The sequence below is a fragment of the Aquarana catesbeiana genome, linkage group LG06 (assembly GCF_042186555.1).
Source record: "Aquarana catesbeiana isolate 2022-GZ linkage group LG06, ASM4218655v1, whole genome shotgun sequence".
NCBI classification, from domain to species: Eukaryota; Metazoa; Chordata; class Amphibia; order Anura; family Ranidae; genus Aquarana; species Aquarana catesbeiana.
The window spans coordinates 38,706,686-38,778,774 of NC_133329.1; the positions used below are offsets into that span (position 1 = coordinate 38,706,686).

A 72,089-nucleotide genomic window follows, 5' to 3' on the forward strand; every position below is an offset into this window, starting at 1 on the left:
CAGAGGGGGAGGGGATTAACTTTTATTGCGATGATCATCAATACAGAGGGGATGGGAGGTTAACACTTTCACTAACAAGCAATATGAGGGGAAATAGTTTCAATGCCATGACCACCAAAACTGTGGGAAATGAAGAGTTAACTTGCCCTGGCCCCCAATGGGGGGTAACTTTCTCTGCCACTAAACATCAATAGAGGGTGGGGTTAAATTTCACTGCAACTGGCCTCAAATGCAAGGGAGGTATGGGGGGTTAACTTTTACTACCACTGATCATTAGTGTATGTTAGTCTTAATAGTACTGACACCAATGCTGGGGGTTATTACTGCATCCACTGGCACCAATGCTGGGGTTATTACTGCATCCACTGGCACCAATGCTGGGGGGTTATTGTCAGGGCTTTTTTTCTCAAAGAATAGGTGCAGGAACTCCCCCTTTCTGAGTTACCCCTTTTCTCCGCCTCTACCCACCTCCGAGCACCCTCTACCTACCTCCCATTACTGCCCTTTTAGAGAATACATAACCAAGTATCATTTTGTGGTGATAAGTAATTTGTATGGAATTTGTTAATGATAACAAGAAAAGTAGTAAAATAGATCCCCTGTAGCCAATAACAATAAAGCCCCCTCTAGCAACAATAGATCCCCCCATTAACAATGGGCCACCCAAAACAAAATCCCCAGTAGCAACAGCAGATCTCCTCACAGCCAGCATCAATAGACTCTCCAGCAGCCAGTAACAATAGTCCCCTTCCTCAAGAGTGGATCTCTTCCAGCCATAACTGACCCTTCAGCGATATAAGACCCACCCCAAGTAACAATAGGTCCCCCACCAGTAAGAATAGACCCCCCTGCAAAAATAGATCCCTCAGCAGCCAGCATCAATAGACCCTGCAGCACACCCCAGCACCCCTTACTATTACATACAGTCAGTGCTGGAGGTGCCGGAACTGCGTTCCCCCGCGTTCCCTGGTTATTAGCGGAGGTCATTTCCCTGTTTATTATCAGAGGTCATTTCACTGGGTATTATCAGAGGTCATTTAGTAATTTATCTGGTTGTTAGCAGAGATTGTTTCTCTTGTTAGTAGCATAGATAATTTCCATGGTTGTCAGCACAGATGATTTGCCCTTTTATTAGCATAGGTAATATCCCTGGTTATTAGAGGAGAACATTTTCAGGGTTTTTAACAGAGGTCATTTTGCTATTTTTTTATTTATTTTTATGCAGAATTTATTTGTTTGGCTGTTAGCAGAATTATATTGGTTATCAACAGAGGTCATATTCCTGGTTATCAGCAGAGGTCATTTCCCTAATTATTATCAGTTATTGTTTCCCTTGTTTTTAGCAGAGGCCATTTGGCTATTTATTAGCAGATGTCATTTCCCTGGTTATTAGCAAGGACTTTTTCACTTGTCATTAGCGGAAATATTTTCCTGGTTTTTAGCATAAGCTCCAGCTATGTGCAGCATCAATGGGTTTATTTTGATTAAAAAGCCAATTGCAAACTCACAGAAATATAAAATCAAAGAACTTATCTACTGATATGCCACATTGGATGAAAGCCTTCCACCAGAAGAGCCACTTGTCACAGCAAACAGTGTGTAGTCAGTGAGGAAAGCAAGTCCAATGTTCCAGGAGGTGAGGAGAGCCACTGTGGGACACAAGGCAGGATGTGATATCACACGTGGGGTGGACTGGTTGCTATGATGACACGATTCAAAACTCCTTTTGGTTCCTTTGTCAAACCATGGATGGTTATCATTATAATAGACGAGGCGGGAAGTGCTTAAAATTTTTTTGTTTACTTGTCAGGTTGCTTTACCTGACTTTATCTGCAGATCTAAGTTTATTCCTTTGATCTGCAGATAAAATGAACAGAATGATACAAAAGTAATATTGTTACTTTGTATCTTTCTATGTTCACATCTGGGCAGTGTCTATAAACACTGATTCAGACTGCTTGTTTGACAGCTGCAGCTGCCAACACCTTTTCTTAGTACTCAGCAATTTTGGATTTGATTAATCAAAGCCCAACATTGCTATATACTGGGAGAGGGGGTCCCAGCAGCAGGGCAGAGAGACTGGACATGCAATGACATTTTTTTTTTGGGTGTGTGCAGCCCAAATTTCTGGAACTGGTTGAAAGGGTCGTGTTTGGCTCAAGTACCCCCCCCCCCCCCCCACCAAATGTGACATGCTGTTTAATTTTTGATGTCCCTGTGAAGCACAGCCTGTGTACAGCCCTAAGTGGCTGCATGTGCTTCTTTAAGTGGGTCATTGGGGGCAGTAAAACTGCTGGTCACCACCTACTCATACTGCCCCCTGGCTGCTAATGTAAACGAGCCCTTTTGTGCAATGTTCTTCAGTGTGCTGCTAAATATTAAGATACAATTTTGCACAGTAAAGACTTTACTCAGACAGTGTTATTGATCCTACTGTCTAATACAAAAAAGTGAAAGTAATAATCAATGACATTTATTAATGTTTGGCATTACAAAGAGATCAAGAAAAAACAAGTAAAATAATTTTTATTGCTAAGAGAATCTACAGAATATTCTCAGCTGACTATTAAAAAGATACATTTCATTGTCACAGTAATAATGAAAATCTGTTGTGAATGCAAAAACCTAAATTATTTTCCATATTTTGGTATTGTTGCCCCTCTCTTGGGTGCTGTAGCTATAGACATTGTGGAGAAATTCATACTTAAAGCCCGATTCCAGAAAAAAAAATCTACTCTTGCAGTTCCCCATCAGTAGAGGCTGTTTTGCTTAGTTTATACCCTGATCCAGCCGACTCCGACACTCTTCTCTGTCCGAAGCTCCTGTCTGTGGGCGAAGCCTTAGTGTCATCATATACAATACATTGGCATTAACCCGGCATTGTATATTTAGGAGGCTGGAGTGAAACTGGAGCCAGTCAAAGCTGCCAGACTGCTGGAGCAAGGAATGTGGTTCATATTTACACCTTAATCCACTACCCTTAGATTAAAAGAGCAAAGGGTGGATTTTTAAGTTTTACCTGGAGTTATGTGCTAATATTTACTTTTTATGTGTTAAAATTTAATATTTATTTTTTTAACATGGCAACTGAAATCAAAGCCTGGCTCTCTTTGATATCTCTATGGAGAAGAGATCTTGGCATTCTGCTAGCCCTCTAACATAAAACACACAGCAGGTACTATAAGGTGTTCAAAACCAAATAAGACCAAGTGCAAAGTTTTTTTGGAGGATGAATTACTCCACAGTACAGGTAGAAGCAGCTAGAAAGGTCATGGATGTCTTATTTAAAGCTCTTTTTCTGTTTGTTAATAATATGTAAACAATACATTTTATATGTTCGTTGTCTGAGCACAGGTGCATTTTAACCTCTATCCCTATATGTACTATAGCTATAATTCTAATGCCGCATACACACGAGCGGAATGTCCGTCAGAAAAAAGTCAGATGGGAGCTTTTCATCATATATTCCGACCGCGCGTATGCCCCATCGGACTTTTTCCATTGAAAATTCAGACGGACTTGGATAGAGAACATGTTCTAAATTTTTCCGACTGAACTAATTACTATTGGGAAACCCGCTCATCTGTATACTGTTCCGACGTACCAAAAACGACGCATGCTCTGAAGCAAGTACGAGACAGAAGCTATTGGCTACTGGCTATTGAACTTCCCTTTTCTAGTCCCGTCGTACGTGTTGTATGTCACCGCGTTCTGGACGGTCAGACTTTGGTGTGACCGTGTGTATGCAAGACAGCTTGAGCGGAATTCCGTCGGAACTCCGTCGGAAAAACCTTCAGTGTTTATACCGACGGCAAAACCGGTCGTCTGTACAGGGCATAAGGTTCAGAATATTTTTGCAGAAAAAATGTCATCGCTCAATACAAATAAATCAATAAAAATTTTGCCAGCAATTGGCAATGAGTGAGTATTTGAAATACCATACACTGATGATTCAGCAAAGGTGACCCTGATATTATTTTCATAGGACAAAATGTTGCTAATTTTCAAGCAGCAGAAGTGAAGTGGTAAAGTACATTTCATTAAATAAATAAATTGATCACAGTATACACTTTGATTTTTTTTTTTTAACATGAGCATTGTTATAACAATACAAACAATAGTTATTTTTGACAATCCAATATGAGTTTATTACTTGAAAAAACTCCTTTCATGTTGTGAGTTCTGCCTTTCTTTTGGCCATCACTTTCCACAACTTTTTGGATTCCCTGCATGCTTTGCAGCTTCTCTCCACACAATACATAAACGCAAGAAATGATAATATGGTGCAAGAAGTGTAGTGTGAATTCATTTATGTCTGTGTGAATATATGTGGAAACTCATCAAAAAAGTCCACATAATTCCAAATTGGTACATCAGAGGTTAACTCTAGCTGGCTCCAGAACACCTCTATCCAGCACCCCCAGGAGACTAAGAAAATCTCTACACGTAATAGATAAGGACAGTAGAGGGTGCAATTTGAGTGTAGTAAATATTAATATTTGTTTTGAAAATGGCAACTCACATGTGAACATTTAATACATTTTTTAGTGCTTTCCCATCACCCACACACCGGTTTAATGCTCCAAGTGCCTTCAATGATTGTTTTGCAGCTGTTTACGCATTTGCCAATGCTGCGCCTTGTAGTCCCATTCTTGTATAATTAATTGGTCCTAAAGTGTAGGGGAAGGCTTGACAAAGAGGCTGGGAGGCCTTGAAATGCTTAGCCATGCCCCCTGAGTGTCCCGCAACATGTGACATCTTCCCCGCTCTACACTCCATGGAGCCCTCCACTTCCTGCTTCCAGGTAGGCAGGAATCCTCTTCATGTCTGCAAGAATATGATCAAATAAGTAGTTCTTTTGAACCACTTTACTAGTCCAATTATTGAACTGGCTGACCAGGAAAACACTTTGCCATTTCCACATGAGTCCAGATTTGTAGCAAATGTAGGTATAAGCATGCTGATCCAGTCATCAACACTGCCAACCAGCAATATGCAAAGAACGCTTTGAAGATAAAAATGTGCAAATTTAAATTGATCCACGTGAGTTATATATTAGCTGCAGGGCAGTGATGTCTCTCACACTGAAGATGAACAAAATCAGTTCCATTTCACAGGAATCAGTGTGCAGCTTAGGAGGTGTAAAATTAAAAATATGTCCATGATAAGTCACTGCACTTGAAGCACATTCAGTTAAAAAATATTTCATACCAAAAATGTCAAAGGGCGCACCTACAGAAGCTTTATATATTTTAAGTAAGCATTCAAATATCCAGCATAATAATTGTAAGCACCTCCAGAAGGAGTTGAAAGACGAGACAAGGTTGATCATCCAGTTTCCTTGTGTTACGTAATACAGTGCAGCTACAGTTTTTCACTGATTAACAGTAACAGTCCAAAAACATGGTTGCTAGTTCACATTGAATACTTTCTTTAGACTGACAAGAGCTTGATCTTTGGTAATTTTCCGCCAGTTTCTTGGAAGTTTAGCTGGTTTTGCTCTGTATTTTTTTGCAAACTTAGAATTAAACTGTACGAATATGTATTTCCAGTAAGCTGAGGACTCAACAGTGGGGTCAGGCTGAATGGCCCAATCTGGAAAATATCTACGATACTCTTTGTATGGGCGAGATTTCCATTTAGTTTCAGGACATTCAAAGCTACATTCAGATATAACCAGAGTGGAACAGATGTCCGTATCCAAAGTCTTATTATCCACAAATTTCCATCGATTCAGTCCTGTGGATTTATGGATAGATGCAAAGTGCTGCTTATGGTAACCACCACCTGCCTCACAGGGGACACCACAGAATGGACACTGCTTGCCACATCCAATTACCTTCCTGAACAACTCATCCTGAGGAATCAATGCAACTCTGGAAAGCACAGACTCAATTTTCAAAGATCTCAGTTCTGCTAGAATTTGTTGCTCTGTTTCTGTGAGGAAGCGTTGAATGCAAGATGAAAACTGCCCAACTGCAGCCGTGTTTTGGAAAATGATCACTTTCATCTCATTCTGTGGTATTACCAGTTCCTTTTGTAACATTACACAGACATTTTCTAAAAAGGATGGTATATTAGGACTTTCTAGGCAAGCTTTCACTTTAAGTATAGTTTGAATTTTCATCATGATGGAGGTCAGAATATTTTTCCATAAATTGTCCATAGTTGTGGAACTCTTGTATTTTTTTGAGATGTAACTTAATATCCATGATTTTGAAAATGTCTCATATGAATCAATGTATTTTACAAATTTTTGAAATGACATTTCTTCCAATAATTTCTCTAGTATGTTAAACTGAAAAAAACTTCTGCTGCTGAAGATGATATGATCGGAGCCGTTTAAGATGTCATCCACTATCTTTTCCCCAAGGTGTTTGAAGACATAGTCAGTGATTGCTGGTTTGAGACATCGTTCACAGAATTGTCTGGCTCTGTTCTGACTTTCATCTTTCTTTTGAAACAAACTGAGAAATGTTGATAAATATTGAGGCTTTAAGCTCGCTAGATAGGCGGTTGGGTCATTATTATTGATAAATGTGTCATGCATCTTTTGAAATATTTGGGCAGCATTTCCAAGAATCATAAGTTTGATGTCTAGCTCAAATTTTTCTGAAAGTGGTAGATTGCTACTTTTAAGTTGTTCATTGATCATGTATAGTAATTCTTTGCAGTGAGTGTTGTCATAATCCTCTGAGGTATCAGCTTTTTCTTTTACAAACATTTTACACTTTTTTATTAGTGAGACTGCAAATTTCTCCACCATTTCAGGTTTGTCACTTTGTTGGCCCACTATCTGTTTGACACAATTACGCCACGAGCGACCCATATACTTTTTATCCATTTTAAAAGTTCGCTCTCCATAACTTGGTAGATTTTTAATGTTCTTTAATTTTTCATGTGCAGCAGATCCTTTACTGCTCAGGTCTTGTCTCAATTGTTGTAGAATTGATTGATCAACATTACGTCTAACTAATTTCTTTATCTGTAAATCTGTCAGTGTTTTCTCCCACATGGACTCAAATTCCCGTTGTATTTCCTCATCCTTTAGTATTGAGTCCTTTCTACTATCTTTTAGAAGGTCACTGATTTTTTCTTCTATGAGCTTCTGATATTGATTCTGGATCTTCTGGATCTCAAACTTTCCTTTCTGGATAGAAATCGCCTCTCTATATTTATTTAGAGCATTTCTTTCTAAATCTTTTCTTAGGAACTGAACACTCATTCTAAACTCTTCCCGATATCGTTCTAAAAGATGAACATTTTCAGACTTACTGTCATAATATTTTTCTAACAAATCCATCATTTTGCTTTCCTCCTCAGACACCAGCAATTGAAGTCCTCTCCTGTATTCTTCATACGTTTCTGTATCCAGACTCTCAGGTGACTGATTTTTTATAATATTTTCTGCTCTGATAACAAAGCTGTAGACATTTTTGGAAAATTCCCATTCCCACTGAAAAAACTGCATAGACAATTTGTTATAAGCTTCAGCTACCAGACTGTTCCGAAAACTAAAAATGAAGTTTTCATGTTTTACTGCCCTCCATAGGCATTCTATCCATGTGATAAAGTCACTAATGTTGCAGGATGCATTATGGGTTTTCATGAATTCAAACAAATGCTGCTTTAGCTTATGGACATTTTCGCTGTAACCAGAGTTCACTGGGGCCATTGGAGGAACCCCCTGCCACAGACCTGGAATGTACCAACTGTGTTTATCCAGATCGTAATCCAGTACATCTTGAAAAGATGTGATTCCACCTTTCTTCTCCATGTTTGCAGCTGCTCTGGTCATTTCATCCAGCTGTTCTAGAAGTTTCTTCCTGTCTCTCATGTTCTTTTCATGAGCAGACACGTCACTCACATTTTGATGTACAAACTGGCAGTTGGGTTTCTTTCCTACTTCTTTCATCCGAAGAAAAGCATGGACCACTATCTGTAAAATATCCTTCATTTCTGTGGTGTTTTCCATGGCCATATTGACTATGGTGATATCACTCAGCCCAACTACTAGTGTGGCCAGTTCATTGTCATGTTCATAACTGTCCTCCAAAGAGGTCAACTCTGGAGCTTTTAGCCCCTCGGTGTCAATCACAAGAATAAACTGACAGCCCAGCTCTTCCTGGAAGTTCTCTTCCACATTAAGAAGAGTCATGAAGGCTCCTCGTGTACATCTTCCACTTGCCACCGGGAACTGGAGACCAAACATGGTGTTCAGAAGGGTAGATTTTCCAGTACTCTGCACTCCCAGCACTGTGATTACTCTTATTTTACATTGTCCTCCTGTCTTGTTATCCAGCTCAGTTAGGACATCAGTTATCCATTTCAATGGAATGTTGGAGGCATCTCCATCAATCAGCTCTAATGGAAATCCTTCTAATAGAAGGTCAGCAGCAATCCCTGGAAGTCCTGTAAACTGTGCTCTGTCTGCTTCAATCAATTTTTCTATAACCATAGAACATTCAGCTTCATAAAACTGTCCTAATTCACGTAGGAAATGTTCAATTCCTAAAGAACTGTCTGAGATTTTTTGGTCTACCTGCTTGAGTTCCTCTGGATTATCTGATCTACTTCTTTCTTTGTATTCCACCTGTAAGGAAGACAGATTCTTTCTTGCAGTCGAATCAAGTTCTAATTTCATCCACTTTAGAAAATAATGTTTCTCTACCTGAGACAGAGTGGTGATTGCAGTAATAAACAACATCATAGGATCAGTCAAATCATGCTGATGTTGCTCCTGATGCAGTGCAATGCGTTGCTCTTTTAACTGAGACTGATATTCTTCTGTACCCATTTCCCCTTGCTTTGTCATTCTGCAAAGTTCTTTTTCTACCTTTGATAGTTGCTTCCATAAATCTCCCTGAAGTCCCAGCATTTTCCTTTTATATTCTTCAACATCTTTTATTTCAGATGTAATGTTACCTGCACATGTTCTTGCTTTCTGACATTCAGGAAAGTTCTCATCTACATCCACCTGGAGCCCATCTGTGTTCTTTTTCATACTCTCTAGTGACAGCTTTTGGAATTCTTTTCTTAATAAGCTTCCAAGGAGGTCTTGGATGTTTTTCACAAAATTTGCATCATTTGAATTGTCCCTTTTAACTAGTATTTGATCTCTACTAACCTTTAATGTTTCCATTAACTGTCTTAAGAATGTTTGCATTTCTTGGTTAATATATTTGCCTGATCCTGGAGTAATAATGAAATAATACTGAGCTTTGGTGTTTTTACAGGTTGATAGTAGTTTGAATTGATCCTCAGAAATATTCTCAATAAATATGAACACAGCAGAGGAAACTTGAGTCAGGAAGATGAACTGGTTCCAGTTGGTCTCCAGGCCTCCTCGTAGGTTGGTTACTGCGATTGGCTCTGGGAAAACATCTGAGCTACCACAAGGAAAATACCAGGACATTTCCACCAGTCCATCAGATATCTTCCTTTCAATGTTCCCTCCATCCATATCATGGTGGATGAAAAAATTGTGATGTTGCTGATCTGAATTTAGAATCTGGTTGAGAATTTTAGATTTGGACAGTTTATTTACCCCTAATCTGACAAAAGAGTAGATCGGCATTGGAATTGTAACCACATGTTCTTCTCTGAACCCTTTACTGTCCACTAATGATTGGGGTCTCCACTTCTTCACAATGCCCCTCATTGCCCACTACATGAGGGTGCAGTGTGACTGCTCACCAGCAGGGGGAAGTAGTAGAGGAACAGCAAACTGACACATGGACATTTTGGTTACAATCTCTTGTTGCAGAAAACTGTCTGAACAATGGAGGAGAACACACAGGACATCCAAGGGGTGAACTGTGGTTGATGTATCCATTTCAGCATTAAACATATCAAAGACATCAATATTAACTGAACTTGTTGAATTTTTCTTCAGTTGGGTATTTCGGGAGATCCTTTTCAAAGCCATGAGGTTCCTCAAGACGTGCCATGGAATATCTTTTATATTGTGAGGTTGATCTTCTGTCAGGCTCTCAGACCCAATGCTCAGGATGTCACTCAAAGTCACTTTTGAAGTCAAGTGATTTTTCATGTCTAGTTTTTCCACAAGTTCCTGGAAAGAGTTTTTCTTGTCTGTAGATAAACAATAAGTAGATATTTCAGCAACACTGTTTCCTAAAATGACAGTTTTAAAATCAGCCTTTTCTAAATCCATCGCTGGGAAGATCTAGAAAATTTTAAAATGTATACTCTTACCCTTTAATCACTTGCCTACTGGGCACTTTTACCCCCTTCCTGCCCAGGCTTTCAGTACTGTCACATTTTGAATGACAATTGCGCAGTTATGCAACGCTGTACCCATATGACACTTTTATAATTTTTTTTACACAAATAGAGCTTTCTTTTGGTGGTATTTAATCACTACTGGGATTTGATTTTTTTTCTAAACAAACAAAAAAGACCAACAATTTATAAAAAAGTTTTCCTTAGTTTCTGTTACAACATTTTGCAGACAGGTAATTTTTCTCCTTTGCTGATGTGTGCTGATGAGGTGGCACTGATGGGCGGCACTAATGAGGAGGCACCAGTGGGCACTGATGAAGAGGCACTGGTGGGCACTGATGAGGAGGCACTGAGGAGGCGGCACTGATGGGCACTGATGAGGTGGCACTGGTGGTTACTGCTGAGAAGGCACTGATGAGGCTGCACTGATATGCGGCACTAATGGGCACTAATAGGCAGCACTGATGGGCACTGATAGGTTGCACTGGTGGACACTGTTGGGGCTGCACTGATCATCGGGACACTGATGATGAGTGCCCTGATAATTAATGTAGATATCCCCTTTCACACTAGCTGGTTACCGGCTCTCTCCTCTCCTCATGCTGTGAAAGTGTGAGGAAAGGAATGCCGATAACTGGCAAGTATGTTTACATCTTGATCGGCTGCAATTGCTGCCTTTTCATGTGTCATTGGCTCTTTAACCCAATCGGTGATGTGCTGTGTCCCGCACCCCTCTGCCACTATTTCTTATACCTACTTTTTCATCATTACTAGCTCACTGACATGGAATAAGCATACTTGTATCCAAGAAAAGGAAGGATGATGATGACATTCCTGAAGCTTGTGCATTCAGAATAAATAAACAATGGCAGCTCTCATAATTTTATCCTGATATACAATATATAGAATAATTTCATAGCTAAACAAAAGTAACAGAGGCTGCACTTCAAACAAATAAATGCACTACTTAACGTTGGTTCTGCAAATTGATTTAATATATAATAATATAAGAATGATACTAATTTAATTTAATGAACAATTGAACTGGCCACTGAACACCAGTGTAAGGGAGAATCTTACCACTGAGCGCCAAGTCAAGGGGGAATTTCACCAATGAGCACCAACATAAGAAGAAACTACCCATTGACCACCAATGTAAGGGGTCATATCTCATCTGGGCAACACTGCAAGGTGGAACTCCACCACTTTACACCAACATAAGGAGGTACTTTTTTATTGGCCACCGATATAAGGGAACACTTCTCCTCTGAGCACAAACATAAGGGACACCTCATCACTGACCACTAGAGATGGGCCAAACACCCCTCTGTTCGGTTCCCACCAGAACTCCAGAATATATTTTTAAAAAAAAAGATAGTTTTTGCAGGAGCAGTGATTTTAATAATGCTTAAAGTGCACTAATAAAAATGAAAAATTCCTTTAACTGCTTCCCGACCACCTTACGCACATATACTGCGGCAGAAGTTCACGTACAGCCAGATTAACGTACCTGTACATTGCCCTTCAAGAGGCTGCTCGCGGGCGCGCCCGCCGGGAGCTCTGTGACCGTTATTGCGGGTCCCGAGGACCCAATGTCCGCAGGGATACCCGCGATCGTCTCACGGTGAGGAAGAACGGGGAGATGCTAATGTAAACAAGCATCTCCCTGTTCTGCCTAGTGACACTGTCATCGGGAGCGATGATCAGTGTGGTGTCACACACAGCCCATCCCCCCACAGTTAGAATCACTCCCTAGGACACACTTAACTTCTACAGCGCCACCTAGTGGTTAACCCCTTCACTGCTAGTGACATTTTTACAGTAATCAATGCAATTTTTTAGCATTGATCGCTGTATTAATGCCAATGGTCCCAAAAATGCGTCAAAATTGTCCAATGTGTCCACCATAATGTCGCTGTCATGATAAAAATCGCTGATCGCCGCCATTACTAGTAAAAAAAAAAATATTAGTAAAAATGCCATAAAACTATACCCTATTTTGTAGACGCTATAACTTTTGCGCAAACCAATCAATAAACGCTTATTGCGATTTTTTTTTTCCAAAAATATGTAGAAGAATACGTATTGGCCTACACTGAGGAAAAAAACTTTTTTTTTTATATATTTTTTGGGGCTATTTATTATAGGTGATCAAATACCACCAAAAGAAAGCTCTATTTGTGGGGAAAAAAAGGACGTCAATTTTGTTTGGGAGCCACGTCGCACGACTGCGCAATTGTCAGTTAAAGCGACGCAGTGCCGAATCGCAAAAAGTGCTCTGGTCTTTGGCCAGCAAAATGGTCCGGGGCTTAAGTGGTTAAATATAGTGCCTGGGGGTCCCCTCAGTCTGCCTGTAAAGTGGCACATCTGTACTGTGTATAGAACCTGCCGCAGCAATACAATAGAATACAATACAATACAATAAAAATAAAAAATAAAAATGAGTGGAGCCCCCCAGTCCATACCAGTCCTTGTTGAGGAGGCATTCGGTGGAGCATTTTTTTTTCTTCAGGTCCGGCAGTGTGGCAGGCATCCTGATTGATGATGAATTTACATCAGCGGACAATGGTTTTTATTTTTTAATAATGGAATTGTCAAAAACTGTCTGTGTTTTTATTTATTTTTGCCACTTTTTTGGTGAATGGGTAGTGGTACAATGTACCCCATTTTTCACATAGCGGGGGTGGGATCCGGGGGCCCCCTTGGTAGAAGGGGCTTCAGATTCCGATAAGCCCCCTGCCCGTAGACCCCCACAACCACAGTTCAGGGTTGTGGGGATGAGGCCCCTGTCCCCATCAACACGGGGACAAGGTGCTTTGGGGTGTGGGGGGCAAAGCACTCACCCCCATGTTGAGAGCATGTTGCCTGGTATGGTTGAGGACAGGGGGGCCCTCTTTCCTGTCCTGCAGGGCTGCATGCTCAAATAAGGGTCTGATATGGATGTTGGGGGGGGGGGACACCACGCCAATTGTTTCTTCACTTTTTTTATTGCCAGCAATGTATTTTTTTATTCAGCTGTCAGCTAATGACTCATTGGTTGTTAAGGACACAGCGGCCAGCTTCCCAACCCCCTTCTTTAACAACCAGCTAATCACTGCACCCTTTGTTTACATTACGCTTTTGACTGGGAGATGTCCGTCATTGACCAAATATGGCCATGGCCATATTAGGTTAATGTCAGCCAGCATCTCTGGCCTCTTTGTTTAATTCAAGCTGAAAAAATATATTTGTGTTGTGGTGACTGTCAATGAGCTACAGGAATATACTCACCTTCTACAAGGTGCTGAGATAAACTAGACAACTCTGGGAAACTGTGAATCATATTATTGAGATGATCTAGGAGTTTCTCCATGGCTGGTTCCCCCTTCTGAAGTATAATATTGATTATCCTTTCAGTTCTCACACGGGGATCCTCATCATACTGGAGATCCATGTATTCCTCCAGAGATAGGAGATGGAGGGAGTCCAGCTTGTCACACAATCCATCCACATTCTTCTCAAATATGGCTACTAATATCTCTCGCAGGTGTCTTACAGTCTGCGACGTTTCCTCAGAAGATGACATGTTGTAAGCTATTCACTGCCTGTACGTAAATATAAAAAACATAAACATAAATAATGTATAGGAGTAATAGTGCTCTATTTAGAAAATGTTGGTTACTATAATTAAATGATTTAAGAAGTATTAAAAACTAAAAGAAAACCCTGTAAATTATATGTCCTTGCACCTAATTCCTTTGCCTTAAAATAGCATAGAAAATATTGCTTCTTTGTACATTAAATAGTTATAGATACAATGTCCACTTATATAGGGAACATTGTTTCATCAATTCCTCCTTCACCAGTGGCGGCTGGTGCTCAAAATTTTTGGGGGGGCGCAGACTGAAAAAAAAAAAAGAATCAAATGCAGCCACTGTGCCCATCAAACGCCACCACTTTGCCCATCAAACGCCACCACTGTGCCATAAAATTCAGCCACTGTTCCCATCAAACGCAGCCACTGTACACATAAATTGCAGCCACTGTGCCATCAAAAGCAGCTACTGAACCCATTAATTGCGGACACTGTGCCCATCAATTGCTGACACTGTGCCCATCAATTGTCACTACTGTGCCCATCAATTGCTGCCAGTGTGCTCATCAATTGCCACTACTGTGCCCATCAATTTCTGCCAGTGTGCCCATCAAATGCTGCCAGTCTGCTCATCAACTGCCGCTACTGTGCCCATCAATTGCTGCCAGTGTGCCCATCAACTGCCGCTACTGTGCCCATCAACTGCTGCCAGTGTGCCCATTAATTGCCGCTACTGTGCCCACCAATTGCTACCAGTGTGCCTATCAATTGCCGCTACTGTGCCCATCAAATGCTGCCAGTGTACATCCCCTGCCCGCCCGGCACTTACCTTGCCTCGGTGGGGCAGCGGTTCACGGCAATGTCCTCCACACTCCTCGATGTCTTCTCCCGTCCTCTCTTCCCATCCTCTGCTATGATTGGATGCCTGATAGGTGGCATCCAATCATAGCGCCTCTCATTTCAGCCAATCAGGTGACAGGTAACAGACCCAAGCACCTGATTGGCTGAGAGGCCATTCAGTGTTAGGAAAGCGAATATTCATTTGCTTTCCTAACACAATGCTGGCTCTAATCAGGTGCTTCCAAAAAATACCCTGCCACTGTAATTCAGGGGCCCAGCTCCCGAAAAGGGGTCGGCACCTGAATAGGGGGTGACAGCGGTGACCAAAGATAGATTCATGCAATGCATTATATTCTGTACATTTAGGAAAGTATCCAGGCTTTTTTTAAATCAATCTACTGAGCTGTCCAGAACCACCTCTGGAGGGAGTCTATTCCACATCTTCACAGTTCTTACTGTGAAGAAACCTTTCCAAATTTTAAGATGAAATCTCTTTTCCTCTAGACGTAAAGAGTGCCCCCTTGTCCTCTGTGATGACCTTAAAGTGAATAACTCAACACCAAGTTCACTATATGAACCACTTATGCAGTGGGGACGGAAAGTATTCAGACCCCCTTAAATTTTTCACTCTTTGCTATATTGCAGCCATTTGCTAAAATCATTTAAGTTCATTTTTTTCCTCATTAATGTACACACAGCACCCCATATTGACAGAAAAGCACAGAATTGTTGACATTTTTGCAGATTTATTAAAAAAGAAAAACTGAGATATCACATGGTCCTAAGTATTCAGACCCTTTGCTGTGACACTCATATATTTAACTCAGGTCCTGTCCATTTCTTCTGATCATCTTTGAGATGGTTCTACACCTTCATTTGAGTCCAGCTGTGTTTGATTATACTGATTGGACTTGATTAGGAAAGCCACACACCCATCTATATAAGACCTTACAGATCACAGTGCATGTCAGAGCAAATGAGAATCATTAGGTGAAAGGAACTGCCTGAAGAGCTCAGAGACAGAATTGTGGCAAGGCACAGATCTAGCCAAGGTTACAAAAAAATTTCTGCTGTACTTAAGGTTATGCAGCGTACACACGGTCAGACTTTTAGACCGGACTGGTCCGACGGAGGCCGTTTGTGGGCTTCACCGGACCTTCAGCAGACTTTTCCAGTCGCAAATCTGACGGACTTTAGATTTGGAACATGCTTCAAATCTTTACGTCGTAATTCCGCCAGACCCAAAAATCTGCTTGTCTGTATGCTAGTCCGATGGACAAAAACCGACGCTAGGGAAGCTATTGGCTACTGGCTATCAACTTCCTTATTTTAGTCCGGTGTACGTCATCACGTAGGAATCCGTCGGACTTTGATGTGATCGTGTTTAGGCATGTCCGTTCATTAAAAAGTCCGTTGGAAGTCCGCTAGAAAGTCTGTCGGACCAGTCCGGTCGAAAAGTCCGCCCATGTGTACGCGGTATTAAGGTTCCTAAGAGCACAGTGGCCTCCATAATCCTTAAATGGAAGATGCCTGGGATGACCAGAACCCTTCCTAGAGCTGGCCATGCGGCCAAACTGAGCTATCGGGGGAGAAGATCCTTGGTGAGAGAGGTAAAGAAGAACCCAAAGATCACTGTGGCTGAGCTCCAGAGATGCAGTCGGGAGAAGGGAGAAAGTTGTAGAAAGTCAACCATCACTGCAGCCCTCCACCAGTCGGGGCTTTATGGCAGAGTGGCCCGACGGAAGCCTCTCCTCAATGCAAGACACATGAAAGCCCGCATGGAGTTTGCTAAAAAACACCTGAAGGACTCCAAGATGGTGAGAAATAAGATTCTCTGGTCTGATGAGTAGGGATGAGCTTCGTGTTCGAGTCGAACCCATGTTCGACTCGAACATCGGCTGTTCGCCCGTTCGCCGAATTGCGAACGATATGGGCCGTTCGCGCCAAATTCGTGTGGCGCGTCACGGCCCATAATTCACTGCGGCATCGCAGTGCATTGCTTGCTGATGATTGGCCAAGCATGCACTATGACCCGCATGCTTGGCCAATCACAGCGCCGCCTGAACAGAGAGCCGTAATTGGCCAAAGCCAAGGAGGCTTTGGCCAATTATGGCTCAGGGGATTTAGTACACGCCCCACACTATATAAGGCCGCCTACACGGCGGCCCTGTGTAGTGTGTGTTCAGGCGTTCATTGAGAGAGAGAGAGAGACAGACAGTGTCATTTGATTTGAGTTAGATAGATTAGGCAGAACAGTCAGTCAGTTAGCTGCACTTACAGTGTATTGTGTATATATATGCATCCCAGGTGTTGCATATATATATATATACACTGTATTCAGTTTAGCTAGATCCGTTCCTGTTATCTTCTAGACTATTTACATTTAGTGCAGTGCGTCCTGCTCACAGTGTTCAGCTAGATCCGTTCCTGTTATCTTCTAGACTATTTACATTTAGTGCAGTGCGTCCTGCTCACAGTGTTCAGCTAGATCCGTTCCTGTTATCTTCTAGACTTTTTACATTTAGTGCAGTGCGTCCTGCTCACAGTGTTCAGCTACATCCGTTCCTGTTAAATTCTAGACTATTTACATTTAGTGCAGTGCGTCCTGCTCACAGTGTTCAGCTAGATCCGTTCCTGTTATCTTCCTACTGACAGGCAGGCTTGTCTGGTTACAGTATATAAAGCTACCTGAAGAAAATTACTGGTGTTCTATTTGATCCTATTAGTACCACGGTCAGGCAGCTAGACTATTTACATTTAGTACAGTGCGTCCTGCTCACAGTGTTCAGCTAGATCCGTTCCTGTTATCTTCCTACTGACAGGCAGGCTTGTCTGGTTACAGTATATAAAGCTACCTGAAGAAAATTACTGGTGTTCTATTTGATCCTATTAGTACCACGGTCAGGCAGCTAGACTATTTACATTTAGTACAGTGCGTCCTGCTCACAGTGTTCAGCTAGATCCGTTCCTGTTATCTTCCTACTGACAGGCAGGCTTGTCTGGTTACAGTATATAAAGCTACCTGAAGAAAATTACTGGTGTTCTATTTGATCCTATTAGTACCACGGTCAGGCAGCTAGACTATTTACATTTAGTACAGTGCGTCCTGCTCACAGTGTTCAGCTAGATCCGTTCCTGTTATCTTCCTACTGACAGGCAGGCTTGTCTGGTTACAGTATATAAAGCTACCTGAAGAAAATTACTGGTGTTCTATTTGATCCTATTAGTACCACGGTCAGGCAGCTAGACTATTTACATTTAGTACAGTGCGTCCTGCTCACAGTGTTCAGCTAGATCCGTTCCTGTTATCTTCCTACTGACAGGCAGGCTTGTCTGGTTACAGTATATAAAGCTACCTGAAGAAAATTACTGGTGTTCTATCCCAGCTTAGTGCAGCTACAGGCCATTAGTATGTCTGGAAGGCCAAGAAGGAGAGACAGACAGTCACAAGCCAATAAGAGAGGGCAAGCAGGCTCTGTGTCTAGTGCTGGTCGTGGAGATGGTGCATACTCATCAGCACGTGGCCATGGGACACGCTTGGCCTTTTTTTCGGCAGCTGGCCGTGTTGAGCCGCAACATGCGGAAGACTTGGTCGAGTGGATGACCAAGCCGTCCTCATCCTCCTCATCCTCTCTCACCCATGCCCAGGGTGCTTTGTCTGGCAAAGCAGCGGCCTCTTCCCTCAGCTCAATGTCATCAGTGACTCCTTCCCTAGCTCCACCATGTCCTCCTGAGGATTCCCTCGAACTGTTTGACCACAGTGTTGGGTACATGCTCCAGGAGGATGCCCAGCGTTTGGAAGGCTCTGATGATGATACTGAGCTTGATGAAGGCAGTAACATGAGCACGGACAGAGGGGGTGCCCAAGAAGGACAGCAATCTGGCAGTCATGCTCCCCCTGCTGCAGCATACTGCCAGGTTTGCTCCAGTGATGAGGAGGGAGGGGATGATGAGGTCACTGACTCAACGTGGGTGCCTGATAGGAGAGAGGAGGAGGAGGAGGAGGAGGAGGCGGCACATCACCAACGAGGCAGGATGCCCTCCAGGGGCCAGCCTAAGGGCAGCACATTGACTGCATCACACCCCAAAGCTCCACATGTGCAGGGCGCTGCAGTCTCTGCGCGTTATTCAAAAAGTTCTTTGGTGTGGGCCTTTTTTGAGACGAGTGCATCAGATCGCACCGCTGCTATTTGCAACATATGTCTCAAGCGTATCTCACATGGCCAAAACATCTCCAGCTTGGGTACCACATGCTTGACCAGACATATGTTGACCTGCCATGCAGTTCGTTGGCAAGCGTATCTAAAAGACCCACACCAAAGAACAAAGAGGATCTCTCCTTGCTCCTCATCAGCTGAGATTTCCAACCCCACTAGACCTCCAGTCCTCTCTGAGACCTGCAGTGAGAGGAATGAAGGTGTAGAATTAGGTGTGTCACAGCCAATCTGCTTTTGGTACACCGACGTCAGATTGTACCAGGCAAATTTCCCTGCCCCAGCTGCTGCACCGCCGAAAGAAGTTTGCTCCCAGCCATCCACATGCCCAGCGGTTGAATGCTAGCTTGGCAAAATTGCTAGCACTTCAACTGCTGCCTTTTCAGTTGGTAGACTCTGCCCCCTTCCGTGAGTTTGTGGAATGTGCGGTTCCTCAGTGGCAGGTACCCAAACGCCACTTTTTCTCACGGAAGGCGATTCCGGCTCTCTACCGGCATGTGGAAGGCAATGTCCATGCCTCGCTGGACAGGGCGGTCAGCGGTAAGGTGCATATTACCGCTGACTCATGGTCCAGCAGGCATGGACAGGGACGTTACCTAAGTTTCACGGCGCATTGGGTGACTCTGCTGGCAGCTGGGAAGGATGCAGGACAAGGTGCAGTAGTGTTGGAGGTTGTTCCGCCACCACGCCTCCAAAATGCTGATTGTGACACACCTCTCTCCTCCACCCCCTTCTCTTCTTCTTCCTCCATGGCCTCTTCCTGTGCTTTGTCCTCGGAACCAACGGTGCTCCGTAGCCGTTTAAGGGGCTACGCAAGTACGCAGGCCAAAAGATGCCATGCGGTGCTTGAGCTGGTGTGCTTGGGGGACAGGAGACACACCGAGGCAGAGATTCTGTCAGCTCTGCAGGGGCAGGTTCAGAGGCGGTTGATGCCACGGCAACTTAAGGCAGGAATGGTGGTTTGCGACAATGGCACCAACCTCCTCTCTGCCCTCCGACAGGGACAAATGACCCATGTGCCCCGTTTGGCTCACGTCCTTAACTTGGTGGTGCAGCGGTTCTTGGGCAGGTACCCGGGCTTACAGGATGTCCTGAGGCAGGCCAGGAAAGTCTGTGTGCATTTCCGCCAGTCATATAATGCCAGTGCTCAGCTGGCGGACCTCCAAAAGGAGTTTAACCTGCCCAAGAACCGCCTAATCTGTGACATGCCCACCAGGTGGAACTCAACGTTGGCCATGCTGCAGCGGCTGCACACACAGCAGAGGGCCATCAATGAGTACCTGTGCGACTATAGCACCAGGACAGGGTCAGGGGAGCTTGATTTTTTTCCCCACGCCAGTGGGCCATGATCAGAGATGCATGCACTGTCCTGCCACCATTTGATGAGGCCACGAGGATGGTGAGCAGTGACAGTGCATGCATCAGTGACACTGTCCCCCTTGTCCACCTGTTGGAGCACACGCTGCGTGGAATAATGGACAGGGCACTTGAGGCAGAACAGAGGCAGGAAGAGGAGGACTTCCTTAGCTCTCAAGGCCCCCTTTATCCAGACAGTGTTCCTGCGTGCCCGCCGATCACACAGGAAGAGGACGAGGAGGAGGAGGAGGAGGAGGAAGATTGTGTCAGTATGGAGGTGGAGCTTGGCACTCAGCATCAGCAGCAGTCTTTAAGGGATCAGTCCCAAGAAACACATGGACTTGTACGTGGCTGGGAGGAGGTGGCTGCGGACGTTGTCGTCCTTAGTGACCCAGAGGACTCCGGACCGAATGCCTCAGCAAACCTACGCTGCATGGCCTCCCTGATCCTGCAAAGCCTGCGTAAGGATCCTCGTATTCGTGGTATCAAGGAGAAGGACCAATACTGGCTGGCAACCCTCCTTGATCCACGTTACAAGGGTAAGGTTGCGGACCTTATCTTGCCATCGCAGAGGGAGCAGAGGATGAAACATCTTCGGGAGGCCTTGCAGAAAGGTCTGTGCAATGCGTTCCCAGAGACTGGGAGGTTACAAACTCCTGTTTCTGGACAACGTGTTGCTGAGGCTTCGGTCAGTCAAAGAAGGAGCGGTGGAGAAGGTGGCCGTCTGACCGATGCGTTCAGACAATTTTTTGGTCCGCAGCCCCAAGGTATGATCGGTTCCAGCAACCATCGCCAGCGTCTGTTTTACATGGTGCAGGAATACCTAGGGGCAAGATCAGACTTGGACACCTTTCCCACCGAAAATCCTCTGGGTTACTGGGTCTTGAGGATGGATCACTGGCCAGAGCTTGCACAGTATGCAATTGAGCTACTGGCCTGTCCTGCATCCAGCGTTCTTTCGGAACGCACATTCAGTGCTGCTGGAGGCGTGGTAACCGATCACAGGGTGCGTCTGTCCACCGACTCGGTCGATCGGCTGACCTTCATAAAAATGAATCAGTCTTGGATCACCACCAGCTACCAAGCACCTGATGCTGATGTAACCGAATAATTTTTTTTGAAATCTCAGATCCCTTCAAAGACTGCCTATGCTGATGCTGAGTGACTATCCCTGAGTAATTATCCTCTTCCTCCTCAATCATCACGCTGATAGCTTGTAAGAACATTTTTGGTTCTGGGCGCCACCACCAGTGCCTAAGGCACAATTTTTTAGCCCCTGTTTAACAGGGGCGTGTAATTACAATTTTTGATGTAATACTTTGCAGCAGGGCTCGTTCCTGCATTCCAACTAGAGTGTCTGTGAGGGGTTGCAGTGTTGTGGCACCAGCACCAGTGCCTAAGGCCCAATTTTTCTGCCCCTGTCTAACAGGGGCATGTAATTACAATTTTTGATGCAATACTTTGCAGCAGGGCTCGTTCCTGCATTCCAACTAGAGTGTCTGTGAGGGGTTGCAGTGTTGTGGCACCAGCACCAGTGCCTAAGGCCCAATTTTTCTGCCCCTGTCTAACAGGGGCGTGTAATTACAATTTTTGATGCAATACTTTGCAGCAGGGCTCGTTCCTGCATTCCAACTAGAGTGTCTGTGAGGGGTTGCAGTGTTGTGGCACCAGCACCAGTGCCTAAGGCCCAATTTTCCTGCCCCTGTCTAACAGGGGTGTGTAATTACAATTTTTGATGCAATACTTTGCAGCAGGGCTCGTTCCTGCGTTCCAACTAGAGTGTCTGTGAGGGGTTGCAGTGTTGTGGCACCAGCACCAGTGCCTAAGGCCTAATTTTTCAGCTCCTGTTCAACAGGGGCATGTAATTACAATTCTTGATCTAATATTTCACAGCAGGGCCCTGTGAGGGCTTACAGTGTTGTGGCCACAGCAACACCTAAGGCCCAAATTTCTGCTGAGTATATAGGGCAGGACCCTACTTTCAAACATCTAACTTACAAACGACTCCTACTTGCAAATGGAAGGAGACAACAGGAAGTGAGATGAAATCTACCCCTAGGAAGGGAAATTCTCTCCTGTAAGAGTTAATATGGGAAAACAATTTCTCCTTTCCACTGATGCTTTCCAATCCTTGTTCCACAAAAAAACCCAAATTTTCAAAAAACATTTTTCATTGGGACAAAAAGTGAGGTGAAATCTTCTGAAGAGGAGGAAAGACAGCAAAACAAATGTCACAGGGGTGATAACCCTTCCCTATGTTTTCCAAAAAGCTTAAAAAAGATTTTTTGGCTGGAGCTAAACACGTTAAAAATGTACCCGCTAATGGACTGGGGGGTATCCATGCCGTTTGTCTCACTGATTTTCATCCATATTGCCATGACCCGACATGACATTAAACCCGCAAGCAGTTTTAAATGAGATTTTTTCCTTTAAAAATGACATTTGGTGCAGGGACTGTTCTAAACACGGGAAACACGCGTCACTTTACAGGCATACTATAGACACCCCCCAGGTACGATATTTAACCACTTCAGCCCCGGAAGGATTTACCCCCTTCCTGACCAGAGCACTTTTTACAATTCGGCACTGCGTCGCTTTAACTGCTAATTGCGCGGTCATGCAATGCTCTACCCAAACGAAATTTGCGTCCTTTTCTTCCGAAAAATAGAGCTTTCTTATGATGGTATTTGATCACCTCTGCCGTTTTTAATTTTTGCGCTATAAACGGAAAAAGACTGAAAATTTTGAAAAAAAAAGATATTTTCTACTTTTTGTTATAAAAAAAAATCCAATAAACTAAATTTTAGTCATACATTTAGGCCAAAATGTATTTGGCCACATGTCTTTGGTAAAAAAAATGTCAATAAGCGTATATTTATTGGTTTGCGCAAAAGTTATAGCGTCTACAAACTAGGGTACATTTTCTGGAATTTACACAGCTTTAGTTTATGACTGCCTATGTCATTTCTTGAGGTGCTAAAATGGCAGGGCAGTACAAAACCCCCCCAAATGACCCCATTTTTGAAAGTAGACACCCCAAGGAAATTGCTGAGAGGCATGTTGAGCCCATTGAATATTTATTTTTTTTGTCCCAAGTGATTGAATAATGACAAAAAAAAAAAAAAAAAATTTACAAAAAGTTGTCACTAAATGATATATTGCTCACACAGGCCATGGGCATATGTTGAATTGCACCCCAAAATACATTCAGCTGCTTCTCCTGAGTACGGGGATACCACATGTGTGGCACTTTTTGGGAGCCTAGCCGCGTACGGGGCCCCGAAAACCCAGCACCACCTTCAGGATTTCTAAGGGCATACATTTTTGATTTTACTCCTCACTACCTATCACAGTTTTGAAGGCCATAAAATGCCAAGATGGCACAAACCCCCCCCAAATGACCCCATTTTGGAAAGTAGACACCCCAAGCTATTTAAATACAATAATCCTCTAGCACATTTTATCTCAGCCCCGCCCCTCCCCCTAGGTCCTTTCCAGCATGAGCAGCTTCTGTTAGTACTATGCACAGGGAGAACACTGGAGGTGAATGTGAGGTATACCTCTCTTGAGGTTTATCCCTAGCCAGGGGTCACATCTCCACATAGAGTGATAATTGGAAGAACAGCGAGCTTAATCCAAGCTAAGGTGGCGTGTTTCTCCTTGGTGGTTCTACCCTGAAAGGCCCCGACCGGGTTAAGGTCGCAAGCTCTTCCAAGCTTGCCGTTTGGTAAGCGCGCATTTTAACAATATCACAGTGGTGCGGTGAAGGACTTATTGATTTCCACCTATCTACGTTTCCTTTTATCCACCGTCTATGATCGATTTGGATAGGACGGTTCACCTTGTTTATGCACCTTTATGAACTTGGAGCCTATCTCAAATTTGGGCTTAATATTTTCACATATTTGTTTTGGTTATATCATATATAATTTTTTATCACAGCGCTGCTTTTTTTGTATTTATTATGTTATGTGTGTATCCCACTTTTTAGCGGCTGCTCTTAAGTTGATTTTTGATCATTGATTTGTCACTTTTTGACTGTTTTCAATTTTTGTTTTTTCAGTATGCCTTTATGCACTAATTAATTTATGATATAGCGCGGTGATCTGCCTTTTCTTGTGACCCCAAGCTATTTGCTGAGAGGCATGGTGAGTATTTTGCAGCTCTCATTTGTTTTTGAAAATGAAGAAAGACCAGAAAAATTTTTTTTTTTTTTCTTTTTTCAATTTTCAAAACTTTGTGACAAAAAGTGAGGTCTGCAAAATACTCACTATACCTCTCAGCAAATAGCTTGGGGTGTATACTTTCCAAAATGGGGTCATTTGGGGGGGGGTTTGTGCCACCTGGGCATTCCATGGCCTCCGAAACTGTGATAGGCAGTGAAGAGTGAAATCAAAAATTTACGGCCTTAGAAAGCCTGAAGGCGGTGCTTGGTTTTCGGCGTCCCGTGCGCGGCTAGGCTCCCAAAAAGTCCCACACATCCCCGTACTCAGGAGAAGCAACAGAATTTATTTTGGGGTGTAATTTCACATATTCCCATGGCATGTTTGAGCAATATAACATTTAGTGACAACTTTGTGCAAAAAAAAAAAAAAAATTTGTCTCTTTCCCGCTACTTGTGTCACAATATAAAATACTCCATGGACTCGACATGCCTCTCAGCAAATAGCTTGGGGTGTCTACTTTCCAAAATGGGGTCATTTGGGGGGGGTTTGAACTGTCCTGGCATTTTATGCACAACATTTAGAAGCTTATGTCACACATCACCCACTCTTCTAACCACTTGAAGACAAAGCCCTTTCTGACACTTTTTGATTACATGAAAAAATTATTTTTTTTTGCAAGAAAATTACTTTGAACCCCCAAACATTATATATTATTTTAAAGCAAATGCCCTACAGATTAAAATGGTGGGTGTTTCATTTTTTTTTTTTCACACAGTATTTGCGCAGCGATTTTCAAACGCATTTTTTGGGGAAAAAACACACTTTTTTAAATTTTAATGCACTAAAACACACTATATTGCCCAAATGTTTGATGAAATAAAAAAGATGATCTTAGGCCGAGTACATGGATACCAAACATGATATGCTTTAAAATTGCGCACAAACGTGCAGTGGCAACAAAATTAATACATTTTTAAAAGCCTTTAAAAGCCTTTACAGGTTACCACTTTAGATTTACAGAGGAGGTCTACTGCTAAAATTACTGCCCTCGATCTGACCTTCGCGGTGATACCTCACATGCATGGTGCAATTGCTGTTTACATTTGACGCCAGACCGCCGCTTGCGTTCGCCTTAGCGCGAGAGCAGGGGGGACAGGGGTGCTTTTTATTTATTTATTTTTTTCTTTATTATTTTTTTGCTTTTTTATCTTATTTTTAAACTGTTCCTTTCATTTTTTTTTTTTTTAAATCATTTTTATTGTTATCTCAGGGAATGTAAATATCCCCTATGATAGCAATAGGTAGTGACAGGTACTCTTTTTTGAAAAAATTGGGGTCTATTAGACCCTAGATCTCTCCTCTGCCCTCAAAGCATCTGACCACACCAAGATCGGTGTGATAAAATGCTTCCCCAATTTCCCAATGGCGCTGTTTACATCCGGCGAAATCTAAGTCATAAAATGCTCGTAGCTTCCGGTTTCTTAGGCCATAGAGATGTTTGGAGCCACTCTGGTCTCTGATCAGCTCTATGGTCAGCTGGCTGAATCACCGGCTGCATTCTCAGGTTCCCTGTTGAGACAGGAGAGCCAGAGAAAAACACGGAAGACAGTGGGGGGGGGGGCATTCCCTCCCACTGCTTGTAAAAGCAGTCTAGAGGCTAATTAGCCGCTAGGATTGCTTTTACATGAAAGCCGACCGCTGGCTAAAAAGAATGATACCAAGATGATACCTAAACCTGCAGGCATCATTCTGGTATAACCACTCAAAATCGTGAATGGCGTACCTGAAGACAAAAAAATGGTTAACAATAAAGCACAGTAAACGGTAAAGTATAAAAAATTGCATATCTGAAAAGCAAACATGATAAAACATAATAACAATAAAACATTGCAGAATAGAATACAGTAAAAAAGAGCAGAACAATAGAGAGAGAATAGAGAGAGAGAGAACAATAAAACGACAACTATTTTTTTTTATTTTTGTTTGTGTTTTTTTTTTTTTTACACTTTTTTTTTGTAACTGTAACTTTTATAACTGTAACCGGTTCCAGGTTCGGGTCTCTCAAAATGCGATGGCATCTTGGGAGACCCTGTGAAAGTGTGCCTAGTCTGTGGAATGCTGTACCCTACGCTAATACTCAACTAGTGAATGGTAGCGTTCAAAACATTCACCAATGCAAAGACCAGGATTGTCAGGACAGGAGGGACAATAATAGCGGGTGTCACGCCTATATCCGTGCTTGCTGCAGACACATCTTTTTTGGGGGGGGGGGGGGGGTTCGTTGGGTAGGGGTACTCGGGAGGACATAAAGAAAATGCCTCTCATGCAGCCGACTGCATTTGGTTGGGGATGTGAATGGGGGAAGTACGGGCGCTGCAGAAGCGGTGGGTTCCCAATTAGGATTGGCGAATGCAGCAGGAAGGGCACTATGGGCACGACGGGCCTGTGTTTGTCTTTTTGGTGGCAGCGGGACACTACTTGTGCTTGCCACCTCACCAGCTTGAACTGCACTTATGGGACTCGCCACGTCACCAAGTGTTACTGCAGTGCTGGTATGACTACGACCGGGGTGTACTAGGGCGCTGGTGCTTGCCAGTTCACCAAAACGCTACAAAAAAAAGTGACAGTGATCGATCGATACTGCACTTGGGTGGGCTGGACTGGGCTGGGCCGGGCGGAGGGGCAAAACGCAGGTGCTAGCAGGTATCTGGGCTGATCCCGCTAACACTGCGTTTTTGGGAACCCTAAACTGCTGGGGACGCTAGTATAGATCTGATCGGATCAGATATTGATGCGTTCAGATACTATACCACTAAGGGAGGTGTACGGTGCGTGTACGGTGCGTGCGTGGGTGTTCGCGGTACTGGCGCTAATCTGACGCTGCCTAGGGCGACGCATATCACCGCCGGGCGATCAGGGGGCTAAACCTTTATTCGGTAATAAACGGCGGGTGCCCTGACACTATAAAAAATAAACAAACTAACCAGCGTCACCCGTAACGGTTATACGGTGATCAGTGGTGAAAGGGTTAACTAGGTGGCCATCAAGGGGTTAAAACATTTATTAGATAGTATATGGGGGTCCCTGTCGCTATAAAACACTGACGGCGAACCTAAATATTTACGTCCCTAACTAGCGTCACCAGCGACACTAATACAGCGATCAGAAAAATGATCGCTTAGCGACACTGGCGACAGGGGGTGATCAAGGGGTTAAAACTTTATTGGGGGGGTAAGGGGGGTACCCTAGACCTACAGGGGGCTAAACCTTTATTCGGTAATAAACGGCGGGTGCCCTGACACTATAAAAAATAAACGAACTAACCAGCGTCACCCGTAACGGTTATACGGTGATCAGTGGTGAAAGGGTTAACTAGGGGGCAATCAAGGGTTTAAAACATTTATTAGGTAGTATATGGGGGTCCCTGTCGCTATAAAACACTGACGGCGAACCTAAATATTTACGTCCCTAACTAGCGTCACCAGCGACACTAATACAGCGATCAGAAAAATGATCGCTTAGCGACACTGGTGACAGGGGGTGATCAAGGGGTTAAAACTTTATTAGGGGGGGTAAGGGGGGTACCCTAGACCTACAGGGGGGTAATACTCACTGTCCTACCACTGCTAACTGTCACAAACTGACACTATGCAGTAATCAGGAAAAAAAAAAAAAAAAACCTGCTTGGTGTCAGTTTGTGACAGGGGGGGGTGATTGGGGGGGGATCGGGGGGGGATCGGGGGTGTAATGTATGCCTGGCATGTTCTACTGTGTGTGTGTGTGTGTGTGTTTGGTGCACTTACATGTCATCTCTCCTCGGCGCTGGAACGGAAACTGGCCAGCCGAGGAGAGATGACATCACATCCTCTGCCTCTGTGTACTATACAGAGGCAGGGGATGTTTCTCATTGGCTGGGAGCGATCGCGAGGGGGGGGGCACGATCGGATGGCCTCCCCCTCGTCTCTCAATGCTCCCAGCCAAATGCCGACCGCAGCTGGCACCGGGGGGGGTCCGATCAGACCCCCCACCCGCGGGCAGGCAATCACGTTTCAGGTACGTGATTTTGCCTGCCCGTGCCGCTCTGCTCACGTATATAGGCGTGAGGCCGTCAGCAAGTGGTTAAAGGAATATTTCACTTTTTTTTTTTACTTTAAGCATCATTAAAATCACTGCTCCCGAAAAAACGTCCGTTTTTAAAAGTTTTTTTTGCATTGATACATGTCCCCTGGGGTAGGACCCGGGTCCCCAAACCCTTTTTAGGACAATACCATGCAAATTAGCCTTTAAAATGAGCACTTTTGATTTCGAACGTTCGAGTCCCATAGACATCAATGGGGTTCTAACGTTCGTGCGAACTTTCGGTCCGTTCGCAGGTTCTGGTGCGAACCGAACCGGGGGGTGTTCGGCTCATCCCTACTGATGAGACCAAGATGAAACTTTTTGGCTTTAATTCTAAGTGGTATGTGTGGAGAAAAACAGGCACTGCTCATCACCTGTCCAATACAGTCCCAACAGTGAAGCATAGTGGTGGCAGCATCATGCTGTGGGGGTGTTTTTCAGCTGCAGGGACAGGACTACTGGTTGCAATCGAGGAAAAGATGAATGCGGCCAAGTATAGGGATTTCCTGGAAGAAAACCACCTCCAGAGTGCTCAGGACCTCAGACTGGGCCGAAGGTTTACCTTCCAACAAGACAATGACCCTAAGCACACAGCTAAAATAACGAAGGAGTGGCTTCACAACAACTCCGTGACTGTTCTTGAATGGCCCAGCCAGAGCCCTGACTTAAACCCAATTGAGCATCTCTGGAGAGACCTAAAATGGCTGTCAACCAACGTTTACCATCCAACCTGACAGAACTGGAGAGGATCTGCAAGGAGGAATGACAGAGGATCTCCAAATCCAGGTGTGAAAAACTTGTTGCATCTTTCCCAAAAAGACTCATGGCTGTATTAGATCAAAAGGGGGCTTCTACTAAATACTGAGCAAAGGGTCTGAATACTTAGGACCATGTGATATTTCAGTTTTTCTTTTTTAATAAATCTGCAAAAATGTCAACAATTCTGAGTTTTTCTGTCAATATGGGGTGCTGTGTATACAATAATGAGGGAAAAAAAATTAACTTAAATGATTTTAGCAAATGGCTGCAACATACCGTATATACTCGAGTATAAGCCGAGTTTTTCAGCACATTTTTTTGTGCTGAAAGTGACCCACTCGGCTTATACTCGAATCAAGCACTTTTCTGGTGCAAAGAATGCTATTTTCCGAACCGACTTTGGGGCCCCGTATCTCGGGACCACTTGGTGCTAGGAACCCCAAATGTGGTGTGCAAACCCCGCGGAGCTAGCACTACAACATATCCAACGCTGGGGTTCCTAGCACCAAGTGGCCCCAAGATATGGGGCCCCAAAGTCAGTTTGGAAAATGTCATTCTCTGCTCCAGTAAAGTGCTTGACATTTTCCGAACCAACTTTGGGGCCCCGTATCTCGGGGCCACTTGGTGCTAGGAACCCCAGCTTTGGATATGTTTGCACAACAAATTTGGGGTTCCTAGCACCAAGTGGCCCAGAGATACGGGGCCCCAAACTCGGTCAACTGTGTCCATCTGCAGCAATGTCATTTCGGGACCCTTTGGGTCCAGAGACCCCAAATTTTGGCTGCAGCTAGGGGACATCTAGGAACCCTTAACTACCGAGTTTGAAGTTCAGGGGACCTATAGCTGCAAATGGGCACAGTGAGGCATGCAAATGGGCACAGTGAGGTTGCAAACTGACATTGTTGACCCTCTTTTCCACTTACAGTAGCTGCGCATTTCTCACCCTAGGCTTATACTCGAGTCAATACGTTTTCACAGTTTTTTGTGGTAAAATTAGGTTGACTCGGCCTATATTTGGGTCAACTTATACTCGAGTATATACGGTAACAAAGAGTAAAAAATTTAAGGGGGTCTGAATACTTTTTGTCTCCACTGTATATTTGTACATGGTGATCATATCCCCCCTCAATCTCCTCTTCTCAAGAGAGAATAAATTCAGTTTCTCTAACCTTTCCTCATAGCTGATCTCCTCCATGCCTCTTATCAGTTTGGTTGCCCTTCTCTGCACTTTCTCCAGTTCCCTGATATCCTTTTTGAGAACTGGTGCCCAAAACTGAACCAGATGAGGTCCTACTAATGATTTGTACAGGGGCAAAATGATATCTCTCTCTCTGGAGTCCATACCTCTCCTAATGCAAAAAAGGACTTTGCCCATTGTGGAAACCGCAGCTTGGCATTGCATGCAATTTTTGAGCCTCTGATCTACCAAAACCCCCAGATCCTTCTCCACCATGGATTCCCCCAGTTGTACTCCCCCTAGTATGTATGATGCATGCATATTGTTAGCCCCCCAAGTGCATAACTTTACATTTATCAACATTAAACCTTATTTGCCACATAGTTGCCCAATTAGTGCATTGAGGTTGGCTTGTAAAGTGGAGACATCCTGTAAGGACGTTATTCCACTGCATAGCATAGTGTCATCTGCAAAGACAGAAATGTTACTTTTAATCCCAGACTCAATATAATTTATAAAGGTATTAAAAAGTAAGGGTCCCAGCACTGAACCTTGGGGTACACCACTGATACCCTTAGACCATTCAGAGTAAGAATCATTAACCACTACTCTCTGAATTCTGTCTTTTAGCCAGTTTTCTATCCATTTACAATCTGATCTTTCCAAGAGACTTTACCTTACACATTAGTGTGGGGAACTGTGTCAAACAAGAAGTTAGTGATGTGCCAGGTACTAGAATGCTCTCTGCATTCCAGCACCTGACCCTTTGTCTAGCAGTCTCTGTTTAGCAATCAGTCAAAGGCTGGCAGAGGAGGTGGGCAGAAGAGACTTTTGGGTATCAGAGGGTTAGGAGTTCTGAATACTCCCAGACCATTCAATTAAAAAGAATGAATCCACTGCCATGTACCACCATATACCATATATCACCAAAGCACATCCTTCTATAGTGTGTGCTTGTCGCAATCCAGAGCACTAAGTGCTATTTCTCCCTGATACCTCCTTCCTCTGCTATCAGAATGAGTCACTTTTGACAAGTTTTCCTGACACCAAGAGAAAAATGGTAACAGGGGAGGTGACATTTTTAAATGATTTACTGAGTGCAGAGGGGCGGACTGACAACTCATGGGGACCCCTGTGACTTCCTCCCCACACTCAAGCCACACCCACACATAGCTCCACCTACTGTACATTTTGCACTCCCTACATTACATGCATTCGTGGCAGTCATCCTCCACATATTGCATCTCAGCTGCACAGCAAACTGTGGAAGCTATTGGGCCCTCATGTTCAGGAATGGGCCAATGCAGCCCCTTGTACCCCTTTACATGCTTCCCTATCTCTGGTGAGTTTCCCCCCTGCAACGCTGCTGGGTTTCCCCCTCTCATCTCCCACTGGCTGCTGTTGAGAATGTTACAATAACATTGTAATACAAAGAACAGAATGGTAAAAAAATCAAAAAATCAAAATAACAAGTATAAAATACTGACACCAGTGGCGGAACTACCAGGGTTGCATAATGAAGGGTCCTATGAAGGGAGTAAAGGGCCCTGGGATCAGTGGGAATGGCCCAGGCCAGGGGGGGCCCTCAAATTTTCATGCACTGGGGCCCTGAGGGCTCTAGTTTGCCTCTGTGATGGGCACTTCCAGGTTTAAAGATGGACGCTGCAGCGTGCCACTGCAAACTATGGGTGTGGTTTTCAGGGGCTGTAGGTAGCACCTGCTGAATACATAGTTCAGTAAAGATGCCTGATGACTGAGCAGTTAAAATGCTTGTAGAGATTCAAGGTTTTTTACCTTCATGCATTCTAATACTTCCAGCGATGTGCACAAGAACCTCGGCTCTCTTGGGTTTCTCTCATCATGGGCTGAGACAGCGGAAGCCATTGCTCTCACTGCTGTCAATAACAGCCAGTGAACCAATGAGGAGACAGTGGGGGCGGGGATGATCCACATCTGTGTGTGAAAGGTCACACAGAGCAGTGGCTCAGGAGTGAGCCTGCTTGGGTGCCCCATAGCAAGCTCCTTTCTATGGGGGCACTTGGCAGGAGGGACGGGCCAGGAGCACCAGTGAGGGTCCCAAGAAGAGGAGGATCAGCGCTACTCTGTGAAAAACCATTACAGAGCAGGTAAGTAAATCACTTTAATTACCTTGTTTAGCCATTTGGCTTCCACTCAGCGCCTTCCTGACAGGGTTACCAATCCAGTTTTTTACACTGAGAAAACGTGGAAAATCTACTGACAGAACACATTTTTTACTGAGAACCTGAATTATGACAGAAACTTCTATTAAAAACTAAGAGTTGAAGAAGAGGGTGAAGGCATGAGGATAGAAGTGATGAGGGGGGGAGAGGGAGGAAAGATTGGGGAGATGGGAAAGTAGGAGAGAGATGGAGGAAAGGGAGGGGGGTAAGAGGTGGGGGGAGAAAGAGAGGGTGTGAAATAGGCAGGTAGAGAGAAGGGGAGAGAGAGAGGGGGTGAAAGAGAGCGAGGGGGCAAGTGAGAGAGGGGGTGAGAGGAAAAAGGGAGCTGAGAGAGAGTGGGGGTGAGAGAGAGAGAGAGGGTGGGTGAGAGAGTGAGTGAGAGAGAGAGAGAGTGGGGCAAGAGAAAAAGGTAGTTGTGAGAGAGGGAGGGTGAGAGAGAGGGGGTGAGAGAGAGTGGGGCAAGAGAGAGAAGACAAGATAGAGAGAGGGGGTGAGAGATAGAGAGAGAGAGAGAGAGAGAGAGAGAGAGAGAGAGAGAGAGAGTGGGGGCAAGAGAAAGAGAGAGAGAGTGGGTCAAGAGAGAGAGTGTGGGGCACGAGAGAGAGAGAGAGAGTGGGGCGAGAGAGAGAGAGAGTGGGGCAAGAGAGAGAGTGTGGGGCACGAGAGAGAGAAAAAGTGTGGGGCAAGAGAGAGAGAGAGAGAGTGTGGGACAAGAGAGAAAGAGAGTGTGTGGGATGAGAAAGAGAGAGAGAGAGAGAGAGAGAGAGAGAGTGGGTAAAGAGAGAGAGAGTGGGGCTAGAGAGAGAGAGTAGGGCAAGAGAGAGAGAGAGATTGGGGCAAGAGAGAGAGAGTGTGGGGAGAGAGAGAGTGTGTGGGGTGAGAGAGAGAGAGGGAGAGTGTAGGGCGAGAAAGAGAGGGAGAGAGTGGGGTGAGAGAGAGAGAGTGGGGCAAGAGAGAGATAAAAAGTGTGGGGAGAGAGTGTGTGGGGTGAGAGAGAGAGAGGGAGAGTGTGGAGCGAGAAAGAGAGGGAGAGAGTGGGGTGAGGGAGAGAGAGTGGGGGCGAGAAAGCGAGAGAGAGTGGCAAGAGAGAGAGAGTGTGGGGCAAGAGAGAGAGAGGGTGTGGGGCAAGAGAGGGTGTGGGGCAAGAGAGAGAGTGGGGCAAGAGAGAGAGTGGGGCAAGAGAGAGAGAAAGTGTTGGGAGAAAGAGAGGGAGAGTGTGGGGCGAGAGAGAAGGAGAGTGTGGGGCGTGAGAGAGGGAGAGTGTGGGGCGAGAGAGAGAGTGTGGGGCAAGAGAGAGAGAGTGTGGGGTGAGAGGGAGAGAGTGTGGGGTGAGAGAGAGAGTGTGGGGAGAGAGAGAGTGTGTGTGGGGCGAGAGAGAGAGAGAGAGAGTGAGTGTGGGGCGAGAGAGAGAGTGTGGGGTGAGAGGGAGAGAGAGTGGGGTGAGAGAGTGTGGGGAGAGAGAGAGTGTGTGTGGGGCAAGAGAGAGAGAGAGAGTGAGTGTGGGGCGAGAGAGAGAGGGGGTGAGAGAAAAAGGAAGTTGAGAGAAAGGGAGGGTGAGAGAGAGAGGAGAGAGGGCAAGATAGAGAGCGGGGTGAGAGAGAGTGGGGCAAGAGAGAGAGGGCAAGATAGAGAGAGGAGGTGAGAGAGAGTGGGGGCAAGAGAGAGAGAGAGTGGGGGCAGGAGAGAGAGAGAGAGTGGGGGCAAGAGAGAGAGAGAGTGGGGCAAGAGAGAGAGCGAGAGTGTGGGGCGAGAGAGAGAGAGAGTGTGGGGCGAGAGAGAGAGAGTGTGGGGCGAGAGGGAGAGAGTGTGGGGTGAGAGAGAGAGTGTGGGGAGAGAGAGAGTGTGTGTGGGGCGAGAGAGTGAGTGTGGGGCGAGAGAGAGAGAGTGTGGGGTGAGAGGGAGAGAGTGTGGGGTGAGAGAGAGAGTGTGGGGAGAGAGAGAGAGTGTGGGGAGAGAGAGAGTGTGTGTGGGGCAAGAGAGAGAGAGAGAGAGTGAGTGTGGGGCGAGAGAGAGAGGGGGTGAGAGAAAAAGGAAGTTGAGAGAAAGGGAGGGTGAGAGAGAGAGGAGAGAGGGCAAGATAGAGAGAGGGGTGAGAGAGAGTGGGGCAAGAGAGAGAGGGCAAGATAGAGAGAGGAGGTGAGAGAGAGTGGGGGCAAGAGAGAGAGAGAGTGGGGTCAGGAGAGAGAGAGAGAGAGAGTGGGGGCAAGAGAGAGAGAGAGTGGGGCAAGAGAGAGCGAGAGTGTGGGGCGAGAGAGAGAGAGTGTGGGGCGAGAGAGAGAGTGTGGGGAGAGAGAGAGTGTGGGGAGAGAGAGAGAGAGTATGTGTGTGGGGCAAGAGAGAGATAGAGAGTGAGTGTGGGGCGAGAGAGAGAGGGGGTGAGAGAAAAAGGGAGTTGAGAGAGAGGGAGGGTGAGAGAGAGAGAGGGCAAGATAGAGAGAGGGGGTGAGAGAGAGAGGACAAGATAGAGAGAGGGGGTGAGAGAGAGTGGGGGCAAGAGAGAAAGTGGGGCAAGAGAGAGAGAAAAAGTGTTGGGAGAGAGGGAGAGAGTGTGTGGGGCGAGAGAGAGATGGATGGAGAGTGTGGGGTGAGAGAGGGAGAGAGTGGGGTGAGAGAGAGAGAGTGGGGCAAGAGAGAGAGAGAGAGTGGGGCAAGAGAGAGTGAGAGAATGGGGCGAGAGAGAGAGAGGGGCAAGAGAGAGAGAGAGTGTGGGGCAAGAGAGAGTGTGGGGCAAGAGCGAGAGAGGGTGTGGGGCAAGACAGAGAGTGGGGCAAGAGAGAGAGAGAGAAAGTGTTGGGAGAGAGAGAGGGAGAGTGTGGGGCGGGAGAGAAGGAGAGTGTGGGGCGGGAGAGAGGGAGAGTGTGGGGCAAGAGAGAGAGAGAGTGGGGGCAAGAGAGAGAGAGAGTGTGGGGCAAGAGAGAGAGAGTGTGGGGTGAGAGAGAGTGTGGGGCAAGAGAGAGAGAGTGTGGGGCAAGAGAGAGAGAGAGAGTGGGGCAAGAGAGAGAGAAAAAATGTTGGGAGAGAGGGAGAGAGTGTGTGGGGCAAGAGAGAGATGGAGGGAGAGTGTGGGGCGAGAGAGGGAGAGAGTGGGGTGAGAGAGAGAGAGTGGGGCAAGAGAGAGCGGGGAAAAGAGCGAGTGAGAGAATGGGGCGAGAGAGAGAGCGAGAGAGAGAGGCGAGAGAGAGAGTGTGGGGCAAGAAAGAGAGAGAGTGTGGGGCAAGAGAGAGAGAGGGTGTGGGGCAAGAGAGAGAGTGGGGCAAGAGAGAGAGAGAGAAAGTGTTGGGAGAGAGAGAGAGGGAGAGTGTGGGGTGAGAGAGAAGGAGAGTGTGGGGCGAGAGAGCGGGAGAGTGTGGGGCGAGAGAGCGGGAGACTGTGGGGCAAGAGAGAGAGAGAGAGTGTGGGGCGAGAGAGAGAGAGTGTGGGGCGAGAGAGAGAGAGAGTGTGGGGAGAGAGAGAGAGAATGTGTGTGGGGCAAGAGAGAGCGAGTGTGGGGCAAGAGAGAGAGAGAGTGTGGGGCGAGAGAGAGAGGGGGTGAGAGAAAAAGGGAGTTGAGAGAGAGGGAGGGTGAGAGAGAGAGAGGGCAAGATAGAGAGAGGGGGTGAGAGAGAGAGGACAAGATAGAGGGAGGGGGTGAGAGAGAGTGGGGGCAAGAGAGAGAGAGTAGGGGGCAGGACAGAGAGAGAGAGTCGGGGCAAGAGAGAGAGAAAGTGGGGGCAGGAGAGAGAGAGAGAGAGAGTGGGGTGAGAGAGAGAGTGGGGCAAGAGAGAGAGAGAGAGCGGGGGCAAGAGCGAGTGAGAGAATTGGACGAGGGAGAGAGCGAGAGAGAGGGGCAAGAGGGAGAGAGTGTGGGGCAAGAGAGAGAGAGAGAGAGGGTGTGGGGCAAGAGAGATAGTGGGGCAAGAGAGATAGAGAGAAAGTGTGGGGAGAGACAGAGAGTGGGGCGAGAGAGGGGGATAGTGTGGGGTGAGAGAGGGGGAGATGTGAGGCGACAGAGAGAGTCTGGGGCGAGAGAGAGAATGTTGGGCGAGAGAGAGAGAGAGTGTGTGTGTGGGGCGAGAGAGAGAGAGAGAGTGAGTGTGGGGCGAGAGAGAGAGGGGGTGAGAGAAAAAGGGAGTTGAGAGAGAGGGAGGGTGAGAGAGAGAGAGGGCAAGATAGAGAGAGGGGGTGAGAGAGAGAGGACAAGATAGAGAGAGGGGGTGAGAGAGAGTGGGGGCAAGAGAGAGAGAGAGAGTGGGGCAAGAGGGAGAGAAAAAGTGTTGGGAGAGAGGGAGAGAGTGTGTGGGGCGAGAGAGAGATGGAGGGAGAGTGTGGCATGAGAGAGGGAGAGAGTGGGGTGAGAGAGAGAGAGTGGGGCAAGAGAGAGCGGGGAAAAGAGCGAGTGAGAGAATGGGGCGAGAGAGAGAGCAAGAGAGAGAGGCGAGAGAGAGGGTGTGGGGCAAGAAAGAGAGAGAGTGTGGGGCAAGAGAGAGAGAGGGTGTGGGGCAAGAGAGAGAGTGGGGCAAGAGAGAGAGAGAAAGTGTTGGGAGAGAGAGAGGGAGAGTGTGGGGTGAGAGAGAAGGAGAGTGTGGGGCGAGAGAGCGGGAGAGTGTGGGGCAAGAGAGAGAGAGAGAGTGTGGGGCGAGAGAGAGAGAGTGTGGGGCGAGAGAGAGAGTGTGGGGAGAGAGAGAGAGTGTGGGGAGAGAGAGACTGTGGGGAGAGAGAGAGAGAATGTGTGTGGGGCAAGAGAGAGAGAGAGAGAGTGAGTGTGGGGCGAGAGAGAGAGAGGGGGTGAGAGAAAAAGGGAGTTGAGAGAGAGGGAGGGTGAGAGAGAGAGAGGGCAAGATAGAGAGAGGGGGTGAGAGAGAGGACAAGATAGAGAGAGGGGGTGAGAGAGAGTGGAGGCAAGATAGAGAGAGTAGGGGGCAGGAGAGAGAGAGAGTGGGGGCAAGAGAGAGAGAGAGTGGGGGCAAGAGAGAGAGAGAGAGAGAGAGAGAGAGAGTGGGGTGAGAGAGAGAGCGGGGGCAAGAGCGAGTGAGAGAATTGGACGAGGGAGAGAGCGAGAGAGAGGGGCATGAGGGAGAGAGTGTGGGGCAAGAGAGAGAGAGAGGGTGTGGGGCAAGAGAGATAGTGGGGCAAGAGAGATAGAGAGAAAGTGTGGGGAGAGAGAGAGAGTGGGGCGAGAGAGGGAGATAGTGTGGGGTGAGAGAGGGGGAGATGTGAGGCGAGAGAGAGAGTGTGGGGCGAGAGAGAGAATGTTGGGCGAGAGAGAGAGAGTGTGTGTGTGGGGCGAGAGAGAGAGAGACTGAGTGTGGGGTGAGAGAGAGAGGGGGTGAGAGAAAAAGGGAGTTGAGAGAGAGGGAGGGTGAGAGAGAGAGAGGGCAAGATAGAGAGAGGGGGTGAGAGAGAGAGGACAAGATAGAGAGAGGGGGTGAGAGTGGGGGCAAGAGAGAGAGAGAGAGAGAGAGTGGGGGCAGGAGAGAGAGAGAGAGAGAGTGGGGGCAAGAGAGAGAGAGTGGGGGCAGGAGAGAGAGAGAGAGAGAGAGAGAGAGAGAGTGGGGTGAGAGAGAGAGTGGGGCAAGAGAGAGAGAGCGGGGGCAAGAGCGAGTGAGAGAATTGGACGAGGGAGAGAGCGAGAGAGAGGGGCAAGAGGGAGAGAGTGTGGGGCAAGAGAGAGAGAGGGTGTGGGGCAAGAGAGATAGTGGGGCAAGAGAGATAGAGAGAAAGTGTGGGGAGAGAGAGAGAGTGGGGCGAGAGAGGGGGATAGTGTGGGGTGAGAGAGAGGGAGGTGTGAGGCGCGAGAGAGAGTGTGGGGTGAGAGAGAGAGTGTGGGGCGAGAGAGAGAGAGTGTGTGTGTGGGGCGAGAGAGAGAGAGTGAGTGTGGGGCGAGAGAGAGAGTGTGGGGCGAGAGAGAGAGAGAGTGAGTGTGGGGCGAGAGAGAGAGTGTGGGGTGAGAGAGAGAGAGAGAGTGAGTGTGGGGTGAGAGAGAGAGTGTGGTGCGAGAGAGAGAGTGTGGGGCAAGAGGGGGCAAAAGAAAGAGGGGGTTGAGGGGGCGAGAGAGGTGGGAGTGAGAGGGGAGAGAGAGGAGGAGAGTGTTTAGTATGTCTGCTACTCACAACTATGGCCCCAGGTTGCTCTATCCTATACAACCAGGATCTAGAGCTGCTGTGTTAAATCTGCTGTCTCCATAGTCCTTTTCACAGCAGTATGTACACTATACTGTGGTCCAATATTCTTTTATGCAGTTGATTTGCCCCCAGAAGAGAATGTCATCCTGCATCCACACACAGGATCTTCTCCAAAATGTCCCAGCTGGGAACACAACATAACAGGAGATCAGGGTTGCAGAGCCAGGGCAGTGATCTTGGTAGGTGGGCTGCAGAGAAGTGACGGGGCTTGCCATGCACAGCTTTCCCGGAGTGACAAAGTGAGCACAGGGATCCCAGTCCACCTTCTGTGCTTACCCACAGCATCAACGAACCACCAGAGTAGCTGGACAGCTCTGAGCAACTTCCACATCATATGGAAGCGGGGTTAGACACCGCAGGATCAGAACCACATGCTTGAGCAGCCTTCCTTCAGTGCCACTGACCTCTACAACTGCTCTACATACTAAAAAAAACCCCTCAGTCTGTATATACAACCTCAAAACCCTCCAACTTATGGATGTTAACATATGAAATCAGCCTTAACAAAAGACCCCCCCATAATAAAATCTCCCCCTAGTAACAATAGACCCCTGTCAGCAACAACAGATCTCCCAGCAACCACCTACAATAGACCCCTCTCTTAAAGTGGTTGTATTTTAATTTTTTTAACTTTTACCTACAGGTAAGCCTATAATAAGGCTTACCTGTAGGTAAAAAAAATATCTCCTAAACCTGTACGGTTTAGGAGATATTCCCCTTGCTATGAGCCGCTGACTGCAGCGGCGCATGCACACAGGGCATTCTCGGCTGAAGGCCCGGCAACTGCCGGACCTTGCAGGGAAGGAAATCTTCCCGCGCGCATGCGCGGGAGTGATGACATCGCGGCTCCAGCCACTCACAGCGCTGGAGCCGCGATACCCGGAAGACACGCCGAGGCAACATGTCAGCTACCTCGGCGTGGACCAGGTAAGATACCGATGCCTCGTTCTAAGGTAAGTATTTCATAATGAGCTAGTATGCGGTGCATACTAGCTCATTATGCCTTTTGCCTTACGGATGTATAAAAAAAAAAAAAAAATCAGCGGGTATACAACTGCTTTAACAGTAGACCCCTATTAGCAACAATTGACCCCCTCCCCCCCAGAATCATAACACACCAACAGCAACAATAGAGGTCTGGTGTGTTATGATGCTTGTCCCAACAACCATAACTCCCCCAGCAGCCAGCATCAGTAGACCCTCCAGCACACCCCAGCACCTCTTGCCATTACATACATTCAGTGCTGAAAGTGACAGAACTGCTTTCTTCTGACTACAACAGCTTTATTTTATCTGCACCGTCTCACACCAGGAATTCTAAAAGTAAGTTTAGATATCAGGAATCTACAAAGATATACTACATGAGCTGAAGAGACAGATTAAATAAACTCGCAGGATAAGAACAAAGAATTGTCTGTAAATGTAAGTTTTCTACTGACCTTCCATCCATGGTCCTGTTCTGGAGAGAGGAGATCTGGGTATCTGGTGTCACTCAGCACAGTTCTCATATATATAGGGAGGGTGTGGATAGGGAAGAGCAGAGCAATTACCAAGAAACGAAACTGACATTTGCAGTGTCCTTGGTGTGGAGTTATTGAGGTTGATTTACTAAAGGCAAATATACAGGTGATACTCGAAAAATTAGAATATCGTGCAAAAGACTCATTACATGCAAAGCAAGATAGTTCAAGCCGTGATTTGTCATAATTGTGATGATTATGGCTTACAGCTCATGAAAACCCCAAATCCACAATCTCAGAAAATTAGAATATTGTGAAAAGGTGCAATATTCTAGGCTCAAAGTGTCCCACTCTAATCAGCTAATTAAGCCATAACACCGGCAAAGGGTTCCTAAACCTTTAAATGGTCTCTTATGCCCCGTATACACGATCCGATTATCGTACAACAGATTGTACGACTTTTGTTGCATAGAACTAATATCGAATACAACAGTGCAAAATGTGTGTCAGATTTTTGTCGTACGACTATGGAAAAATCTTCCGCTGTGCGTAGCTACGTATTTTAAATGATGTCAAATACGTGTGACCCCCTGTGTCCTTCTGGTTTATTTTCGTGTTTCCGACCATGCGTGCTGTTTGTCTATCACCTTTTAGTGGACGAATACTGTACTGATTACACGATTGTCGCAGGATGGGCTGTCGTCTGAGCAAAATTTTCGTGTTTGTCCCTTCGGATTTGGTTGGTTGGACGGTCGTGATCGGCTGTCGAAAGCTGTGTACTAACGATCAGATTATCGAACGATCTGTCCGAAAGCGATTTTTATCATCTGATAATCGGAACGTGTGTACGGGGCATTAGTCTGGTTTGGTAGGAATCACAATCATGGGAAAGACTGCTGACCTGAGAGTTGTGCAGAAAACCATCATTGACACCCTCCATAAGGAGGGAAAGCCTCAAAAGGTAATTGCAAAAGAAGTTGGATGTTCCCAAAGTGCTGTATCAAAGCACATTAATAGAAAGTTATGTGGAAGGGAAAAGTGTGGAAGAAAAAGGTGCACAAGGAGCAGGGATGACCGCAGCCTGGAGAGGATTGTCAGGAAAAGGCCCTTCAAAAGTGTTGGGGACTTTCACAAGGAGTGGACTGAGGCTGGAGTCAGTGCATCAAGAGCCACCACACACAGATGGGATCCTGGACATGGGCTTCAAATGTCGTATTCCTCTTGTTAAGCCACTCCTGAACAACAAACAATGTCAGAAGCGTCTTACCTGGGCTAAAGAAAAACAGACCTGGTCTGTTGCTCAGTGTTCCAAAGTCCTCTTTTCTGTTGAGAGCAAATTTTGCATCTCATTTGGAAACCAAAGACCCAGAGTATGGAGGAAGAATGGAAGAATGGAGAGGCACACACTGCAAAATGCTTGAAGTCCAGTGTGAAGTTTTCACAGTCTGTGTTGATTTGGGGAGCCATGTCACCTGCTGGTGTTGGTCCACTGTGCTTCATTAAGTCCAGGGTCAATGCAGCCGTCTACCAGGAGATTTTGGAGCACTTCATGCTTCCTTCCGCAGACTGTCAGGGAAAATGTAAGCTTCTCCCAAAAAGCATATAATTTCTTTGCGCTTAAAAGCACAAAAAGCTCTCTTATATAATGCCGGGAAAGTGCGCCTTTCTTTCTCTCCAAGTAACGCAAGCAGATGCTGGTATCACCTCGAGCTCAGTATCTCCTGCCCAGGTAGCCAAGCTGCTTTTATTTATACTAAACACATCAAAAACAAAAGAGGGGGGGCGTGGCTTGACCTCTGAGAAACATGGCAGCTTAGCTTGCGAGCTCCCGCTGACACAGAGGAATATCAGCCTACAATGGGGGTTTCTTCAGCTCCATATTGCCCACAACATCATGGGGACATCATCCCGCAGTTCCTCCGCGTCCTGCTCCAGATCTCCCCGTGATTTGACCGGCAGGGTGAGTCAGAACATCCCTGAAATGTTCCAGTCCCAGGCTGGCAACATAGTGCCCGCACGAGGCTCTCCCCCGCCATCCAGCATTACAGCTTTCACACGGCTCTCTCCCGACAATGGAGAGATTATCCTCACACCTCAGCAGCACCCCAGCCTCAGTGATCCAAGGTCCATGGCAGCGGACATCAAAAAAACCCCTAACTGCAGCAATCTCTGACCTCCGGATTGACATACAGGCGATCGCAGGCAGAGTACAGGACGTGGAGAAGACCACAGCACAGCACTCAAATGTGCTCCGCCGTACCTGCCAGATGATAGACACCTAGATACATACATAGATACCTTACAGCTTAGGGAGCAGAACCGACATATGGAAGATTTAGACAACCGTGGCAGGCGCCACACTCTTCGTCTTCGCGGCCTCCCAGAATCAATCGATGCAGAAGACCTACAGACCGAAGTAGTAGGCCTCTTTAACGCTATTCTGGACAGGGCCCCCACGATCCCCATAGGGATGAAAAGTATTCATCGTGCCCTCTGGCTGCGAGGCAGAGATTCAGACCCTCCCAGAGATGTAGTCTGCTGCATAATAGACTACCAACTTCAGGAAGACATCCTAAGGAAGGCACGCACCAAAACTCTGCTGAAATACAAGGATGCGGATGTTTGTCTGTTCCAAGATCTTTCCACCATCACGCTTCAATGGCGCAGAGAACTCCGCCCTCTACTGGAGATACTGCGCATCAAGGGAATCCAGTACAGGTGGAAATACCCCTTCGGCCTCTCAGCCTCCACACAGGGCCGTTCTGCATTGCTCAGGGTCCCAGAAGACCTGCGCCACTTCTGCGACACGCTGGAGATCCCGTACACAGACGTACCTGAATGGTACGTGGAATTTCTCCCTCAAGCTGCAAGACGCTCACCACCAGGCAGTGAACCCGTGGAAACCAAGGAGCACTGAGCCCGCAGACAACACTCGCCGTCAGAAGACAGATCCCATCACTTCACGCCAGGCTCTAACCACGGCTCCAGCCCAATGAAGGCACCACATACAAGAAGAGCTCGCCGTAATCTCTGATCGGCGACACAGAGGTCATCCTTGCTCAGCTAAGTTGTTTTGTTTCTCAACTTTTTTCTTCTCCATACACATCCCAATTTATCCCTTCTATTGTCCAATTGCCATTCCAATCTCTGTGATGATCCCCCCCCATTCTGGCATGAAATCCTTAACCATCTGAGACTTTACACCTGGGCATCCATCTACTGAACACACCATGACTCCTAGCCCCAGTTATTTTGACAGTCCAACCAACTAGGTCTGGGACTCTAGCTGCAGTAGCAGCTGTGCAGTACGATGACTACAATAACTACACTCATCCTTTTTTTTTTTTTATCTTGCCCTCTTGCTTAATATGTTTTCACTTACACAGGTGAATATAACAGTCTGGTGTGATAATATTGGGAGAGCCCCCCAGCTCCTCTGGGAGGCCCTGGCTCAGAGGTTGTTCTGCACGGACCTGACACTCTAACAATGGCACGTTGTCTCCATGAGGAGGTCACAAATAGCCATACCATGATGGCTTACGCCATAATAAATACACATATCCCATTATGGCACACAACAAACCAAAATGAAATACCCAAAACATACCGTGGGACAATATTTGTGAGTGGTAATTCCTAACATGTGAATCTTCCACAATCCACAAACCTTTTTTCAATGAGGGTTTGGGGGAGTGGTCCCTGCAGATCACCCTCTACCCAATATATGGGAAACACCCATAGGAATTGTTCTACTATTGACCCTACCAGCAAGATGGAAAGACCAAATCCATACCACATGAACAGTTTAACTATCTCATATAGGGGCTAGGCTCTAGTTATAAGGGGAATCAAACCTGCTATTCTGCAGGGATAGTCGATATGACCAATAGAGCACTGATACCAACTTAGAAACGGAAAGATTGCAATAAACATAAGGCTTTACAAATCCCAACCCCCTCCACCAGAGTATTGCACTCGTTCTCATACAATATATCTCCGGTAAGATAACACCTATGTATGCCCAGAGTTAAACCTGCTCCATAGGGGCTCCCTTTTGGAACATCAACCCTGAAGAAATAGCCCTCCTATATAAGGGCTGTGTATATGGACTATGTGCATCCCTATATAAGGGCTATATATCTGACCTACACTGTTGTACATCCCACGAGAGATACTCCATGGACAGTTAATACATGTCACGCCAAATGAAGGAGTAGACATGCCCAGCCGTCATGTATCCCCTTTTGAACTAAATGGTACAACAAATAGACCACAGGAATCATTAGGTACGAATATTCACCCATACATCTATCGGAACACATGATCCTCCCTAGCGAGTCATAGACTTACACCCCTTTTGATACCAGTACTTTACCTAACCAGACTCACAAGTCTTGAACAGGAATCGAGAGGACCCCTACTCATTTAGGACCCATCACCAATTCAGCCCAGGTAATGGGGGGGTTACGATATAAACAGACATTATGAGATAATGGAATGTTTTACATTGCTTGTTGTATTTCTGTATGGTTTTCACAGTTCTAAGTTTAGCTAATATACAATTTTACTGTGTTTTTTTTTTCTTCTCGTTTGTAAAATGTTGCTCTGATGACTGAGCTTTGTTTAAAAATTTTAGATAAGATTTCCAGGCTCCTGCCAATTACTAGTAAGGGACACGGGCTAAACCCCTATTCTAGTATGTATGTTCTACCCCTTACCAGGACCCACACCCCTTCCCAGAAGCAAGCATCCCCTCCAATTATTAACTGGCTCTAAAATGGTAATCCACAAACCCATCCTCACTTCACCCATACGTCACCTCTTCAATCTGAATTCATAAAACCTCCTCTGTTCAGCGGGTCACACCCCTTCTAACACTACTAACACTCCTTACCGTAGCACCCCCCCTCCACACACACACACACAGTGGTATCCAGCTCTATCCATTGTAATTAATAACCACATCCACACATAATACCTCTGAACCTCCCCTAGTGAGCTGGTTCTCGCTACTCGCCGGATATTACCAAGTGCTTACACATTCTCTATTCCTAGCCCTTTACCTGATTGCTCCTCCACTATAATCTCAGAAGGACATATCCTTCCTTAACCCAATCCCTGACCCCCCGACCCTCTCCTGTGATCTTCCTCTGCTCTCATTTGCTCAGCTGATCCTCGGTTCCGCACCAATCCCCTGTCCTTACTTCACTTTATATACCCGTCTACTCCTCCTCAGACGCACCCATACCTAAATCTATAAAAGCTTCAACTGTACCAAACTAAAATGGCTTCATCACTCTCTCACTCCACCCCACTCTCACTGAAGATGGCCTCTATCAACGCCAAAGGTCTAAATATCCCTGAGAAGAGATCCCAAATTCTCAGACAATGTCACAAACTCAGAGCAAATATAGTATGTATTCAGGAAACTAATTTTCTAACAGACAAAGCTCCTAAACTATCAGATAAAAAATTTCCTAAAGCTTTCCACGCAACGAATAAACAATCTAAAACAAAACGGGTATCCATCCTCATCTCCAAAAATACACCTTTCCAACTGACAGACTCGCTCTACGACCAAGAGGGGAGATACTTATTCCTAAAAGGGACAATTAAATCTAAGCCTATCACAATCGCCAATGTTTATGCCCCTAATACCAAACAAGTTGCATTTTATCAAAATATTAGCAACCTCTTATCCTCCTTCTCAACAGGTATTGGAGGGACTTCAATATCCCTCTCAATCCAAATTACAAACTCCAAAGCCCCATGTTGCATGATACCTGGAAGACGCTGAACCCACAAGGTAAAGACTACACATACTTTTCACCCCTTCATCAAAAATACGCACAAATTGACTTCTTCATTTCTCAACCCGACATCCCTCTACTATAAAAAAACACAATAGAGCCCATGACAATCTCAGACCACCACCCGATAACCATTCTCCTAGTCTTTCCAGAAACAAGTACCAAGACAAAAACATGGAGACTCAACCCCTCTTTACTTAAAGACCCAGTGAACATAGCAAACTTCTCATCTTGCATTAAAGACTACTTCACACTCAACAACTTTCCAGAAACTCCTACCCTAGTACAATGGGAAGCTCACAAATGTGTCGCCTGGGGAAAACTCATAAAAATGGCATCCAAAATTAAAAAAGAACGCCAATCCAAAATCTCAGCGCTTATGTCTCAAATACGTTCACTAGAAGCTACACACAAACAGAACATAGCATCAAAAACATCTCAAGAATTAACCCAAGCAATAAAGCTTCTTCTGGAAGAACTAAACATGAAAATCAAAACATAATATATATAGAAACACAAAATCTATTACGAACAGGGAAATAAAGCTGGTAGCTTACTAGCCAGAGTGGTCCAAAACAAAAAACATAGCGCCACCATACACCACAAAAATGATAAACACAGAACCGCACACATCTCCAACGAGGCTATAGCCCATCAATTCGAAAAGTATTATCAGACACTATACAACATACCACCCAACTCCAATTGCCCCAACAACTCGGACACAAGAAAACTCATTATCGAAGTTTTCCTTTCCAAATATGGTCCAACGCCTAGCTCTACAGAAATGGCCCAAACTTAAACACTCCACTTTCTGGAGAGGAATTTGAAAAAGCTATAAAGGAAATGAAAGTTGGGAAAACCCCAGGCCCAGATGGCTTCTCCCTACAATATTTTAAAACCTTCAAAGACATACTTAAACCTCATTTCCTCGCACCCTTCTGATCCTTTGACTCTAACTCGCAGGCTCCCCCACAAATGCTAGAAGCACATATAGTGGTTATACCAAAAGATGGCAAAGATGCTTCCCTAGTAACAAATTATCGCCCCATTTCGCTCATCAATGTCAACTTAAAAATATATGCTGGGGGGGCGTGGCCTGACAAGCGGCATGAATGGCAGCAATCTAGGAGAGCTCCCAGACCTCCACAGCTCCACAGCTCAGCAAAGCAGTCTTTTCTACCAAGCAATGGGCAAACCGAGCAGGGGAACACCTCAGGCTAAGAACAAGCGATCTACCGAGGCAGCAAACAACCGGTATATACCGGACATATTCACCCTGTGTTCTGCATCTTGGATGATCAGCATGGAGGACAAGATGGCGGCGTCCTGACATGAAGAGGACAGCAACCAGGGGTCAATAGCGGCTTCAGACGAATGGGTAAGTGACCCACAACACACAGACGCACCCCTAACATTAGCAGTAATGACAGAGATCCCTGCTGATATTAAAAAATTCAGTAACCTCAGCTATAACTGAACTTAAAACAGAGCTCAGGCAGATGTCTGAGCACATGGCGTCTCAAGACAAGGCAGGCAAAAAGATGGATAAAGCCATCAGCAGACTAGAATCTATTTCTGAGACATACGCCAACCACCTTATCAGCATGAATAGACATTTAGAAAATTTGGACAATAGGGGAAGGAGGAACAATATGAGGATTAAAGGTCTGCCTGAAAGTATCTCACAGGAGCAGATTAAGCCAGCACTGCAAAAGATTTTCAACAGTGTGCTAGAAAGGGACACTGACATCCCAATTAACTTTGAAAGAGCTCACAGAGCCCTAAGACCCAAAGGCCCTGACAATGCTCCTCCCCGAGATATCAATTGCTGCCTATCCAGCTTCTCCTAAAAAGAAGAAATCCTAAATAAGACCAGACAGAATGATTTAATTGGTTTCAATGGAAGTCCACTTAAACTTTTCCAGGACCTCTCTCCTATAACACTTAATAACAGGAGAGCATTATGCCCCCTGCAGGAGGTTCTAAAAGAAAATGGCCTGTCTTACAGATGGAAATTCCCGTTTGCCCTACAAGTTACTGTCAGTGGCAAACAACATTACCTGAGGCTACCTCATGACCTCCATGATTTTTGTGATAACCTGAATATCCCACAGATGGACCTACCCGATTGATATCAGGACTTTAAGTTACCTTTGCATACTAACAGAACACCAGTGTCACCAAATACTTCCCCAATAAGCTCGCCGCATAAGAGAGGCAAATACTAGAGACACCACAATCAAAGTCACTCTACCAACACTTTCAGTGCAAGATCATCCAGATCTAGTGACAACACCTGAACCGCTCTGTCTGCAACCTCTCTCAACCAAATTGAGGCAGTGAACCTCCCTTTACAGAGAAATCAGTAAATCCTGCTCATATATATCTGCAATTAACCTCATGTTATTGCCAACTGATATATGCATTATATGGAGATATTAACGTTGTGTTCTTCACTTTACATTACCATATATATTTTTTTGACTAATCGGATCCATACGATACATAACATGGTAAGCACGTGTCACCTGATTGTGGTCTACCCGTAGTTGGAGTTTGGATACCAAAGCACTTCTGAACTATTGATCACCTTTTGAACTAACGCCGACACCGGCCAGCAAACCCAGTAAAGTAACAAATACTGTATTTGACTTTTTTGCACAGCCATAATCACACCATACAGTAGAACTCCTCATCCCACACTTTTAACAGCACTCACATGATTTGATTATATAATATAACTATATTGACTCTTGAAACTAAATTAACTGATCGCATGAACCAAGATGCTTCCCCGTCCCTTACTACAGGATTCACCTGGATTTCGCCCCCACAAAACGTAGAACATCCATTGAAAAAGAAAAAAGCCCTAATTCTGGAACAATGACTTGTTTCTTCAACACGGACTGCTCCTATGTTACTATACCAGGAAATTGTTACACAAAAGATAAGACTCTTGTTATCTTCAACCTAACTAGCTAAATGTAATTTAACACCTGAAAAGACTCCTCCCACTCCTCATTTCCAACTCCATATATTCAGTTTCAGTGACGCATGGCTACCTAAAACCTGAAAATCCGAGAATGTTTCTGTTTTTGTTCTTGTAAACACAACCAAAAAAGGCTTCTTATATGGTTTATCATATATCTTATACTGTACTTTAAATGTTCATTGTAATGTTGATGAATTAGTTATACTACTCAGTTATATTACTTGATAAGGTTTACTTGAACTAATGACCCTATTCTATGGGGAATGTATTGACTATGTGCGTTACTATTATACATGAGGTTGATTAAATAGGTCCTTATCGGACATTAGCAATCTGTTAGACCGTTTTATAGTTTATTTGGTTTTTCTTATACAAAGAACAAGCTTATTTGTCGCCGTGGAACTGGGGACATACCTATAACAGCTCTCACAACCTTGATCTTTAATCCTCAAATACCATTCTCCGATAGTTTTAAAACTATAATAGGAGGAGAAGCTCTTTCATAATACCTTCGTGAATCGCAATTCTCCTACCACCCTGCAAAACTCTGTAGATGTATTTAAAACGTTGCTGTAAAGTACCCTACTAGTCTACAGTCACAAACTGGCCAATAGTGTCAGACCACCGTCTATACTTGTATAGGCATTGTGTCATAATCTTCATCGCTAACTATTTCCTTCACTTACACCCTTCAACCCCCCACCCCCCCACCCCTTTTTTTTTATTTATTTCCAGCATGGCCTACTCTGAACTTGGCAAACACCCCACATTAATCTCACACAACACTAAAGGATTAAACATTCCCGAAAAAAAGGACCTCCTTATTAAGGGAACTCTCTAAAGCCAAGCCAAAAATAGTTTTCTTACAAGAAACTCACTTTAAAAAAGATAAAGCTCAGAAATTACTCAACAACTATTTCACAAAAGCATTCTATGCATCTAACCCACTGGCAAAGACAAAAGGTGTTGCAATCTTGCTTAGCAAAAACTCAAATTTCTCAGTCAAGGAACAACTTGCTGATCCGGATGGTAGGTACCTTTTCTTAAAAGGCACCCTAAATGGACAATTAACGACTCTCGCAAACGTCTATTTCCCCAGTAAAGCACATGTCTCTTTTTGCCAGCAGGTAATAGACGAATTGAAATGTTTTTCAGCTGGAATGCTAATACAATATTCCATTGAACCCACTCCAGGATATCTCCAATGGTCAAACCTCAATCACATACAAAACCCTTAAACGCATTAAATCCATGCTAAATTCTATGATGTTAATGGATACATGGAGACTTTTAAACCCCTCAGAGAAAGATTATACCTTCTATTCGATTCCACATGATAAATATTCAAGAATAGAATACCTATTCATAACACAAAGAGATCTCACTTTACTAACTGATGCAAAAATAGGGTTTCATTCGGTTTCTGATCACTGTCCCATCACCATCACACTCACACAACCTGCCAACCAAAAAAGAATATGCAACTGGAGATTAAACCCCTCTCTTCTATTAAAAACAGATGTAATCACACAGATCTCAGAATCTATTAAAACATATTTTGAGCTAAACAGCAACAAAGAAACATCTCCAATGATAACATGGGAGGCACACAAATGCCCTCAACCTGATCTATAACACGCACTTGGGCAAGATTGAAGGTCTTCTTCTGTCTACTGACGCGGAGAAGGCCTTTGATCGAGTAGCATGGGACTATATGTTCGCTAGCTGCGAGCATGTTGGTCTATAAAAAAATATGCTATTATGGATTATTGATTTTTGGTTTTGATGAGGTCTTTATGGGAATAACCCTTCTCACAAAATCTCTGGGTGTGTACCTCTGATTGTGCATGGAAATCAGTTAAATTGTCACAGTTTCTCCTGATACGCATGTACTGGCCTTTGGGGACTGCTCCCAGCCACTGGGGGTGGTGACAACTTTTGGTTGGCACAAAACCATTTCTGTCGGTTGCCTTGAAAAATGTCTTTGTGCCAATCTTATTCCCATTTTTAACCAAGGTGAGATCCAAATAGTTAATTGTCTCAGAGCTCCATTCAGCAGTAAATCTAAGCCCATAGTTGTTGTTATTCAGGCCTGTGAGAAAAGTTTGTAATTCAGTCAAAGAACCCTCCCACAAAAGGATAACGTCATCGATGTATCTTATGTAATATTTGAGTGCCTTGTTGGGTTGATGGTAAATGGTTTCCCGCTCCCATTTGTTAAACACTATATTAGCTACGCTCGAAGCATAACGTGCCCCCATTGCAACCACTTTGATTTGGTTGTAAAATTGATTTTGAGCCAGAAATAGTTATTCCCCATAGCTAATTGTAGTCCTTCGACCAAAAAATTAATTTGGGTTTTTTTAGCTTAGACTCTTCTGTAAGAGCCAATCTAACTGCCACAACAGCATCATGTTGTTTAATATTAGTATAAAGTGACTCAATGTCAACGTCACCAAAAGAGTGTCTGGTGATACTTCTATGGTTTGCAGTGATTGGATCAGGGCCCGACTGTCTTTCAAGTATGATCGACCCTGAGCAGCCAATGGCTGTAAATACTGTATTTATTGGCGTATAACACTCCCTTTTTTACCATGAAAATTGGGTGCAAATAATGTGTGCGTGTTATATGCCAATACTTCAATTTTAGCTGCCTCGGAGGGGACAGGGAGGGGGGCGGGACAAGCGCCATCAGATTAAATATTGTGAGAATCTCCTGCTTACTTGGCGGCCTCTGTAATAGGAATCTGCTGCATTGAAGGTAATGGTGAGGTTGCTGCATTGATGACAACGGTGAGGCTGTTGCATTGATGGCAGTGGTGAGGCTGCTGCATTGATGACACTTGTGAGGCTGCAGATGGGCATTAATCAGGCTGCATTGATGGCAATGGTGAGGCTGCAGATGGGCACTGACCCTTATGTTGCTTAAATATTAAATCCTTATTACATTTTAATTTTTTTCCTGAAACTTCCCTCTTATAATTATTGTGCATGTTATACACCTGTGCGTGTTATACGCCGATAAATACGGGTATATATCAAGATATTCCCCCACCCGGGAGTAAAGGGACCCAATCCCACTTACTGTAGGCCGGCCTGGGGGTTGGTCTCGACATTTATGAATTTTGGGCACTATGTATAAAACCGGGGTCCTTGGGGCACGAGGAATAAGATAATTGGCCTCTTTCTTATCTAGAATTTGGGTATGGATCCCCTTGGTTACCCAACATGATAATTCTGCTGTTAGTTGTGCTGTAGGGTCTGACAACAATGTTTTATAGGTAGTTGTGTCTTTCAGTAGTCTTTGGATCTCAGCATTGTAGCTCTCTTTGCTAAGAACCACCACCCCTCCCCCCTTGTCCGCTGGTCGGACTACTATTTGTTTGTTGTGTTCAAGTTTTTTAATTCTCTCCCAAATGGACTAATTGGCTCTAGATTTTTTGACCTGTATTTTTTGAACTTCATCTTGGACCATATTTTTGAAAACTTCACTATGGTGATGGGTACCCTTCTTAGGGTTGAAAACCGAATTGTTTTTTAGACCGCTATGGAGATACATGGTTTCTCCTGGTCGAGCAGGAAGGACATTTGGTTGTGAGGAAAAATGTTTTTTTATATTGAGTTTCCTAATTAGGGATGAGCCGAACACCCCCCCCGGTTCGGTTCGCACCAGAACCTGCGAACGGACCGAAAATTTGCACTAACGTTGGAACGCCATTGTCGTCTATGAGACTCAAACGTTCGAAATCAAAAGTAGATCATTTTCATGGTATTGTCCTAAAAAGGGTTTGGGGACCCGGGTCCTGCCCCAGGGGACATGTATCAAAGCAAAAAAAACTTTTAAAAACGGACGTTTTTTCGGGAGCAGTGATTTTAATGATGCTTAAAGTAAAAAAAAAAAAGTGAAATATTCCTTTAAATATCGTACCTGGGGGTGTCTATAGTATGCCTGTAAAGTGGCGTATGTTTCCCATGCTTAGAACAGTCTCTGCACAAAATGACATTTTTAAAGAAAAAAAAGTCATTTAAAACTGCTTGTGGCTTTAATGTAATGTCGGGTCCTGGCAATATGGATGAAAATCAGTGAGACAAATGACATGGGTACCCCCAAGTCCATTACCAGGCCCTTTGGATCTTGTATGGATATTAAGGGAAAACCCCGCATCCAAATTAAAAAAGGAGAGGTGTGGGGCCCCCAGGCCCTATATACTCTGAACAGCAGTATACAGGCAGTGCAAACAAGACAGGGACTGTAGGTTTGTTGTTAAGTAGAATCTGTTTGTAATTTTGAATTGGTACATTTTTAAAGTGTAGCTCCACCAAAAAAATCTGTTTTTAAGCTTTTTGGAAAACATAAGTGACATTTGTTTTGCTGTCTGTGCTCCTCTTCATAAGATTTCACCTCACTTTTTGTCCCAATGACAAATGTTTTTTGAAAATTTGGGGTTTTTAGTGAAACAAGGATTAGTCATAAAGCATCAGTGGAAAGGAGAAAAGTTTTTCTCATATTAACTCTTACAGGAGAAAATTTCCCTTCCTATGGGGTAGATTTCATCTCACTTCCTGTTGTCTCCTTCCGTTTGCAAGTAGGAGTCGTTTGTAAGTTGGATGTTTGAAAGTAAGGGCCTGGAACACAGGAACAAGCCCTGCTGCAAAGTATTGCATCAAAAATTGTAATTACACGCCCCTGTTTAACAGGGGCTAAAAAATTGGGCCTTAGGCACTGGTGCTGGTACCACAACACTGCAACCCCTCACAGATACTCTAGTTGGAATGCAGGAATGAGCCCTGCTGCAAAGTATTGCATCAAAAATTGTAATGACACGCCCCTGTTAAACAGGGGCTGAAGAATCGGGCCTTAGGCACTAGTGCTGGTACCACAACACTGCAACCCCTCACAGATACTCTAGTTGGAGCACAGGAACTAGCCCTGCTGCAAAGAATTGCATCAAAAATTGTAATTGCATGCCCCTGTTAAACAGGGGCTTAAAAATTGGGCCTTAGGCACTGGTGGCGGCACCCAGAACCAAAAATGTTCTTACAAGCTATCAGCGTGATCATTGAGGAGGAAGAGGATAATTACTCAGCATAACAGGATAGTCACTCAGCATCAGCATAGGGAGTCTTTGAAGGGATCTGACATTTCAAAAAAAAATTATTCGGTTACATCAGCATCAGGTGCTTGGTAGCTGGTGGTGATCCAAGACTGATTCATTTTTATGAAGGTCAGTCGATCAACAGAGTCGGTGGACAGATGCACCCTGTGATCGGTTACAAAGCCTCCAGCAGCACTGAATGTGCGTTCCGAAAGAACGCTGGATGCAGGACAGGCCAGTAGCTCAATTGCATACTGTGCAAGCTCTGGCCAATGATCCATCCTCAAGACCCAGGAACACAGAGGATTTTCGGTGGGAAAGGTGTCCAAGTCAGATCGCATCGGTCAGATGGCCACCTTCTCCACCGCTCCTTCTTTGACTGACCGAAGCCTCAGCAACAGGTTGTCCAGAAACAGGAGTTTGTAACCTCCCAGTCTCTGGGAACGCGTTGCACAGACCTTTCTGCAAGGCCTCCCAAAGATGTTTCATCCTCTGCTCCCTCTGCGACCGCAAGATAAGGTCCGCAACCTTACCCTTGTAACGTGGATCAAGGAGGGTTGCCAGCCAGTATTGGTCCTTCTTCTTGATACCACAAATACAAGGATCCTTACGCAGGCTTTGCAGGATCAGGGAGGCCATGCAGCGTAAGTTTGCTGAGGCATTCGGTCCGGAGTCCTCTGGGTTACTAAGGACAACATGGTCTGCAGCCACCTCCTCCCAGCCACGTACAAGTCCATGTGTTTCTTGGGACTGATCCCTTAAAGACTGCTGCTGATGCTGAGTGCCAGGCTCCACCTCCATACTGACACAATACTCCTCCTCTTCCTCCTCCCCCTCCTCCTCATCCTATTCCTGTGTGATTGGTGGGCACGCAGGAACACTGTCTGGATAAAGGGGGCCTTGAGAGCTAAGGAAGTCCTCCTCTTCCTGTCTCTGTTCTGCCTCAAGTGCCCTGTCCATTATTCCACGCAGCGTGTGCTCCAACAGGTGGACAAGGGGGACAGTGTCACTGATGCATGCACTGTCATTGCTCACCATCCTCGTGGCCTCCTCAAATGGTGACAGGACAGTGCATGCATCCCTGATCATGGCCCACTGGCGTGGGGAAAAAAACCAAGCTCCCCTGAACCTGTCCTGGTGCCATAGTCACACAGGTACTCATTGATGGCCCTCTGCTGCGTGTGCAGCCACTGCAGCATGACCAACATTGAGTTCCACCTGGTAGGCATGTCGCAGATTAGGCGGTTCTTGGGCAGGTTAAATTCCTTTTGGAGGTCTGCCAGCCGTGCACTGGCATTATATGACTGGCGGAAATGCACACAGACTTTCCTGGCCTGCCTCAGGACATCCTGTAAGCCTGGGTACCTGCCCAAGAACCGCTGCACCACCAAGTTAAGGATGTGAGCCAAACAGGGCGCATGGGGTCAGTTGTCCCTCTCGGAGGGCGGAGAGGAGGTTGGTGCCATTGTCGCAAACCACCATTCCTGCCTTAAGTTAGCATGGCGTCAAACACCTCTGAACCTGCCCCTGCAGAGCTCACAGAACCTCTGCCCCAGTGGGGCTCCTGTCCCCCAAGCACACCAGCTCAAGCACCGCATGGCATCTTTTGGCCTGCATACTTGCGTAGCCCCTTGAACGCCTACGGAGCACCGCTGGTTCCAAGGACAAAGCACAGGAAGAGGCCATGGAGGAAGAAGAAGAGGAGGGGGTGGAAGAGAGAGGTGTGTCAGAATCATTAGTAGTGGCATTTTGGAGGCGTGGTGGCGGAACAACCTCCAAGACTACTGCACCTTGTCCTGTATCCTTCCCAGCTGCCAGCAGAGTCACCCAATGCACGGTGAAACTTAGGTAACCTCCCTGTCCATGCCTACTGGACCATGAGTCAGCGGTAATATGCACCTTACCGCTGACCGCCCTGTCCAGCGAGGCATGGACATTGCCTTCCACATGCCAGTAGAGAGGTAGCAGTTGAAGTGCTAGCAATTTTGCCAAGCTAGCATTCAACCGCTGGGCATGTGGATGGCTGGGAGCGAACTTCTTACGGCAGTGTGGCAGCTGGGGCAGGGAAATTTGCCTGGTACAATCTGACGTCGGTGTACCGAAAGCAGATTGCCCACAAGTACTTGGCTGTGACACACCTAATTCTACACCTTCATTCCTCTCAGTGCAGGTCTCAGAGAGGACTGAAGGTATAGTGGGGTTGGAGATCTCAGCTGATGAGGAGCAAGGAGAGGTCCTCTTTGTTCTTTGGTGTGGGTCTTTTAGATACGCTTGCCAACTAACTGCATGGCAGGTCAACATATGTCTGGTCAAGCATGTGGTTCCCAAGCGGGAGATGTTTTGGCCACGCAAGATACGCTTGAGACATATGTTGCAAATAGCAGCAGTGCGATCTGATGCACTTGTCTCAAAAAAGGCCCACACCAAAGAACTTTTGGAATAACGCGCAGAGACAGCAGCGCCCTGCACATGCGGAGCTTTGCAGTGTGATGCAGTCAGTGTGCTGCTCTTAGGCTGGCCCCTGGAGGGCATCCTGCCTCGTTGGTGATGTGCCTCATCCTCCTCCTTCTCCTCCTCTCTCCTATCAGGCACCCTCATTGAGTCAGTGAACTCATCACCCCCTCCCTCCTCATCACTGGAGCAAACCTGGCAGTATGCTGCAGCAGGGGGAGCATGTCTGCCAGATTGCTGTCCTTCTTGGACACCCCCTCTGTCCGTGCTCACGTTACTGCCTTCATCTAGCTCAGTATCATCATCAGAGCCTTCTAAACGCTGGGCATCCTCCTGGAGCATGTACCCAACACTGTGGTCAAACAGTTTGAGGGACTCCTCAGGAGGACATGGTGGGGCTAGAGAAGGAGTCACTGATGCCATTGAGCCAAGGGAAGAGGCCGCATTGGCAGCTGCTTTGCCAGACAAAGTACCCTGAGCATGGGTGAGAGAGTATGAGGAGGATGAGGACGGCTTGGTCATCCACTCGACCAAGTCTTTCGCATGTTGCGGCTCAACACGGCCAGCTGGCGAAAAAAAGGCCAAGCGTGTCCCACGGCCACGTGCTGATGAGGATGCACCGTCTCCACGACCAGCACTGTTGCCTCTAGACACAGAGCCTGCTTGCCCTCTTTTATTGGCTTGTGACTGTCTGCCTCTCCGTGATGGCCTTCCAGACATACTAATGGCCTGCAGTGAGATGTAGCTGCACTAAGCTGGGATATATATATATATATATATATATATATATATATATATATATATATATATATATATATATATACTCTGATACTGCAGCTAGCAAAATCAACTGCCTGCCTGTAGTATGAGAACACCACCAATCTTCTACAGGTAGCTTTAGATGAACACTGTGCAGTGGTCGCCCTACACTAACTTGTAGCTTTAGCTGAACACTGTGCAGAGGATGCACTACACCAACGTTAAAATAATGTAGCTGCCTGCGGTAGTGATAGGATCAGGAAAACACCACCAACCTTCTACAGGTAGCTTTAGCTGAACACTGTGCAGAGGTCGCACTAGACTAACATTAAAATAATGTAGCTGCCTGCGGTAGTGATTGGATCAGGAAAACACCACCAACCTTCTACAGATAGCTTTAGCTGAACACTGTGCAGAGGTCGCACTAGACTAACATTTAAATAATGTAGCTGTCTGCGTTAGTGACTGGATCAGGAAAACACCACCAACCTTCTAAAGATAGCTTTAGCTGAACACTGTGCAGAGGACCCATTACACTAACGTTAAAATAATGTAGCTGCCTGCGGTAGTTATAGGATCAGGAAAACACCACCAACCTTCTACAGGTAGCTTTAGATGAACACTATGCAGAGGTTGCACTACACTAACTTGTAGCTTTAGCTGAACACTGTGAGGAGGACGCACTACACTAACTTGTAGCTTTAGCTGAACACTGTGCAGAGGTCTCACTACACTAACTTGTAGTTTTAGTTGAACACTGTGAGGAGGACGCACTACACCAACGTTAAAATAATGTAGCTGCCTGCGGTAGTGATTGGATCAGGAAAACACCACCAACCTTCTACAGATAGCTTTAGCTGAACACTGTGCAGAGGTCGCACTAGACTAACGTCTAAATAATGTAGCTGTCTGCAGTAGTGACTGGATCAGGAAAACACCACCAACCTTCTAAAGATAGCTTTAGCTGAACACTGTGCAGAGGACGCACTACACTAACGTTAAAACAATGCAGCTGCCTGCGGTAGTTATAGGATCAGGAAAACACCACCAACCTTCTACAGGTAGCTTTAGCTGAACACTGTGCAGAGGTTGCACTACACTAACTTGTAGCTTTAGCTGAACACTGTGAGGAGGACGCACTACACTAACTTGAAGCTTTAGCTGAACACTGTGCAGAGGTCACACTACACTAACTTGTAGTTTTAGTTGAACACTGTGAGGAGGACGCACTACACTAACTTGTAGCTTTAGCTGAACACTGTGAGGAGGACGCACTACACTAACTTGTAGCTTTAGCTGAACACTGTGCAGAGGTCGCACTACACTAACTTGTAGCTTTAGCTGAATACTGTGAGGAGGACGCACTACACTAACTTGTAGCTTTAGCTGAACACTGTGAGGAGGATGCACTACACTAACTTGTAGCTTTAGCTGAACACTGTGCACTACACTAACTTGTAGCTTTAGTTGAACACTGTGCAGAGGTCGCACTACACTAACTTGTAGCTTTAGCTGAACACTGTGAGGAGGACGCACTACACTAACTTGTAGCTTTAGCTGAACACTGTTCAGAGGAAGCACTACACTAACTTGTAGCTTTAGCTGAACACTGTGCAGAGGTCACACTAAACTAACTTGTAGCTTTAGCTGAACACTGTGAGGAGGACGCACTACACTAACTGTAAATAGTCTAGCTGCCTGACTGTGGTACTAATAGGATCAGAAGAACACCAGCAATGTTCTTCAGGTAGCTGTAAATACTGTAACAACACAAGCCTGCCTGTCAGTGGGAAGATAATAACAGGAACGGATCTAGCTAAACTGAATACAGTATATATATATATATGTATGTACAACACCTGGGATGCATATATATACACAATACACTGTAAGTGCAGCTAACTCACTGACTGTCCTGCCTAATCTATCTAACTTAAATCAAATGACACTGTCTCTCTGTCTCTGTCTCTCAACGGCGGAACACACACCACACGGGGCCGCCGTGCAGGCGGCCTTATATAGTGTGGGGTGTGTACTAAACCCCCTGAGCCATAATTGGTCAAAGCCACCCTGGCTTTGGCCAATTACAGCTCGCTCTACAGACGGCACTGTGATTGGCCAAGCATGCGGGTCATAGTGCAGGCTTGGCCAATCATCAGCCAGCAATGCACTGCGATGCCGCAGTGAATTATGGGCCGTGACGCGCCACACGAATTTGGCGCGAACGGCCCATATCGTTCGCAATTTGGCGAACGGGCGAACAGAAGATGTTCGAGTCGAACATGGGTTCGACTCGAACATGAAGCTCATCCCTATTCTCCATCATATTTGGATAGATGGGTATGTAAAAGTTGGGCTTTATCTAAAAATTCTTTGGTTCCTTGGAATGGCTCCATTCTTTCTTTAAGCTTAGCAATTTTGGTCTCAAGAATAAGTTTTTTGGCTTGACGCCTCCTAACCATCATTTGCATGAGCTTCTGCTCGCAGGCATTGAAAAACTAGAACCATTCATCTACAAGTGTTAAATCCTCAACACCATCGTTGGGATTCACATCCCTTCAGAACCTCCTAGGGGTAAGGTTTTTCCCAATATACATTTCGAATGAGGCTATGTCCCACCACAACCTAACGTGTTTCTCCATATCTGATTGGAGTTGTTTAAAACCCCTTTCCAGATATAGATTCGGGCTGGGTGCTTGTTGGAATATTTCTTCAATATTAATCTGGTGTCCTTTCATAAAATTGAAGACATCCATGGCTGCGTGGATGGAAGTTCAAAGGTAGAACCCAAAACAGTGAAAACAATAATAAAGTGAGCATTCCACTACATCGCAATCCTTGAGATCTTTACAGTGGATACATCCACATCACATTCAAACTCAAAACAAACAACAATAGGACCTACACTGACAATATTCCAAAACGCAACCAAAGCAACAAATCCTAATCCGTTGCTGAGCCCTCTTACTCCACTATGTGGAAACCCTGAGTTCCCCCCGGAACAAACGACAACTTCCTTATCCATATTTGGCCCCACAAAGACATCCAAGCACACCAATTTTTCAATAGAGGAGGAACCTTCTTATCACTGGAAGATCTAAACGCCAATCTATCTCCCAATCACATCCCAAGATGGACATACACACAACTGCAACACTTCCTGACCAGAAGGACCTCTACACAACACTGGTTGAGAGATTTAACCACCCTAGAGGAACTATGCTCCATAAAAACTCCCCAAAGACATCTCATATCTGCCCTCTATACATCTCTCTTTAACGACAGTTTAGCATACTCCAGCAAGCCGTTCTCTTCTTGGGAGCGGGATCCTGATATCAAAATCACAGACTCTGAATGGGAAACAAACTGTACATATACCCACAAGGACTTCCTTAATGTAGCCACCCAAGAATGTGGATATAAGATCCTCTCAAAATGGTACAGAAACCCTTTACTGCTCCACAAATTTTTGAGCTCTACCTCAAACAGATGTTGGCGATGTGACATGGAAGAAGGTACCATGCTCCATATTTGGTGGTCGTGCCCTGTCCTTCAGACTCTTTAGAGGACAGTTCACGACACCATCATCTCAGTCACATCTCATAATAATGACTTTTCCCCTGCTACCTACCTACTTCACCACACCAAAATCTCCAAAAGACGATACATCAAGTCACTCAACATGTTTATGATAAATGCAGCTAGACAATGTATCCCTTGTCATTGGCGTTCTCCATCTGCTCCAACAAGAGAGGAGTGGTACCGCAGACTAAATAACATTGAAAATATTGAAGAACTAATTAGTATCTCTCATGAAACACTACCCAAATTCACAGCGATATCGTACAACTGGCAACGTTTCAAATCCACATACGCATACTCTATGAATAATGGGTAATGATCTCACTTCTTGAAAACTAAAATCCGAATACTATACTTTCTGACGGACTCAAACCTCAAAATGCACTGCAGCTAGCTGAATGAACTGCCTACTTGAAGTATATTAGAAACAGCATAGCAGGAACGGTCTGCAGTGAGATCTAGCTAAACTGCAAAATCCAATTGTCATTGGGACAGAAAGTGAGGTGAAATCTTCTGAAAAGGGGCACAGCCAGCAAAACAAATGTTACAGGGGTGATAACACTTCCCTATGTTTTCCAAAAAGCTTTAAAATATTTTTTTATATGTGGTATACAAACAGATACCACATAAGAACAAACCTACAGTCCCTGTCTTGTTTGCACCGCCTGTATACCGCTGTTCAGAGTATATAGGGCCTGGGGGCCCAACGCCTTTTCTTTTTTTTAATATCCATACAAGACCCAAAGGGCCTGGTAATGGGCTGGGGGGGTACCCATGCTGTTTGTCTCACTGATTTTCATCCATATTGCTGGGACCCGACATTACATTAAAGCCTCAAGCAGTTTTAAATGACTTTTATTCCTTTAGAAATGTCATTTTGTGCAGGGACTGTTCTAATCTCATCTCAGTGAGGAAGATGTGGTCATCTGCTTGGGCTCTGTTCACTCGTCCAATCAGGCAACAGGAGCACATCATCATATAGAAGGAATAGAAATAAAAACAACATGAGTATATATACCCCTACTTTCTTCAACCATGATCCGATGGAAAATAAAAAATACCCCAAGTTTCCCAAACCCTTAAAAGGATTCCAACCTTCACTAGCTATAGCTCTGGCTTTGCCTTGCAGGGATCTAAACCTTATCCATATGGGGCTGAACTTTGTCACTAGTATCCCCGTTCCAGGTATAACAATCTTTACTGATGAATTCCCAGAAACCCGCTTGGACTGTGGGAACTTCCTTGTAGCTTCAACAGTTACATGAAACATCCCATCCTCAATGGATGAGAAATTGTTCAACTGTTTCATAAGCTCAAGCCCCCACCGTGTACAAGCAATTCCCTTCCAGCTGTCCCTGCCATTCTTACCTTCTCTCACGCCATCAGATCCTCACGATCGGCCGCGACATAAGATGCTGGGATGAGTTTTACCAGCACACATGAACCTCTTACCTTATAAGCTGTAGATCTGCATTAATAACAAACTAAAGTTGAAGCACACTTGTGGGCTATCTAGTTATCCCAATACCAAAGCTGTCAAGTACCAGAGCTATTGTTAAAATTATAATTAATTTTACCCTCTAGAAATGTTATCGTTAAATTCTATTGACAAGTGTCTATTTGGATTTTACTCATTTTTCAAAACTCCTCACACCAATATGAAAATCACATATAGCATGTACCGCCAGCACTAGAGCTCAGTGGAGACTCAGAGCAGACCCCACCATGTGTCCTGTTCGCTTTCTTAGCTAGTTGGAAAATACACTTTAAAAATATAAATAAACAAAGATACTCCTCATCCTTTGGTGTAGTTGAGCAACCTTCTGCAGTGGCTGGCCTGGTCTCATCCCTCAAGCTTCTTTACAAAGACCCAGTCACCTGGTTAGAAAGAATGTAAACTGGTTATTGTGTCAGGGTCCAGGAGGGACTCATGAATCCTGTAGTGGACCTTTTGAAGTTCATGTTACAGTGACTGCACCCACCCCATCAGCCAAGAATATTGACAACTGCCGAGTAAAGTACAACTCTGGTCTTGGTTGACCTCCAAACAAACCTCAAATGGCAATAACCCAGGCATGTGGGAACTTAATGACTGTGGTCACTGCATCTTATCATCTGGGGTGTAATACCTGGAACCATTGAAAAAAAGGATCCTATGGGCGCGTCCTTCACCAGACTGTTGATTCAAATTCCATCAAAGGAAAAAAGTTGTGGAACCTGTCGTTCCTACTGGGTCACAAACTTGGCTAGAATTAGAGCGGTTAGTATTATTGGTTTGAAAATAGTGATTCTCACCATTATCATCCCCCCTTTTCCACCTCATTACAAACTGGAGGAAGACACGCAGGGTTTAGAATGGTGCAGAAAAAAAACAATGAAACAGTGAAATAGCCTATGATACTTTTACCTTCTTAGGCGTGTGTATTTATACATGTTTACAGCTATCTACATACACCTGCTTTCTATGTACTTTCAGAAACTCGTTGGACCTGAAAAGATACTTATAAACAAAAGTTATTACTCTATCCTTCATATTTAACCTGCAAAGAATGGTAAACAATACAACAGTCGTGTACATCGGTAAATTGTCACTGACATTCCTCAAAGCCGATAATAACTATACACTCTATAACTCTTATGCCGCGTACACACGGTCGGACTTTTCAGCTACAAAAGTCCAACCGACGCTGACGGACTAAAGCTGGCTGGTAATCCGATCGTGTGTGGGCTTCTCCGGACTTTCAACGTACTTTTTTAGCCTCAAATCCGACGTACTTTAGATTTGAAACATGCTTCAAATCTTTACGTCGTAACTACGACGGACCCCGAAGTCCGCTCGTCTGTATGCTAGTCCTACGGACAAAAACCCACGCTAGGGCAGCTATTGGCTACTGGCTATCAACTTCCTTATTTTAGTCCGGTGTACGTCATCACGTACGAATCCGTCGGACTTTTGTGTGGTCGTGTGTAGGCAAGTCTGTTCGTTAGAAAGTCTGCCGCAAGTCCGCCGAAAGTCCGCCGAAAGTCCGCCGGAAGTCTGTCGGACAGACTGTCGGACTTTTGTAGATGAAAAGTCCGACCGTGTGTACGGGGCATTACTTTCACGTTCATACTAAAATACAACACCTGTGACACGTAAGAGGGCTGTCGCGGTAGGTTCAAACACATTCTTGTTACTACATACAAACAATGAGAAGACTAAAACATGAGACAAACATTTAGATACAAATGTGGGGGAGATATTTCATAGTTCCCAAAATGAAAAAAAAAAAAAAAAAACACGATGGAATGCTGCCTTCACTCTTTTAGTAATAGAAAAAAAATACAATGGGAGAAACACGAGAGCAGCTCGGAATCTTGTATGGACCAGACACACAAAGTCCAAAAACATGGCATGATCATCAACACAAACGTGTACTACACATCCATCAACCCATTCATCATTACAGATTTCTGAAACCACAGCTGAACTACTTCCAAAGTATTTTTATTCTGGGGCCTCGTACCTCCAGACATCAAAAGTACCTTCCAAAGGAGTACACCTTACTGTACCCTCTGACCATATATGCCAATCTTTAAGGGGCCTCATGTCCTGAGCCCCAAACCCAGATTTCATGTATTATGCAGCTGTCTGACTGGGGTGCATGGACGACCCATTGCCCATGAAGATTTGAACCGCTTTTTTTGGCGGACTCTGCGCCCAGAGAACCCTGCTCTTTATTTTCAGAGCGATTATTGTTTGCACCTTTATCACTATAACCGGCCCCTGCACCCCGATTATTGTATACGGCCTGCTAGCGTACTACTCCTCACGTTTATGCTAATACAATCGCACACTTTAATTCCGACTATTATACATGGCCCGACCAGTCTCACGATATACGAGCCTTCTAAACGTGTTTGTCCGACAACTACAAAAACACCATGAAATCCTCTGCTATTCAAAACAATCTTATGGCTTCTATCTGTACCTAGATATTACAACCATAACTTGGATGCCTTCTGTTTGTTCTCTACCCAAAACTGTATTACAGTATAAACCTTCACAAAAATAACTGGAATTAAATTTAAAACACTCTTTCAAAAGCCAAAGTGTTTTCCATTGTCCTTCCAAGCACAAGTTAAAAAAAGACCCAAGCTCCTCCCACCAGCTTCCTGTTGTATATCACATAATATAAATGAATAGGAAGAGGGAGGGGGAGGGGAAGCCCAGTCTCATACCATGTCCATCAAAAAAAAAATCTATGGCGCAACATAAGCCAAAAACTCTGAAACTCCTGCAAAAAGACGGGTGAAGGAGGTCAACCAAAGCCTTTCCCTTTCACTGCAGGCGACAAACATTTAAAAACACACCGTTTTAAAAGTACAAAAACTGAAAAGATTGAATTCACTTAAAAGGAAACGGTGCCTTAAACTGCGCCTCTGTAAACCAAAATAGCAATTCCACCCAAACACAGCGGACACAAAACGGCAGCCGGGACAAACGAAAATCAAGACATGGCCACATGGTGACTACAAGAATGGAAAATGGCAGAAGAAAGCCAGGCCACAACAAAATGGCACCATTAACACATGAAATTTAGTTGTCGATCCCGCCAAAATCGAGATTTCTTAAACTTCTCCAAAAACAACTGGAATAAAAACCCAAATGATTCCACTGGAAATGGAATTCAGTACAGAAACAGACTACATTTCGCTCGAGACTAAAATAAGCAGAAACAAAAAGGCAGTTGCAGCAATCAAAAATCTGTCCACGGCAAAGTGGTGAATGAAATCCGGACTACAGAAAAATGGCCGACATTAACAAATGAAAATCAACACAAACCAGGATTTCTCCCTACAAAAACTGACTTTACAATGGAGACACCAATACTAACACTTATCCCTAGACAAATACTTTAGGCTATATCAATTAGGGCTCAAACTAAAATATAGGCATATTTAACTAAACAATATATCCAAAACGCCAAAGTTCCATAAAACATGAAATAACACGCCTTAAACATACACTCTTGTCCCAAATACAACACAATACTTTGTTCTGAGAGTTAGAAAGTCAACAGAACTCCCCCTATGCTATTACCTAGAAGCCTGAGACCCCCACAGGGTGTAAACAGCTCCTATTGTGATGGATATAGATGATTCCGCGCAAGGAATAAGTACCAGCAGGAAAAGAAATGAATAAAATAACTACCGTATTTATCGGCGTATAACATGCACCGGCGTATAACACACACCCCAATTTAGGAGGGAATTTTAAGGAAAAAAAAAACTTTTAGGAGGGAAGTTGAAGGGAAAAAAACTTACGTTTAAATGCCCATCAATGCAGCCTTCTCAGTGCAGCCTTGCCCCAGTGCAGCCTTGTCAGTGCAGCCTTGTCAGTGCAGCCTTCCCCCAGTGCAGCCTTCCCCCAGTGCAGCCTTGCCCCAGTCCAGCCTTGCCCCAGTCCAGCCTTGCCCCAGTGCAGCCTTGCAGCTTGCTGAGCTTCAAAATTGCCGACCGCGATTTGAAAATGGCGCCGCCGGTGCCGAAATACACAGAGCCGGTCCTCGGCTCTTCTCGGCGGCTCTCGTTCACATTCGGCTCCACTCGGGATGGGCATGACAGTGAGCGGAGCTATCCGAACCTAGCCGAGTACACTCGGCTAGGTTCGGGCGGCGCTTGAGTGAAGCCGAAAGTGGCAGAGAAGAGCCGAGGACCGGCACTGTGTATTTCGGCGCCGGCGGCGCCATTTTCAAATTGCGGTCGGCGATTTTTTAGATCTGACAGCTCAGGATCGCAGGGGATCGGCGTATAACACACACCCGCGATTTTCCCCTGATTTTAAGTGTTATACGCTGATAAATACGGTAATTGAGAGAACTGCTGCCTCTACTGATTACTACCACTAGGTGGAGTAAATGAAATGACAAGAAAGTGAAGTAGAAATGGCGCTGTTCTGTTGTTCTATACACCTGATCACATACAATCTGTTATGATAAAAGTGAATATATAACTAGAATGAAATAAGAAAAATATGATAACTTGAATAGATATGTGAGCATGCCCTAGTGAATTAGCATACACTAGATTCCTGGTATTTAGACGTTGGCAATAAATAGCCTAAACCTTATCAATAATCTGTGCGTGGTTAATAAACATCCCAAATGATTGTAAAATTACGTAAAAAAATGTGACAATAGTGAAAATAGTGAATAATAAAATTGATAAGTAATAAGCTTATATAATGGTGAGCTTAAATTCCAAAGAAAGAAAAAAAAAAAAAGGGACAGATCACTCACATAAAGTGCTTCTGTGCTGGTGAGAGATAGCGCTGATATATTCCACTTTTCAAAGGTGATCACAGCATACGTGTCTTATCCGTGCTCTTATTGTGGCTGCACTCACCGGAATTTTCTCCCCCTCTTGGCGTGTGAAGTATTCACAGTATCTGCCACTGTGTAGCACTCTAAAGACTGGCCGATCCCCGATAGTTTGATAGTCCTCCAATCATATATCATATATTATACAAAGGAGAGGGGAATCTCAATAGTGTGATACTACTTAAACTGTTTATTCCATAATAAAAAACGTGAAAAGGTACTCACATTCAATACAAAAAAATAGTAAAGCATTTGATGCTGACACTAGCACCGACGACCAGAAATGATGCAAGAAAGTGTGCTGACCCGACCCTACACGTTTCGTCACTCTGACGTTATCTGGAGCGTACATTCGTGCTTGCCTCACCTCCTTTTTATAATGCACCGTGACCTGTGTAATTGCGGTGGTTATTAATTGCGGCGGCCATTTTTGGTAAGATATTGCAGACCGAAGACCATTAGTGTCTGTACTATATGTGCCTCCTGCGGCCATTTTTGGTGAGATTATTCAGACCGAAGTCTATAGTCCGTACTACCATATATGTGTTATCTACTTATTACTATGGCGGCCATTTTTGATGAGATTATTCAGACCGAAGTTCATAGTCCGCACTACCATATATGTGTTATCTACATCTTACTACGGCGGCCATTTTTGATGGCGTTGTTGATTGACAGAAGTCCATCAACCGCTATGTTTTTGATGGCTGGACACTCTCGTTGCCATAGAGTAAACAAACTGGTCCACAACGCCACTGTTGAAACTTAAACTACTGTCCCCTATATTGACCTATTCCCCCTTATTTTCAAATTGAATCTTTAATGGTCATTATAAATACTAGAACTACAACAAAATTAAAATTAAACATAAATATACATGTAATTAAATAAATTTATGTTTTACTATAATGCAATCTAGTTTTATTTATAAAAAACATCACATATATTCTCAGACCTGAAAAGAAATAATGTGTTTATATTTATTATGCCATATAAATGGAAGTGTAAATGTGAAATTATAAAAAATAAAATAAAAACAGAAATTACTTTCCAAAGAAGATCTTTTCCCCTCTAAAAATTTGTTAAAAAACAATTCAAATCTACATCAATGTTTATTCCTGTAGATTGAAGAGTATCTAATTGGAAGATCCATTTCATCTCGTTCTGGGAAATCTTATTTTTCTTGTTCTCTCCTCTCCAGTGTCCCTTAATTTTGTCTATGCCATAGAAAACCATACATGTTGGATCCCTGTTGTGATAGTCCCTGAAATGCCTTGAGACACTATGCATGTTAAACCCATTCTTATTGTTGTTTATGTGTTCTCGGATTCTTACGTGAGTACCTTTTCACGTTTTATAATGGAATAAACAGTTTAAATAGTATCACACTATTGGGATTCCCCTCTCCTTTGTATGATATATGATATATGATTGGAGGACTATCAAACTATCGGGGATCGGCCAGTCTTTAGAGTGCTTCACAGTGGCAGATGCTTCACACCCCAAGAGGAGGAGAAAATTCTGGTGAGTGCAGCCACAATAAGAGCACGGATAAGACACGTATGCTGTGATCACCTTTGAAAAGTGGAATATATCAGTGCTAGTCCCTGAAATGCCTTGAGACACTATGCTTGTTAAACTCGTTCTTAATGTTGTTTATGTGTTCTCGGATTCTTACATGTAGTTCTCTCGTTGTCCTGCCCACATATTGTTTGTGGCAAGGGCACTCTAACACATACGTAACATGAGTGCTATTACATGTGATAAGTTCCCTTAAGCTATATTTAGTTCCATTTGCCAGGGAGGTAAATTCCATTTTTTTCTTACTGGTGTTCCTACTGACCCTACATGGAAGGCATTTTCCACATTTGAAGAAACCTTTGCGATGATCAGATACTTTAATTTGCTTTGGTGGGTCTAGGGTGTTGTGTACCAATCTGTTTCTGAGATTTAGTGCCTTTCTATAAATGAAGGTAGGTCTTGGTGGTATGGTAGTTTTCAAGATTTTATCAGATTGTAGAATTGCCCAATGTTTTTTTTATGACCATTTCCAATGCTTTGTGTTGTATGTTGAATCCCGTAAGGAAAGCCATGTCCACATGTTTATTTTTATTTTTCTTATTTTCATTGTGTTTACCTTTTATCATTAAACTTCTATTCATATTCTTTACTTTCTCCTTCAGTATTTCTAATTCCCCTTTCTTGCATCCTTTTTCCACAAACCTTTTTATGATGATGTCTGCTTGGATATTGTAATCATCTATATTACTGCAATTCCTATAGAGCCTCATTAATTGGCCCTTTGGTATGTTGCCAATCCACTGACGGTGATGGCAACTATTAGTCGGGATATACCCATTTCTATCCGTTGGTTTAAAAAAGGTTCTTGTGTTGATGCATCCATTATTCTTACAAAGCTGTAGATCCAAATAGTCAATGGTTTGTTTATTCCAGGTACCCAAAAAAGTGATACCGTACACGTTCTGATTGATTTCATCAAAGAAGGATTGTAATTCAATTTCTGTTTCCTTCCAGATGATCACGATATCATCTATGAACCTCTGATACATCTTTAGGTTTTTTTCTCTGTACACTGAATATTTGTTCTTCTTCCCAATGATTAAGAAATAAATTTGCTACACTGGGGGCATACTTTGCCCCCATAGCTACGCCCTTTGTCTGAACAAAGTATTCCCCTTTGTGCCAAAAATAATTGTGGCTCATGGTCAATCTTAGACCCTCTAGGAGAAACTGAATTTGTTCCTGTTTCATATTTGTTTGTTTATATAATGCCCATTTAACACTATTTATTCCATCCTCTTGTATTATATTAGTATACAACGAGTTGACCCCTATTGTAACTAGGATGTCAGTTTCTTCAATCTCAAAGTTTCTTAATTCATCGATCAACTGTCTGCTATCTTTTAAATAGGATCTGCCTTCTTTTACCAACGGTTGCAGGTATCCATCAATGTATAACCCCAATCGGGAGAAGAGTGAATCTATCCAACTAATTATTAGCCTTTCTGGTGGGTTTGTTTAACTTTTGTGAATTTTGGGGACATAATAGATGACAGGTGTTTTCGCTGCCACTGGTAGAATAGAAAAATAGCTTCATTTTTCGTAAGGATTCCTTTGTCTTCACCTTTTTTCACAAACAATTTGAGTTTCTTTTCATACTCAATTTTTGGATTTCCTTTGAGTTTTTTGTGTGTGTCTTGTATATTTTTACAATTTATTCATCTCAAGTTCATAATCCTTTTTGTTGAGTATTACAAGACCTCCCCCTTGTCGGCCAGGTGTATGATTATGTTTTTCTTCTTCTCTATTTCTTTAATTGTCTTCCAGATATTATTTCTCTTTGATTTAGTTATTTTTAATTTCCTAATGTCATCTTCCACCATTTTTTTTAAAAACTACCAAACTTTTATTTTGTTGCATTTTTGGGCTGAAGGTAGAGTTGTTCTTTAGATTAGAGCATTTATAGACAGTGGCTTATCAGGGGCATATTTGAATCCCAAATCCAGGATTTTCAACTCTTCTTCATTAAAGACTACTTTGCTTAAATTAAAGATGCCACCCCCTGGGGGCATGGCCAAGACCGGCATGTGAGAGGACGCACTTCTCACAGCTCCTGCCTGATCCTCAGATTGATCCTTTCCCGGCACCCCTGATCCTGATTTTTTCGGCCCCCCAGCTGGCTTCCGAGACCCCCTACCATCCGGACCCACCACCGGCCCTCTGCACAAGAGCAAAAACTCGCCGAGGTCCTTTAGAGATGGCGGGACCGGACTCTCAAGATGGCGCCGCCGCCGCTGCAGCAGCCAAAGCACAGCGCACGCCGCGAACAACAGTCAAGCCCAGGGATAATACCAGCAAGAAGCAGCTGAAAGGACCGGGTAAGGAACAATACAGGGACATGACATATTATACCCAGAAATTACAAAACCCAGAGGACGCGGGGGGGACAGCAAGCAATGGGGAAGCTGCAGACCTTTTCTCATAAGCTGACTGGGGCCTTGATACAGACACTACGCCTGAGCAGCTACATGAGGACACTAATCATCCTCCCTCCCACATCATTTGTGGAAAGCTGGCTGGTTGAGTTGTTTGGCCGTGAAGCTTTCTCCCCATTTTTTACCGTGGAGAGGGCCCACAGAGTACCGGGGCAACCTTCTCCACAAGGTGCTCCCCCCAGGTCAATGCTGGCCAAACTGTTACATTATCGAGACAGAGAGGCGGTGCTAAGATGCGCAAGAGAAAAGGTCAATGTGAAGTTTAATGGAGTAAGAGTGTCATTCTATCTAGACTTCTCGGCTGAGGTGCAAAGAAATAGAGCTAAGTTCAGCGATGTGAAGAGGCGCCTCAGAGCTTTGCAACTGCCATACGCCATGTTGTATCCGTCGAAGCTGAGAGTAACTGCGGAAGGACATGCACAATTCTTTGACTCTGCCAGAGAGGCGGCCGCCTGGTTAGACCATAATGAACAAGTGCTACGCCGTCATCGCGCGGATGTGGAGGGTGACTGACCGGGTCACACTTTCAGATGCTGAGAGCGCTGTCCACAATTTGAGATGCCATATCCCCTCTTTCTTTCTGTCTTTTTTGAACTGCTAAGTAATTACCATACCTTTTGAATTTTTGTTTCTATACCTTTTACCATAATCTACCAACACACCTGACCTTTTCCAAGTTACCCAATTGCCAGGAAACATCCTATATTTCTTCAGTGAAAGGAACTGAACTGTGAAACCCCCCATCACTC

At 44.8% G+C, this 72,089-nt stretch overlaps 1 pseudogene; it reads right to left on the minus strand.

The window, feature by feature from the left end:
• Positions 1–2,457: 2,457 nt before the first annotated feature.
• LOC141148323 (up-regulator of cell proliferation-like) lies at positions 2,458–40,319 on the minus strand (annotated as a pseudogene).
• Positions 40,320–72,089: the final 31,770 nt, after the last annotated feature.